This window comes from Panulirus ornatus, chromosome 46 (assembly GCF_036320965.1).
Source record: "Panulirus ornatus isolate Po-2019 chromosome 46, ASM3632096v1, whole genome shotgun sequence".
Taxonomy (NCBI): domain Eukaryota; kingdom Metazoa; phylum Arthropoda; class Malacostraca; order Decapoda; family Palinuridae; genus Panulirus; species Panulirus ornatus.
In genome coordinates, this window is record NC_092269.1 from 1,513,544 (window position 1) to 1,585,632 (window position 72,089).

At 45.0% G+C, this 72,089-nt stretch overlaps 1 protein-coding gene across 1 annotated transcript; it reads right to left on the bottom strand.

The window, feature by feature from the left end:
* Positions 1 to 7,606: 7,606 nt before the first annotated feature.
* Positions 7,607 to 31,804, bottom strand: LOC139763045 (uncharacterized). The gene is made up of 4 exons (XM_071688606.1): positions 30,504 to 31,804; positions 29,723 to 29,886; positions 17,287 to 17,508; positions 7,607 to 11,501 (listed from the first exon to the last, which is right to left on the bottom strand). The coding sequence occupies exons 1-4, from the start codon at positions 31,115 to 31,117 to the stop codon at positions 10,933 to 10,935; spliced, it is 1,569 nt and encodes a 522-aa protein (XP_071544707.1). The 5' UTR covers positions 31,118 to 31,804; the 3' UTR covers positions 7,607 to 10,932.
* Positions 31,805 to 72,089: the final 40,285 nt, after the last annotated feature.

Here is a 72,089-nt window from a genome sequence, read left to right on the forward strand (position 1 = left end):
TGTCACTGTCTCCCGCGTTTGCAAGGTAGCGCAAGGAAACAGACGAAAGAAATGGCCCAACCCACCCCCATACACATGTATATACATACATCCACACACGCAAATATACATACCTACACAGCTTTCCATGGTTTACCCCAGACGCTTCACATGCCCTGATTCAATCCACTGACAGCACGTCAACCCCGGTATACCACATCGATCCAATTCACTCTATTCCTTGCCCTCCTTTCACCCTCCTGCATGTTCAGGCCCCGATCACATAAAGTCTTTTTCACTCCATCTTTCCAGCTCCAATTTGGTCTCCCACTTCTCGTTCCCTCCACCTCCGACACATATATCCTCTTGGTCAATCTTTCCTCACTCATTCTCTCCATGTGCCCAAACCATTTCAAAACACCCTCTTCTGCTCTCTCAACCACGCTCTTTTTATTTCCACACATCTCTCTTACCCTTACGTCACTTACTCGATCAAACCACCTCACACCACACATTGTCCTCAAACATCTCATTTCCAGCACATCCACCCTCCTGTGCACAACTCTATCCATAGCCCACGCCTCGCAGCCATACAACATTGTCGGAACCACTATTCCTTCAAACATACCCATTTTTGCTCTCTGAGATAATGTTCTCGACTTCCAAACATTCTTCAAGGCTCCCAGAATTTTCTCCCCCTCCCCCAACCTATGATTCACTTCCGCTTCCATGGTTCCATCTGCTGCCAGATCCACTCCCAGATATCTAAAACACTTTACTTCCTCCAGTTTTTCTCCATTCAAACTTACCTCCCAATTGACTTGACCCTCAACCCTACTGTACCTAATAAACTTGCTCTTATTCACATTTACTCTTAACTTTCTTCTTTCACACACTTTACCAAACTCAAGTCACCAGCTTGTGCAGTTTCTCACATGAATCAGCCACCAGCGCTGTATCATCAGCGAACAACAACTGACTCACTTCCTAAGCTCTCTCATCTACAACAGACTGCATACTTGCCCCTTCCCACGTATTCCCTGCGTGTCGTAGAAGGCGACTAAAAGGGGAGGGAGCGGGGGGCTGGAAATCCTCCCCTCTCGTTTTTTTTTTTTAATTTTCCAAAAGAAGGAACAGAGAATTGGGCCAGGTGAGGGTTTCCCTCAAGGCCCAGTCCTCTGTTCTTAACGCTACCTCGCTAATGCAGGAAATGGCGAATAGTTTGAAAGAAAAGAAAGAATATATATATATGTATATATATATATATATATATATATATATATATATATATATATATATATATATATATATGTGTGTGTGTGTGTGTGTGTGTGTCGGAGGTGGAGGGAACGAGGAGAGGTGGGAGACCAAATTGGAGCTGGAAAGATGGAGTGAAAAAGATTTTGTGTGATCGGGGCCTGGACATGCAGGAGGGTGAAAGGAGGGCAAGGAATAGAGTGAATTGGATCGATGTGGTATACCGGGGTTGACGTGCTGTCAGTGGATTGAATCAGGGCATGTGAAGCATCTGGGGTAAACCATGGAAAGCTGTGTAGGTATGTATATTTGTGTGAGTGGACGTATGTATATACATGTGTATGGGGGTGGGTTGGGCCATTTCTTTCGTCTGTTTCCTTGCGCTACCTCGCAAATGCGGGAGACAGCGGCAAAAAAAAAAAATAAATATATATATATATATATATATATATATATATATATATATATATATATATATATATATATATATTTTTTTTTTTTTCATACTATTCGCTATTTCCCACGATAGCGAGGTAGCGTTAAGAACAGAGGACTGGGCTTTTGAGGGAATATCCTCACCTGGACCTCTTCTCTGTTCCTTCTTTTGGAAAAAAAAAAAAAAGAAAAAAAAACGAGAGGGGAGGATTTCCAGCCCCCCCGCTCCCTTCCCTTTTAGTCGCCTTCTACGACACGCAGGGAATACGTGGGAAGTATTCTTTCTCCCCTATCCCCAGGGAAATATATATATATATATATATATATATATATATATATATATATATATATATATATATGTATATATATATATATATATATATATATATATATATATATATATATATATATATATACATATATATATATCATATATATATATATATATATATATATATATATATATATATATATATATATATATATATATATGTGATACAGCGCTGGTGGCTGATTCATGTGAGAAACTGCAGAAGCTGGTGACTGAGTTTGGTAAAGTGTGTGAAAGAAGAAAGTTAAGAGTAAATGTGAATAAGAGCAAGGTTATTAGGTACAGTAGGGTTGAGGGTCAATTCAGTTGGGAGGTGAATTTGAATGGAGAAAAACTGGAGGAAGTGAAGTGTTTTAGATATCTGGGAGTGGATCTGGCAGCAGATGGAACCATGGAAGCGGAAGTGGATCATAGGGTGGGGGAGGGGGCGAAAATTCTGGGAGCCTTGAAGAATGTGTGGAAGTCGAGAACATTATCTCGGAAAGCAAAAATGGGTATGTTTGAAGGAATAGTGGTTCCAACAATGTTGTATGGTTGCGAGGCGTGGACTATGGATAGAGTTGTGCGCAGGAGGATGGATGTGCTGGAAATGAGATGTTTGAGGACAATGTGTGGTGTGAGGTGGTTTGATCGAGTAAGTAACGTAAGGGTAAGAGAGATGTGTGGAAATAAAAAGAGCGTGGTTGAGAGAGCAGAAGAGGGTGTTTTGAAATGGTTTGGGCACATGGAGAGAATGAGTGAGGAAAGATTGACCAAGAGGATATATGTGTCGGAGGTGGAGGGAACGAGGAGAAGAGGGAGACCAAATTCGAGGTGGAAAGATGGAGTGAAAAAGATTTTGTGTGATCGGGGCCTGAACATGCAGGAGGGTGAAAGGAGGGCAAAGAATAGAGTGAATTGGAGCGATGTGGTATACCGGGGTTGACGTGCTGTCAGTGGATTGAATCAAGGCATGTGTATGGGGGTGGGTTGGGCCATTTCTTTCATCTGTTTCCCTGCGCTACCTTGCAAACGCGGGAGACAGCGACAAAAAAAAAAAACAAAATAAACATGGAAAGCTGTGTAGGTATGTATATTTGCGTGTGTGGACGTATGTATATACATGTGTATGGGGGGGGTTGGGCTGTTTCCTTGCGCTACCTCGCAAACGCGGGAGACAGCGACAAAGTATAATAGAAAAAAAATATATATATTTATTATGAGAGTTGGGGTGAGAGCATCATTAAATTTTAGGGAGAATAAAAAGATGTTTTGGAAGGAGATAAATAAAGTGCATAAGACAAGGGAACAAATGGGAAGTTCAGTGAAGGGGGCTAATGGGGAAGTGATAACAAGTAGTTGTGATGTGAGAAGGAGATTTAGTGAGTATTTTGAAGGTTTCTTGAATGTGTTTGATGATAGAGTGGCAGATATAGGGTGTTTTGGTCGAGGTGGTGTGCAAAGTGAGAGGGTTAGAGAGAATGATTTGGTAAACAGAGTAGAGGTAGTAAAAGCTTTGCGGAAGATGAAAGCCGGCAAGGTGGTGGGTTTGGATGGTATTGCAGTGGAATTTATTAAAAAAGGGTGTGACTGTATTGTTGACTGGTTGGTAAGGTTATTTAATGTATGTATGACTCATGGATTTGTATGTAGCATTTATGGATCTGGAGAAGGCATATGTTAGAGTTGATAGAGATGCTCTGTGGAAGGTATTAAGAATATATGATGTGGGAGGCAAGTTATTAGAAGCAGTGAAAAGTTTTTATCGAGGATGTAAGGCATGTGTACATGTAGGAAGAGAGGAAAGTGATTGGTTCTCAGTGAATGTAGGTTTGCGGCAGGGGTGTGTGATATCTCCATGATTGTTTAATTTGTTTATGGATGGGGTTGCTAGGGAGGTGAATGCAAGAGCTTTGGAAAGAGGGGCAAGTATGCAGTCTGTTGTGGATGAGAGAGCTTGGGAAGTGAGTCAGTTGTTGTTCGCTGATGATACAGCGCTGGTGGCTGATTCATGTGAGAAATTGCAGAAGCTGGTGACTGAGTTTGGTAAAGTGTGTGAAAGAAGAAAATTAAGAGTAAATGTGAATAAGAGCAAGGTTATTAGGTACAGTAGGGTTGAGGGTCAAGTCAATTGGGAGGTAAGTTTGAATGGAGAAAAACTGGAGGAGGTAAAGTGTTTTAGATATCTGGGAGTGGATCTGGCAGCGGATGGAACCATGGAAGCGGAAGTGAATCATAGGGTGGGGGAGGGGGCGAAAATTCTGGGAGCCTTGAAGAATGTTTGGAAGTCGAGAACATTATCTCGGAAAGCAAAAATGGGTATGTTTGAAGGAATAGTGGTTCCAACAATGTTGTATGGTTGCGAGGCGTAGGCTATGGATAGAGTTGTGCGCAAGAGGGTGGATGTGCTGGAAATGAGATGTTTGCGGACAATATGTTGTGTGAGGTGGTTTGATCGAGTAAGTAATGTAAGGGTAAGAGAGATGTGTGGAAATAAAAAGAGTGTGGTTGAGAGAGCAGAAGAGGGTGTTTTGAAATGGTTTGGTCACATGGAGAGAATGAGTGAGGAAAGATTGACCAAGAGGATATATGTGTCAGAGGTGGAGGGAACGAGGAGAAGTGGGAGACCAAACTGGAGGTGGAAAGATGGAGTGAAAAAGATTTTGAGTGATCGGGGCCTAAACATAAAGGAGGGTGAAAGGCGTGCAAGGAATAGAGTGAATTGGAACGATGTGGTATACCGGGGTCGACGTGCTGTCAATGGATTGAACCAGGGCATGTGAAGCGTCTGGGGTAAACCATGGAAAGTTCTGTGGGGCCTGGATGTGGAAAGGGAGCTGTGGTTTTGGTGCATTATTACATGACAGCTAGAGACTGAGTGTGAACGAATGGGGCCTGTATTGTCTTTTCCTAGCGCTACCTCGCACACATGAGGGGGAGGGGGTTGTTCTTCCATGTGTGGCGGGGTGGCAGTGGGAATAAATAAAGGCAGACTATGAATTATGTACATGTGTATATATGTATATGTCTGTGTGTGTATATATATGTGCACATTGAGATGTATAGGTATGTATATTTGTGTGTGTGGACGTGTATGTTTATACATGTGTATGTGGGTGGGTTGGGCCATTCTTTTGTCTGTTTCCTTGCGCTACCTCGCTAACGCGGGAGACAGCGACAAAGCAAAATAAATAAATAAATAAAAATATGACTCATGGTGAGGTGCCTGAGGATTGGCGGAATGCTTGCATAGTGCCATTGTACAAAGGCAAATGGGATAAAAGTGAGTGCTCAAATTACAGAGGTATAAGTTTGTTAAGTATTCCTGGTAATACAGCCTCGATAAAAACTTTTCACTGCTTCTAACAACTTGCCTCCCACACTATATATTCTTAATACCTTCCACAGAGCATCTCTATCAACTCTATCATATGCCTTCTCCAGATCCATAAATGCTACATACAAATCCATTTGCTTTTCTAAGTATTTCTCATATACATTCTTCAAAGCAAACACCTGATCCACACATCCTCTACCACTTCTGAAACAACACTGCTCTTCCCCAATCTGATGCTCTGTACGTGCCTTCACCCTCTCAATCAATACCCTCCCTAATAATTTCCCAGGAAAACCCAACAAACTTATACCTCTGTAATTTGAGCACTCACTCTTATCCCCTTTGCCTTTGTACACTGGCGCTCTACATGCATTCCACCAATCCTCAGGGAGTTCACCACTTCAGTGAGAAACTGCAGAAGTTGTTGACTGAGTTTGATAAAGTATGTGAAAGACAAAGCTGAGAGAAAATGTGAATAAGAGCAAGGCTATTAGGTTCAGTAGGGTTGAGGGACAAGTAAATTGGGAGGTAAGTTTGAATGGAGAAAAACTGGAGGAAGTGAAGTGTTTTAGATATCTGGGAGTGGATTTGGCAGCGGATGGGACCATGGAAGCAGAATTGAGTCTTAGGGTGGGGGAGGAGACGAAGGTTCTGGGAGTGTTGAAGAATATATGGAAGATGAGAATGTTATCTCGGAAAGCAAAAATGGGTATGTTTGAAGGAATAGTGGTTCCAACAATGTTATATGGTTGTGAGGATGGGCAATAGATAGGGTTGTGCAGAGGAGGGTGGATGTGTTGGAAATGAAATGTTTGAGGACAATATGTGATGTGAGGTGGTTTGTTCGAGTGAGTAATGAAAGGGTAAGAGAGATGTGTGGTAATAAAAGGAGTGTGGTTGAGAAAGCGGAAAAGGGTGTATTAATAAAGAGGATATATGTGTCAGAGATGGATGGAATGAGGAGAAGTGGGAGACCAAATTGGAGGTGGAGGGATGGAGTGAAAAAGATTTTGAACGATTGGGGCCTGAACATACAGGAGGGTGAAAGGCGTGCAAGGAATAGAGTGAATTGGAATGATGTGGTATACTGGGGTCATCGTGCTGTCAATGGATGGAACCAGGGCATGTGAAGCGTCTAGGGTAAACTATGGAAAGTTTTGTGGGGCTTGGATGTGGAAAGGGAGCTGTGTATGTATATGTATGTATACATTGAAATGTATGGGTATATATATGTGTGTGTGTGTGTGTGTGTGTGTGTGTGTGGTTGTTTATCTATATACATGTGTATGTGGGTGGGTTGGGCCATTCTTTCATCTGTTTCCTTGTGCTACCTCACTAATGTGGGAGACAGCGACAAAGTTTAATAATAGTAAAAAAAATGTCTATGTATGTATTTGGTCTCCCACTTCTCGTTCCCTCCACCTCTGACATATATATCCTCTTTCCTCGCTCATTCTCTCCATGTGATCAAGCCGTTTCAATAAATCCTTTTCTGCTCTCTCAACCACACTTTTTATTGCCACACATCTCTCTTACCCTTTCATTACTCACTCGATCAAACCTTCTCACCACATATTGTCCTCAAACATTTCATTTCCAACATATCCACCCTCCTCTGCACAACCCTATCTATAGCCCATACCATCCAACCATATAACATTGTTGGAATCACTATTCCTTCAAACATATACACTTTTGCTCTTTGAGATATTTTCCCAATATCCCATAAAATATTCTTTCAGACTTTATGTTTCTTAACTAATGGAATATACATACCTTTTATTCCCTGCAATCCATTCAGCTATTAGAATTCCCCTTATGGTGTCATAAGTGGTTAAAGGCCTGCCTTATGTCTTGGGCCTTGTGCACCTGCACCGATTTATATACAGAATTGCTGTGCATTTCTGTCGACTGGCTAAAGAGCAAAGGTACCCAATTCATTGAGGTATACTTGTTAGCATGGCATTGTTTTGGGCATAAAATAATTTTGGAATTTGTTTTGAAGCAATAGATAGGAGGAACATTTAGGCTGGAGCATTAGTTAGCAGAAATTTCTGCAAACTCTAGCCTTGCCCTTTACCAGTGGCCAGTTAAGGGTGAGGCACTAAAGGATAAGAAGTGGCACTGGAGTTCACTGGTTATACTCAATGCCCATGCCACCCCCTTCAGAGAGTTCCAGTTGGGAACAGGCATCAGTGATAAAAATAGGTAAATAGAGAGATCACTGCCAGGTCAATATAGTGACCCTAGTCTTATTTCCTTGCAATTCAGGTTCGGATATGAAACGCTTTTATCAGTGCAAATTATTTTTATTATTTTTGCAATAATAATTATTCCTTAAAACATTTCCTGTCTCATTAAGCTGATCATAGAGGATCAAGAGTATCACAAGGAATAACTGACACACGCGCCGCTCTCTACAAGTGCTTCAGGCGTGACCCTTATCAGCCTCCCCCTCACCCCCACCCCATTCCCTCCCAATCCCACCCAGTAATCATTTATTTCACCTTTACCCTTAAAGCTCAAGGATCAAGTGATATTTCCCAGTCATCCCCACCCAACCTAGGACTACATATTCCTGTAGCCCTGAGAGCAACAGGAAGCAGTTATGCGTAAATATGGAATGCCAGCTGTTGAGTTACACCACTTTTAATCAATAATGCCCTATGTGTAGACTCTAAAGACCTTATGCCCAGTGGGCTTCACACCTCTGAGATGCTATCATTCTGTGGTTGAAATTTCACTGGTGCTCTAAGCTTGATGATGAAGTGAGGACTGCAACAGTCACACACAAATGCACATGAACACCTGCAGCTCATTGTGTTGGCGGGGGGAGGCCATAATGTGGGACAAATAACACATGGCAGAAAAGAGACTGGCTCATTCACTAGGGTGGCAGGACTAGTTTTGGTCTGCTATTGGTGTGGGTGACAGCTCTGACCCCCCTAACTCTCAGTACTACACAACCATAACTACCACAGCTACAGAATATTCACATTACTGCTGTGCCCATGCCATCACCCTACACCATCACCCACTTCTTGTCTCTCCACACACTCCGTACATATCACGAGGAAGTCAGAACAAGTAAAATGCTTGTCAACTGCCGTATACAGCAAGAGTGACAATGCCATTGATTCACAAACTGAAAAGCCACAATGCTTTACCAGTAAAATCAGTAGCTATGACAGAAAGTCTAGGAAGGCATGTGGCCCTGACAATGGTTCATTACCACCCATCACGACCAAATCATATGAATCTGTTAACAGTTCCAACAAAGAGCTGTATCATGTAGATGAAAGACAATAAAGGTTTATCATCATAAGAATACAGGATTTTATAAAATTTATCAATATCTCAGATATAGGGATTTTACCATTAGGTGGAAGGAGGGAAAAGTACTGTTTACTTTTTCCTCCAACATACTGTCTGCTAAATTTAGTGCCACAACTCTGGTGGTAAACTAAAACTCTGGGAAGTCCAATCCTGAGTCATAAAGCTTAGCAAGGTGAAGCCTAAGATGGTGAGTGTCCCTTAGTGGCTTCTGCAGTAATGTTGCTGCCTTTTCAGGCTTGCAACAATTCTCTAATGCAAACTTGCCTCACCTATCACAATCTATAACAGATTTTTATTTTGCAAACATTGCTTTGGGAAGCTGAAGAAGACAGATTCACAGTGTATGATATGCTAACTGTCTTTCCATAGCAATATGCATGAGAGATGTGAGCTGCCCTGGACTTATGAAGCACACTAATGTTGGGGCTTGCTCCTAACACTCCAAAATATTCACACCAGGTTGCGACTCTTCTTACCACTAGGATCACCATAACAACTCTGCATTATATACATCTCAGTCAAACTGATAAAGGAATATACCTATCATCAATGATAATATTTCACTAGGCAAACAACATCAGCATATACAGTCTACTATATTCAGCGTATCACTCCATCAATCCTTGCCTGCAAGATCTATCTTGATTAGAATTAATCTCAAGCTATCAAACAAGATAAAAATAAATTATTACACAGTACATAATTCACTAGGACAAATAAATTCCCTGCAACAGCCTGGTCTAGGAGTAGTTTAGTTATGGAAGTAAAGGAAGGTAGGGAGAGTAAAAGTTTATCAGGTTGTGCTTGTTGCCACTGTATCTCCAGGGGAAATTCTTTTCACAGAAGAACTCTCATTATCAGTAAAATAATGTGACAGAGTACACAGCTAGATGAACTAAACTTTTCTTACAGAATTTCTGAGTCACGAACCATATGATGAATTTAAAAAAAAATTGCTTTTGATCAAATACACGAATAAAAAAGGCTTCAATCACAGAGGAGTCATTATTCCCTTCAATGTCCCAGTGGTCATGTTTATGGCATTTCCACTACAGACATATTTATTGTATAAGCATAAATACTATCACTCCCTTTCCCTATAACATTCTAATCACATATCTTGGACACTATACAAGCCCCACACACAAACATGACCACTTCTGGAGTTGCAGTGTAACAGATCCCACTAACGCTGATATCGACCTATTGTCTTTAATTATCTATCTATTTGGGAAGATACTATTGTTATTCAGAATATGCATGACTCTTCTAGAACTGCTAAAGCTAACCAGTACAATGTCTTATGCTTCACAATTGCTGAGGTAATTCTTAGCAGGTTTTGTTCAATGAACGTAATTTCCTTATGATCAATCCCTTTCTTGTTTTATAATTAAGTACATATTCAATAAAAGAAAGGTACAACAGACCTCTCTTGATACCTAAGAAACAGTTTAATACAAAAGAATTAAATGTGCTTATCAATGAAATAAAGTAATGTAAACGTGTACTGGTAACTAATAAAACATAAATGCTTCTGTGCTCTCAGTGTAAACCAAATTCAAATAACAATACAAATGAAAGAAAGAGAACTAAAACATTTCTTGGGTAAGTTTGTACTGCATATGGAAAACTAACAGGAAACACATCACATGTCGACTAGTAAGGACTTAAGAAGCCTACTTACACAACAAGAAAAAGGAGAAACTTGGCTGGAAATTTTCTTTTAATATCACAAAACTTATCAGTGTAGTTTTGAGAAATAATTCCCTGCCAAGCACCTGAACATGAACCAAACACCAATGTGTTTTATCAGACAAACCAAACTTCAACTTGATAATAAAAATATTTTTTTGTCAAATACCACTAAAATCACAAGAATAAAGTTTGCATCCAAACTCTTCTTGACAATCATTTTGCATCTACTTAAAAGCTTGCTGATGGCCATGTGTTCACCTTTGCTGACTTGCTCTCCACGAGTCTAGGTGAAAACAATGCACTTTATGGTGAATGTGTGCTCATGTGATAACGCAGGATAAATATAAATAGTATTTTTATAGCAATAGTTATGATCTAGGGACTTTACAACACATATGTACACAACATTATCCCTAGGAACCCCAGCCTGGCCTCTTTGCCACCCACAGATGAAACCATCACACACGGATAAGGCTAAGGTGCTGCACCAGTGTGTGCCCACCACCCACACATGGAGAGTGGGCGTGGGGTGGGGGCCAGGCCAGGGTACCTGCATACATTGGTTCACTAGCTCGAGGGATTACTATGGCCGTGTGTCTGGCACTGCTTCTGTACCCAGGAGTGGCGGACTGGACCCTCCTATTGCCGTGTCTCCTGCTGGTGTTAATCCACTACTACTATTGTTGCTGACTGTGGTTACATCTGCTGGGTATGATAATTGTTGCTCCTGAGGGGTGGAACAACTACCACAGTCTCCATCAGATGATAATGTGGTAGATGTTGCAGCTGTAGTAGTAGTGTAGCTGCTTGTGTTTGGACTAGCACTACAGTCAGGACCTCCTACTTGACTACAGGTTGATGTGGTTGTGGTGGTGGTTGTGGTTGTAGAACTGGAGGTGGTGGATGATTCACTTTCTGGGTGAAGCTTTAGGGCCACAACAAGATCATGTAGGATCTCTGTCTCCTTCTCATCAATGAGTCTAAAGCGATCATTGAAGAGAATGAAGTGCGCAAAGATACAGTTAAGATGGGCATGTAGGTTAAGCAACACCATCTCACGGAAGTGGCTGTGATACAGGTGGGCCAGCACATGGAACAGCAACCGGTGGATTTTCTTTACAATAGACTCAAAAGAAACAGGAAAGTCGTTTTCTGAAAAAGAAAGCCTTACATGAGTACGTACAATAGACATGATACAAGAATTTTTAATATATTCAAGGTTCATCTTATCTTCATATCTTTAACTCAGCATAGCCTATTAAATCTATCTAAATACACTGGGTTAATGATTGTGAAGGATTTCACAGAGATTCATAAAAGGGTAAAACGGTACAGATAAATAAAAGCGTAAAACAGTTAGATAACAGCATCAGAGTGATGGGAATGTAAGTGTGCCTGAAAGGAAGACTAAAAAAAAAAAGAGAACGGAAGCTTGCATGCATTAGTAATCTTGTAGATTAAGATGATTTTGCAGGCTCTTTGATCCTCATACACTGTTATGCAATTACCTACTTGCACTGCATGGGAAGGGAGTTTTACACTTGTGGCATCCCATCTCTTAAACATTCATATATCTTCAATTTACATTAACCATATCCTGTCATCATATTCCATTCATCCATGACTGGTAAACTATGAAAGTAGCAGTGTTATTCCTTTGCTTAGTCAGGCTTTTTGAGGCTGCAACTCACAGACTTGTGTATCTCCAGAACCAGAATAGTTTGGCTCACCCTGTAGGTATCATCCAGGTCTCTTTTCAAGTTTTACATTGAGCAATCCATATTTCTAAATGTTGAAGACACTGTATTAAACAGTTCTAGGGCCATGATATTTACAATGTTTTCTTTTAATATACTTGTACCAACTTCTGATTCCAGTGATAATGTCCTCCAAGCTTGTACCAAAATCTAACTATTTTCAAGTACAGACTGGGAACCATGTCTTCCAAGATTTTCCATGATATACCTTACTTCCCTGCACTCCACAGAGTACATCCTTAGTGCTTTCAATTGTAGCCATTAAGAAGTATCAGAGTAGTCTGTGAAAGATCTAAGACTCATCTTTTTTTTGTGGGAGCAATGGTTGCTCAACTGTGTTCACTGAAGGTGTTTGTGTTCAGCACTTAACACATCTAAAATTTTTCACTTCCCCCTTAACTGAGTAGCTGAAACTCGGTGCAAGTGTTCAATTTATGACTGTAGCGAATCTCTCTTTTCGACATGTGGTTTTTACAATTACTTTGGTATAATCTGCAAACGTCTATGGCTTGCATATGCAGCTATGTCTGTTAAGGGAATATAAAAAAAAAAATATGAGGTGCAAGTATCTTTCCTTTGAGAACAGTAGGGCTTAACTTGTATCTTATAATCCATTTGTTTAGGAGTTGTATAAGGTATCAATTTCCTCATTTTCTAGTTATTCCTATTTTCAGCATTTTGTGCAATGACATCAGTGTTACATTTGTTAAAGTCTTCAGCATTCTGACTGTTCTCCAGAGTCTCTACAACTTTATCAAATTGATTTAGCAACTGAGATAGGAATCAAGTTGCCTGGGTTAATTAAGTTTTTCATTCCATTTATTTGAGCAATTAAAAATCATGTTACACTTGAAATTTTAATGATCTGTGATGCCAATGCAACAGATGTTTTTTTGGTAACTACTTTGATTCCTCCTTAATGAAGTGGGGCTATGTGTGTCAGTTTCAAATTTTCCAGGCTCTCTCCCAGTAAGATATTAAGTGCTTGTGCTGATGTACTGGATTTCTTTAGAGAAAAAGTCCCGCGAGTTTCGAGGAGCAGGAGAATACATAGATAGGAAGTGTAGTCTGGGCTTGAGTGGAAGCATACACAAGTAGTTAAGTACTTATTAAGCTGCATGTTATTTTTCTATAAACAATGGAATTACTGGGAAATAACAGCATAAAGTATGAAATAATTATCGAGAAGTCTGTCTGTATTAAGGAAAAGTCAAGTGCATTCATATTAAATGCATTATTTAGATATAATGTCATGTAACTTCTGCCTATATCCTACCATAAGAAAACCCTTAGCTGAAAAAAAATATTTGTATGGACTTTAAATTTTCACCTGCAAAATTTTTTAAGGCATATATTACTTGAAAAACTGAAAATGCAAAGGAGCTTATTCAGTATTAAAATACCTGAGGAGCAAATATTTGGCTATAACCTGAAAAGAAGGTATGATTGTTTATGACCTGATTAAAACATTTCTACATCAATGCAACTGGAAAATTAGAGATAATGATAAGTATTTACAAAAATCTTAAGTTCTTAGAAACTTTACAGCAACAGCTGACCTAAACATATTGTGAGGGGTTGGCATAATTACTTCACAACAAACAGAAATCATGGACATTAGTATTCTATATAGTACCTGCACTGGACTAAGTTAATGGAAAGAATATGGAGAAAGCTTTTCATCAATGCAAGTCAAAGCATCACATATTTTTTATCCTAAGCAGAAAGAATTGCTCTTGGTGGAGGATCATACAATAAAGAGGGATGTTTCTTTAATTTTCCTGCATGTCTTGGCTACAGGAATTGCTCTTGGTAGAGGATCATACTATAAAGAGGAATGTTTCTTTAACTTTCCTGCATGTCAACTTAATGTTAAATGACTGCAAGCAGAAAGCTTTGTTTATCATTATTATTACTTTTCTTTTCTTTCATACTATTCGCCATTTCCCGCCTCAGCGAGGTAGCGTTAAGAACAGAGGACTGGGCCTCTGAGGAAACATCCTCACCCAGCCCCCTTCTCTGTTCCTTCCTTTGGAAAATTAAAAAAAAAAATGAGAGGGGAAGATTTCCAGCCCCCCGCTCCCTTCCCTTATAGTCGCCTTCTATGACACGCAGGGAATACGTGGGAAGTATTCTTTCTCCCCTATCCCCAGTATTATTATTATTATTATTATTATTATTATTTTTTTTTTTATTGCTTTGTCGCTGTCTCCCGCGTTTGCGAGGTAGCGCAAGGAAACAGACGAAAGAAATGGCCCAACCCACCCCCATACATATGTATATACATACGTCCACACACGCAAATATACATACCTACACAGCTTTCCATGGTTTACCCCAGACGCCTCACATGCCCTGATTCAATCCGCTGACAGCACGTCAACCCCGGTATACCACATCGCTCCAATTCACTCTATTCCTTGCCCTCCTTTCACCCTCCTGCATGTTCAGGCCCCGATCACACAAAATCCTTTTCACTCCATCTTTCCACCTCCAATTTGGTCTCCCTCTTCTCCTTGTTCCCTCCACCTCCGACACATATATCCTCTTGGTCAATCTTTCCTCACTCATTCTCTCCATTTGCCCAAACCATTTCAAAACACCCTCTTCTGCTCTCTCAACCACGCTCTTTTTATTTCCACACATCTCTCTTACCCTTACGTTACTTACTCGATCAAACCACCTCACACCACACATTGTCCTCATACATCTCATTTCCAGCACATCCAACCTCCTGCGCACAACTCTATCCATAGCCCACGCCTCGCAACCATACAACATTGTTGGAACCACTATTCCTTCAAACATACCCATTTTTGCTTTCCGAGATAATGTTCTCGACTTCCACACATTCTTCAAGGCTCCCAGAATTTTCGCCCCCTCCCCCAACCTATGATCCACTTCCGCTTCCATGGTTCCATCCGCTGCCAGATCCACTCCCAGATATCTAAAACACTTCACTTCCTCCAGTTTTTCTCCATTCAAACTCACCTCCCAATTGACTTGACCCTCAACCATACTGTACCTAATAACCTTGCTCTTATTCACATTTACTCTTAACTTTCTTCTTTCACATACTTTACCAAACTCAGTCACCAGCTTCTGCAGTTTCTCACATGAATCAGCCACCAGCGCTGTATCATCAGCGAACAACAACTGACTCACTTCCCAAGCTCTCTCATCCCCAACAGACTTCATACTTGCCCCTCTTTCCAAAACTCTTGCATTCACCTCTCTAACAACCCCATCCATAAACAAATTAAACAACCATGGAGACATCACACACCCCTGCTGCAAACCTACATTCACTGAGAACCAATCACTTTCCTCTCTTCCTACACGTACACATGCCTTACATCCTCGATAAAAACTTTTCACTGCTTCTAACAACTTGCCTCCCACACCATATATTCTTAATACCTTCCACAGAGCATCCCTATCAACTCTATCATATGCCTTCTCCAGATCCATAAATGCTACATACAAATCCATTATTATTATTATCATTATTATTATTATTATTATTATTATTATTATTATTATTATTATTATACTTTGTCGGTCTCCCGCGTTAACGAGGTAGCGCAAGGAAACAGATGAAAGAATGGCCCAACCCACCCACAAACACATATACACATACACGTATACATACCTATACATTTCAATGTATACATATAAATACATACACAGACATAAACATATATACACATGTACATAATTCATACTTGCTGCCTTTATTCATACCCGTCGCCACCCCGCCATACATGAAATGACAACCCCCTACCCCTGCACGTGCGTGAGGTAGTGCTAGGAAAAGACAACAAAGGCCACATTCGTTCACACTCAGTCTTTAGCTGTTATGTATAATGCAGTGTAACCACAGCTCCCTTTTCACATCCAGGCCCCACAAAACTTTCCATGGTTTACCCCAGACGCTTCACATGCCCTGGTTCAATCACTGACAGCATGTCGACCCCAGTATACCACATCATTCCATTCCAATTCACCCTATTCCTTGCACGCCTTTCACCCTCCTGCATGTTCAGGCCCCAATCGCTCAAAATCTTTTTCACTCCATCCTTCCACCTCCAATTTGGTCTCCCACTTCTCCTCGTTCCCTCCACCCGACACTTATATCCTCTTTGTCAATCTTTCCTCACTCATTCTCTCCATCATGTGACCAAACCATTTCAAAACACCCTCTTCTGCTCTCTCAACCACACTCTTTTTATTACCACACATCTCTCTTACCCTTTCATTACTTACTCGATCAAACCACCTCAAACCACATATTGTCCTCAAACATCTCACTTCCAACACATCCACCCTCCTTCGCCCAACCCTATCTATAGCCCACACCTCACAACCATATAACATTGTTGGAACCACTATTCCTTCAAACATACCCATTTTGCTTTCCAAGATAATGTTCTTGCCTTACACACATTTTTCAACGCTCCTAGAACTTTCGCCCCCTCCCCCACCATGTGACTCACTTCTGCTTCCATGGTTCCATCAGCTGCCAAATCCACTCCCAGATATCTAAAACACTTCACTTCTTCCAGTTTTGCTCCATTCAAACTTACCTCCCAACTGACTTGTCCCTCAACCCTACTGTACCTAATAACCTTGCTCTTATTCACATTTGCTCTTACCTTTCTTCTTTCATACACTTTGTTTTAAAAAGTGTTATTACCTTAACATCCTTTACCATAAACTCATTTCTTTTCTAATGAATATTTAACAAATTTAGGAATCAATTTTCATTGTGGTATACTTGTATACATTACATTGTACTTTAAATTCTAAACAAAAAGTAATTTAAGCAATAACTTATGGGAAAATACGAGGGTTTATGTATAAACCACACTTACAATCACTGATTACTATGACAATATGAGATGAGATGAATGGGGAACTGTCATTAACAAGAGGTAAACAAATTTAATAGCAAATATCCCAGCCAAGCTTTCAAATTACTCCTACTCAAGTCACTATCTCTTGTATTTAGTGCCATTACTGTATCAAAGCTTATTTTTCTACTGTCAACAGATAAATCAAGACAGTTTTATTACAATGAAACTCTTGTATTCAAATTCACAGGGTTAGTAAAGTTCAAGCATATGTTCTTAATATTTCAGAATGTAATCTTACACACAACTTTGAAAGTATATACATACCAAACTTAGTAGGGAAGATTGACTCATCGTTTATGGTCTTCTGAGTGAAGGTCATAACGTAGTCAACATACTGGGGTGCTGCCACTCGCGTTTTCTTTCCCTTTTCATCGAACCAAAGGTACTGGCGTGTGGTAGGTCCTGTCATGTCAGGACACCCACTCATCGTACAATACTCGCACACCGTCCCGTAGAGCAGGTTGATGTGTTGGAAGAAATCAATTGCTGCAAGAAAAAAAGGCAGCGATAGTACCCAAATATATGCAGGTGAAAGGGCACTAACGTATGGGAGTTTTATGCTCATAAAAACCATGGAATCATACATTGAGGCACAGTTGCTGTAGCATAAATGGCATAAAAGATTTTACTCAATGTGTGGAAGGAAATATCTGATATGAAGCTCCATTCTTAAATACAAATAGTACCATTCAATGCTGTAATTCTGTCATGATATATGAGACTGGTCTGGCTGGCAGTCATGGCTGCTATTCTGATTCATCCTAGTGCACCAGGAAAACACGAGTTTGTTCCGCACACACAGGCGGGGTTCAACCATTTGGCTAGTGGGTCTGCAGTTACACAATCTAGGTTTTCCTTTACTGGTTCATCAGGCATATATCCTCCTATCCTTAAAAATATATTTTCAAAGGGTCACTTAGTTCGTAATTATCTTTTTATTGTATGATTTTCATTTATATTTCAATAATACAATCCTGGGCTGTCAATATTTATACCCTCAACGGTGAATGTCCTATAGAGAGTTTAGCGAGACAAATACTAACTTGTTAGTTCATGGTGTTTAATGTCCTACCTAGTATATAGCAACTGGCTGATCGGTCCAGAGATCCGGGATCTTTGTCCATCACACCATGCCTTCAAGTATCCTTCTCTGAATCATTCTGTTAAACTCCATGAGTAACAAGTTTACGGTCTTTGTGTACAAACGACCCTTGAGCACAACGGTACGACCGTAGTACCGGTATTACGGCCTGGCCAAGCCTTTGACCAAGACCCTTGCTGATCATGTCAAAGGCCAGGATGTCATACCTAAGGGTCGCACCACTGTGCTCAAGGGATTGAAGCCTTCGTATAGCGAGCCAAGACGGAGTCCAGAGGTTTGTTTAAAGAAGTGCGTGAGGCAAATTTTCAGACTGCAGAGTATCACTTTTTCTTCGATCAATATTATTATCAACCAAATTATTATCATTGGCATTCCACGTCCGCATTGAAATGGACGTATATCAGATACCCATAGTTTTCAAATACTATTTTTTTCAACTGCTGTACATTACTACGATTCTACCTTGATATCATCCAAGCCCCCAAAAGAAAAGAAAATTTTACCACCAGTGAACTTGACTTTACAACCCTTGGAGACAATGGTGTAGTGCTGGGGTATAAGAGTCCTACCATTGTCCACATGGGGATTAACAGATAATTAATTGTCAATCAACATATCAGGCAGTTGGTGGTCAAATGTCCTCTTGTTGCGGGGCGTGCCTCTACCTTCTAGTTCTGTATGCCGTAACGCGGCGTCAAACACAATGTTATAACTCACTGTTACACATCTGAGGCTTTAGCTTTCAGGTGCGTTATAAGTCATATGTCATAAGCTTTAGCTTGTGTGCATCAATTCCATATCACAAGTTTTAGCTTCCAGCTGTATTATTACTGCATTTCTACGATTTGACAGGGCTTGCTTTGGGACATATTCTCGCACCGGACATATTCTCTTCATGGGAACAGGCGGGTCTTGACCCTTTCCTTACCAATAAACAGCTATAGTCACTTTGCTTCAACAACCGACTAGTTTCCCGTCTATCATCACTCACCAGACATTTTTTTTTGAATCTTGATCTAACTTCAATTTAAATCCAAGCATTCAGCTGCTGTAACGATTAACATTTTTTTTACTACTCTTTGCTGATGTATACACAACACTGGGAAATGTATCCGGCTAATATCCATCCAGCCACTCTGGTTCAACCTCTCATTTCAGCAGATCAGCAAATTATTCTACTAACCTTTATCACAATGTCAACTATTAGGTTTACTATTGCGTATAAGTCAGGTCATTTTATAAAATGCTGAGTGTATCTTTCTGTAGTTTAAAATAAGGCTCTGACCAAAGGCATCTGTTTTAATTAAAGACAAATTACTGCAATAGCATCTCCCACTGTTCACCTCAAAGCAGCTCTTTGCTGACTCTACCCTATGTATGTTGTGACAACCTCTATGTTAGCACACTGACACTCTAGACACTGCCAGTGTAGATTTGACCCAAGACAGCTTTTACTTCCAGACACAATTTCATCATCACGTAAAAGATCAAGCTCCTGCCTGAGCTTTCGGTGTGACTCAACCCTATCTGTCTTTACTTTTAAGTTTTCGCTTCGGTGTGGTTCATACCTTCCTATATCTGAACATTTGAACTTTCGGAATCAATCATACCTTTTACAACATTAAGCTGACATTCTTTGTTTAGATCTTGACACAGAAAGTTTCTTACTTTTTATAGCCTGATCATTATTGAAAATCAATACGCTCTATATACCCAGAATTTTCATACTATGAAAAAAGGCTTTAAAATAAAGGCCGTACCTTTAGACGGCGAGGCTAAATGTATGGTACAACAGGTTTAAAAGGGCCAAAGTGTAAGATAGGTTTGAAAAGGCTAAACGTATGAATTAATACCACATTGATTAATGTAATACAAAAATCTTGAGAACAACAATCCATAAAGTACACGTGTTGCATATCGACAACTCTTCGTCGAATTTGTTAAAACAGGACCCAAATATTCGGTTTTAAATATATACCCTCACCAAATCTTAGGGCTTCACTCACAAGTTTCTCGAAAGTTGACGATCTCACAAAGGCTTTTTTTTTTTTTTTTTTTAATTCCCGGCCAACACCTCTGCCCGGCATCACATAACTGTTAGGAAGAAGAGAAGCTCGTCTTCTCATGTCTATCCATAGCCTAAAAATAGATCGACCTTGAATGCTACACCACACACTCAACCCTCGAGTTGCCGAGGTGAACAAGACTACTGAAACATCAGTAAATTCAGCCTATTACCTTGAGTTACGCCTCGCACATCATATACCCCAACGCTCTGATGAAATACAAAACTTTATTCGAAGTCCATTTAAGTAATTATGAAATTAGGAAATAAATCCGTGTCTTTATGAGAAATTATGAATAATTTTCTTAAATTTTCATGGAAGCGACGTACATAATACTTAAACTAGAATCCAGCCAGTGTGAGGGTAACATGCTGCAATTAGGAATGACCCACACGGTGCTACAGTCCCAACCGCCAATTTATTCTAACCACCGTGACTTCTAAAACTATGTAGGCAATGACGCCCTTCCCTTGCAAACAACAATCGGGCATGGAAAAATGCCCCACCGTACTGATAGTCAGTAATTTGGAAAGGAGCAAATAACCCCCTAGAGCAAGCCGGTGCAATCATTGGGCTACGAAGGGCTGGCCTTTGACCTGACCATTAAGGGTCAAGTCAGAGGCCAGGCCATCATACCCAAGGGTCGTACCGTTCTGTTCAGGGAGTTCAATACCGAGGAAGGTACTGACGCATCATGCAGGATGCATGAGGTGCACGATCACCAGAAGGTCAAGGATACTCAGAGATTATACCAACGTTGCCAGAAAGTAAGTATGGGACATTTCTAACGACATATGGGCAGTGTAGGGTGTGTGTAGTCACAGGTATGTACTGACACTGGTGTATAGGGGTCACATGAGGGAAGAGACGCGGCTGTGGTGGTGGTAAGTTATACGCCTCAATGTCAGGTGTGTAGTAAGAGATGGTGTGACGCATGTGGTGTTACATCGGTAGTGAAAGGTGGTCTCATGCCTAGCGTACTGAGAGGTGGAGTATCACGTATGGTGACAGGTGTGCAGAGATGGTGTCATGAGTAGTGTGGTGTCACGTGTTTTGCAGTGTCAGGTGTGTAGTACGGTGTGTAACGTCAGGTGTGGCGTGGGAGGACGGAAGGCGGCGGTCAGCGGGGGCCTGGCACTCGTCAAGGCCGACCAGTGGTGTAAAGCCGTTAGTTCCCTCCACCCCTCAGGGAACCACCACTACCCTACCCTCCTCCCAACCACCAGCCCTGCCTACATCATACTATGATGTACCCGCGGTAACAAAACGCAATGCAGAGGAAAGAAAAAGAGCCAGAGTCACGTTTTCCCGCAACACGCAGCAGCCAGCCATTATTTACGAAGCACTGCTACTCTATCCTTCCATAATAATTGGCAAGAAAGGTGCTGACATACAGTTCTCATTATACAATAGCATTCACTGACATTTACACGCACATTAAACAGTTAATTAAATCCACAGAGAACAAGCAAATTCGGCACGATCTAACAATATATTTTCAATTACAACGCAACAAGCTCCGTTAAGTACGCACACAGTGCCTTATGGGAAGCTGTTTTCTTGAACCATTACTAGGCGAACCGAAAACAAGCATTCTAAGAAAATTCATATATATATATATATATATATATATATATATATATATATATATATATATATATATATATATATATATAGCTAGCCAGTACTCGTCTAGGGAAATTGCTGCAGCTAGGCTCTGGTCCGGCAACAAGTGTTGCTACGATCCTCTCCCTAAATTGCAATATCGCCAAGTTTTCTTCCCACTCTGCCGGTCATTATCTCTTCCGTCTCTAAATATGCTGTTTCCCATATCCTTAGCAAGATATTTCCAGGGCCATGTATGGTGTGGTAGGACAGCTGCTTGCGTAACATTGCATACCACAAGTGGAACGGTTGCTAGCTTTTAAAATGAATGGATTCACCAAGTGTGTATTGTGAAACTGAGTTAACCTCCAACCGCATGACGATACGTTCCTTGACTACAATGGCCTGCCTGTTACCAGACCCTTAAGGGTTTGATCTCAAACCTATGCGTTACAATGTCGTGCTCTACAGTAGGGTCGCATCGTTTTGCTCAAGATTTTAAATGTCCAATTCTAAAACTACGATTCGAGGAGCCTTTAGTATCTTGCCACCCAAAATTACACCTATGGAGTATACAGATCGTTGCTGAAAGCTGAACAAAGGACATGGGAGGAGATGGTGGTGTAGGGTGCTGCAGCTTCACCACACCCTACAAGGTTGTCCGTCCAGTAGGATGAATGAGTTTAACCCAACCCAAGGTCCCAAACGCCCGACCGACGGCGCCTGCTGGCCTAGTGATGGGGCTGTTGTATAAGATTAACGTCCAACGCATTTGTTCATACATATTCTAAATGTAAAGTTACATGCACGTGCTCGCTACTGAAAGACAAATTGTTCGAAACTAATCATTAAAGAGAACCATAACTCTTTCAAGATTTAAGTGGGAATTAAAATTACGAGTTCAAAAGGTTAGTCCGTTTGGAGTCAAAATATACATTTGCAAAATAAGCAGACAAATCTTAAGAATCACATATACTTTGGTTAGAAGCTTTAAAGTTACAGGTGGGGATGCTAAGTAATACTTAAGATGGATCTCTGACGAGATGCTGCAGGAGAGTGTGGGGAGGTGAGGCCAGGCTGAGGCTGGGCTGTGGCCTAGCCCAGTCTCCGGTGACACTGACGGTCCAACCGCACCCCCCCCCCCGTCACCACCACCACATGCAACCACCATTACCTCTCGCATCCCTTCTAACATCATCACTACTACCAGCGTCCATCACAGCCTTTTTATCAACAACATTTCATCCTCAAAATCCTTCCCCATCACAGCTATCAATGGTCCCGGGCAAACCAGACCCCCTCCCCTCAATTTTCTCCCCAACATTCTTATGCAAATACCGCCAACAAACTCTAAATCAGTTTTACTACTTCTAAAAAGTCCCAAATACATGTGTTAAGAACGCTCCAGACTAAAGTTCACCAATAACTCGCAAAGAATAAAGGCATAACCAAAAAACAGTTTAGGGAAGGTTAAATATAATTTTTGTAAGCAACCTTAAACTGGGCACAGAATCACTGGCCCCTTACATCCGGTGTCTCTACTCGAGCTTAATTAGTCCACTCCCATGTATTTCTTTCTTTAATGAAAATATGCAGACCATTTATTGCGGCATCATCGCGAAGCTTAAACACTATAATTTTACTATAGTCTCGGTATAATTTTACTATAGTCTAGGTAGTGAAAATGTTGCTTAAGTATGCCGTGTCGAATAGGCTAAGCTTTGGTTCATGCGTTTCCTACATACATGACTAATATGCTCAAAAGCATGCTCTTAACCTTAATTCAGCTTCCTGGTAATTCCTACAACGAAATATGATATACTAATTATATGCTTTATCCCACAAATGTCAACAGTATCTGCGACAGTGAATTCTTCAATTGAAACAATGTTTGGGGTGAAGAGTTAAAATGAGAACGGTAATGCTTCCATATATATATATATATATATATATATATATATATATATATATATATATATATATATATATATATATATATATATCCAGACTAAGCAAACAGTGAGGGATCCTGCAACAAAAAGCTTGTAAATATGATCGACTGGTGACTCGACTGGTGACCGTGCGATGAAAACTGGCATCTGGTCAGTGTGGGAGGAGCGAGCGCAATGTTTTTGGAATTCCCAGCCTCTCTGTTGTCACTACTATCAAGGCCTTTTCAAAAGTTACGATGATGCCTAAACGATAAAACTTTCTTATCGGATAATCCACACTCTTAAGCACGTTGTGGCTTGAAAAAGACATTAGAATCACTTGTCAAGTACAACCCTGGTGAAAAGTGACACGCAAGACCAGCCTTGTTGCTGACTGACCACCGCCCACTCTGTGGCATTGCAATCAAGTGTGATCTGATTCCATTACCTAGAGCGTCAGCCCCGCAAGAAGTCAGCTGTGCTACCCAATCTGTATCATATGACACCGTTTTCAGGTTTCCATTATTCAGTCTAACAAAGGAACAATGCAACAATGACGACATATAAAAAGACTGTAAACAGCTCGTGATCACTGGTTCCTTTCGAGACTGTTTGTGAAAGAGGTTATCAAAAGCACAAAGCTTAGCAGAGTAGAAAAGCAGAGTGAAAACAGAAAAATGCTTGTATATCTTATTTTTTTACGCTGGCCCAAATAACATTAGTCGTGGACCTGACAGCGAGGTTTATTCTTTGTAATGTAGTGTTGCTCTAAACTGCTCATTGGTGAATCATTCCATCCTCAAGGTAACAGTTCAATTAAAAGCACTTGCCTCAATCGAAATAAACCACTTACCCAAGAGTTTGTATCCCAAAATTTCGGTTGAAATTAGGCTGATCTAATGCAAAATCGTTGCTGCAAAGATCAAGACCGTCGAAGCGTTTCATAATACTGAATGTGGGTATCAAATGACATTTACGTGTTCTCCCTCATGTGCTAAGTACGTTAAGACCGTCTGGACACTTTTCACACCATATGTTTCTCAACCAGCGAATCATCTTTTCCAAAGACAACGACTAAAACTACACACACACACACACACACACACACACACACACACACATTTCCAAGTTGGGGACAAACCGGTAAATTATGATGTGAAAGTTTGTATCTTATACTTAAATTCGAATTCTTGGTTCCGTTTTTAAGCGTAGTCTGCTCAACTTTTTATGTTATGTAGCAGAATGTCGTTCATTCACACTTTAGCTTGTCTTTTGTTTTCACTGCCGGTGTGTTTAACTGCACTTATCGATATCAAATTTCATTTGTCACTTTTGAACCATGTCTAACAATTCTTCTAAGCCTACAGCCGCAGACGTTCAACTTTTTAGTATCTTGGCTGGAATGCCAGCTTCTTGTCTGCAAATCTGACATCTTAATGCGTAGCCTATTATCGATGTCATTAATATCTAGTAGAGAGAACTGGTCTCACAACTGATCCCTGCAGCACATCACTTGTTATCTCAAACCATTCTGAGGCCTGAGATGACAACTATTTTATGGACTGCCAATCAGTTCTTCAGCTAACACTATCTACTTAGTGAAAACGTACCTGGCCGTGATTCCAAACAAATTTAATACAAAATGGAAACAAAGGACGCGTGCTTCACCTTACCATCATACCGTCAGGGCTTAGGTAGCCAGAATCTTTGTAAGTCCTGACAGAGATACCAACAATTCAGCTTGACTGCATGGCAACCAAGAGTGTCTGTTACACTAACATGCTCTCCTCGCAGCACGTGACACATTAGGTGTGACTCACAGTACTTACAGATAATAACCACTGATACGGAAAGATATTCCAAATAATTCCTGCACTAGTTACTGTATAGAGTGTACTCATACATCAATAACGGTACAATGAAATCACGCTTTAAATGCTAAATATTCATAAATAACAAAATCCTCATCTTTACAGTTGAATGCAACGTGCCACCAGTGCACTCACGTGTCTGGGGGTTTTTCTCACGTGGGCATCAGTTACAACCACACGTGTGACACCTGGCGTGAGGCACGCACGTCTTGCAGTATCCGGTGTCAATAACAGACACCGTACACCTACATACGTACACCCCGGGAACGTTCCTGCAATCGCACGAGGCAGCCACGTTACCGACTTGAAGATCAGAGCTTTTTTTTTCCTTCTGTGTGGATGTTAATGGTTAATAACCTTAGCTTCTGAGACGTTTACGAAGCTTTAAATACATTGTTCCTTGACACAACTTTATGCCATCCTAATAAATTAACCCGCTACATCGGGAGAAATGCATCTCTCCTCAAAACGCGCAATATACAAGCCTAGCCCCACTCTTACTGGGAGTGTATAGGGATGTAACCTCGGTACTTCTATTTTCCCCCATTACAGTTCGCCAACGACGCTTCACTCTTGCTTTTTAATGAGCCTGCGATCGAGTGTACACGCTGACTGTGCCTAGCCGTCACATCACGCAATACATGCCAGGACGCAACATGATAAAAATACCAAAAGAACCGTTATTATGGTTACCTTTCACTCTTCTGTGAGGTAAGGCCGCTTACTGGACACTATAATTGTAGGGTCGAGTATCACAGACCACAACGGACCATATAGTCCAGCTCCCATCATCATGGTCCACCCTCTAACCACGGACAATGGCTCAGCCTCCCCGACTTCAACACTGGGTACAAATGCGAATATTTTAGACTTCCATGTCCATAACTTACTTCGACACAAATAATGACACTTGTTTAGTATAAACTTCTATGAGTCAAATGTATATGAAGAGTGGAAATTTGCGACGATAAAATACCTTGACCTTGCAGCACGTCTATACGCAGCTAATCTACGATAACACGACACAACAAATGTTGACAAGAGCCACGAGTGCATGTACTGACCTAATTCTATTTCAGTGTTCCATAAATATAAACATGAAGCTGGTCTACTTTATACATTCAGATCGTCCTGTCTTCGGCGGCTCAGTAAATGTTGACATTTAAGCAACATTTAGATAAACAACTTTGGAATCATAGTATCCCAAAATTTCCAACCTTAGCGACCAATTCTAAGTATCTTTCTATTCTATTGCCACTACTGACGTTAATTACACCCATATCATTCCTCACCAATAAGTGATGATAATAATAATGATCATAATAATAATCAATAATCACAGTATTAAAGTGAAACACAACCCATACTCATACCCCCCTTACTCCACCTCTCCCCCACCCACAGTCTAACCTTGCCACTAAAATAATTACGAAGGCGGGTGATTACGGGGAATGGGGGTTATTATCTAAATTTATTATCCAAATCTGAGCAGGATCTGAGGGTGTGTGACTTTAACAAGAGGTTACTTGTAACTCTTCTCTGATCCGACTCTCCTGCTGTATGAACGGATTCCTGTTATCTAACCTAACTCCAGTTGCCTGGCCTGATTCTTCTGTCGTCTGAACTGAACTTTCGTAGCGGTGATTGATAAAAAGATGCTTGTAATTTGTTAGTACGGAGGTGCTACGCTACGGTAATCAAGAAAATAATCTATATTCCAAGCAGCAGAAACCAGATTTTATCTGCGTAGACATACATCAAAGTACAACCAATGTTCGTTTATCTAGATTGCATACCGTATTTTGTCGATCATCATAAAAATAGTGAATGATTATGAAAAATGATCAGCCGACAAAAACTCACAAAAGAGTCCCGGTGTCTGTCTGTTGCTTACCCTAGCTGCTCATAACTCAAGATGACAACTTCTCGGGAATAATTAAGAGTAAGGATCAGTAGTTTTACCGTCTATCACCTCCCTTGATGTAAACTTTCTCACTACATCTGCATATCAACAATGGTTCAGCACTACTTCATGAGAACTTGAGACGAGGAACCTTTGTTCAAACCCACGTTCGTTTCTCACGGTCAAGGAGCTGGACTACGACGTAGCGTCACTTGTGTAACAAATATTAGTAAAGCCTGTACAGTGTTACGTGCCTCAAAATCATGTGATACTCTTAAATAAAAACGCTTAAAACAAATGTTTCCTAAATTGGTGTCGTAACACTTGGCGGCCGCGCCCCGTCGGCTGTCGCTACTTTTGAGGGTTTTATTTTAAACAATGTTCTCGGGTCTAACAAACTACTAAGGTACAATTTGGTTCTTGTCTGGTGTGTTTCAGGTACACCCTGGGTACGTTTTATGCCCTGCGAAATGCGGGTTCGCGCTCTGACTCATCTTTAACGCCTTAGAGTCGAAGACGACGGACGAAACGATCCTTCAAACACAGCTGAGGCGACCATCCCTCAGTAGACAGCGACGCGTACTTTATAACAGCTGCGGCTGACGGTCGTCACCCTCTGACGATCCTTCAGCACTGCGCGTATGACGCTTGGGTATGAATAGACCGGCTATCGTATCGTGGTATACTTATGGATCTAGCAATCGTAATCACTGGGTGACGGCTATAGTAAGCCACCACACAGCTGATATGCTGGCTGCTGGCATCATCGGGTATCGAACGGAGGAGTAGCCGGTCCGTTACCGCTGACTGACTGGCTCATGGGGTCAACCCTCCACTACTACAACGACTCCCTCATACCAGACCAAACTAGGAGGCCTTTGGTGGGTTACGTGGGTCTGCTGGCCGCGGCCACCAACAGCTTGGTCGTCTATCGAGCAATGGGAGGGACGCACGATGGTTATCCGCTGTAATATTCCAGAATCTACACGCTATTATGCCGTATGATATTCCACCGACTATTCTGCGCATTTGGCTATTAAGCAGGACAATAGTTTTAAGCCGTTCAAAGTTCTGGCTACTTATGCTCAAGGTTTGTACGTCGTGTCCAAGAAACGTACCGTCGTCCTCAAGGGTGGTAACGACATGAGCCCCTGCATCGCACCGTCGTGCTCACGGATCGTACCGCTGTGCCCGACGGTCGTAACGTCGTACTCAAGGGGCTTTAGTATGCGTTATATAACCGAAAATCGTTACGTGTTATCATGTTATCAAGGCTTACGTAACGCACACGTGACGTCACACCACTTACTGCGAACTGAATGACACGGACGAACTTTTTTCCTAACAAACCTGAGGACACGTACTGTCGCTACCTGAACCTGATTTGGACACACACACAAACACATACACATGGCAACGAGCCATTCCGCAGCCTCCCTACCACCACCACTACAACCAACAGCTTAGTGGATCAACGTCATCCCCTGTACCTCGATAACAGATATAACAACAGGTCAATAGCCAAGTCATGACACATGAGCGATACTCGTACACGCATCATCGACTACTGTGGTAATACAGATCCCGAATCTATACGATCAAATAGCGTTCTGGAGTGATGTGTGTAACCTTTATATTAGCTAACAGCCCTGGCTAACACCGGTGCTGGCTAGCCCATAGGTGTGAAACGAGCTCTCTAACCTTTGCCTCGATAATAAACAAATGTCACTTGGCTAGAGGTTGGGTTCTCGCCTCAAGGGTTTGGTCTGGAACGCTGGAACAGTCGCCTGGCTTCTGTGCCACCCTGGTGTTGCCTGACACCCACCAATCAAGGTATGAAAAGCAGATTTAGGAACGCGCGTGTCTAGTTCTTCGTTACGCCTTTTATGGACGTCTTGCAGTTCCAAACTGCGTTCTACTCCAGCCACAGAGAAGAACCTTTAGAAAAATAAGCCTGAATCTCCCCCCCCCCCTTTTTTCCGAGCTAAGAGCGGGTTCCCCCCTTTTCTAAAGGACTAAGTTTCGGTTCCCTGTCAACTACAGAACTAAACGCAGGTTCCCATTTCCTATGTAACTGCTAAATCTGGGTTCTCCATTTTCAACAGAACCCAGCGCGGGTTTCCCTGCCTTACCTCAACACCAACAGTGGGTGTACTGGGTGCAGACGGCGCAGGACTTAAGCTGGGAGAGGCAAGGAGTTAATGAAAGCGGTATGTACTTACTGTGTGAGGCGAGCCACTCCTCATAGCCGAGCCCTGGCGGTAGCTCCACCAGCTGACGGAGGTCGGTCTCTGGGATCTTGCGCTCCAGCACCGCCTCCTCTAGGTATAGCTTGTGTTCCTGCTCCTGGGTCGCGGAACACTCCCGGTCCTTTCGTCGTGCCTTCCTGCAACACAAGAATTCTTGTTATTGTCTCGATCTTACTCCTCAGTAAACGATCCTTTACGTCTGCTAGGTAGGTATTGTACGAATATGTCAAATCAAGGATTATAATGTAAGCCCTCCTGCATTGTTGAATACGTTAGGGAGTATTATACATGGGTTATATATAAGGTGTACCAGAAGGAATGTATAAGGTATACGAGGGCATAATGGAGGGTTTTGTATAAGGTGCAGCAGAGTATAATGGAGGTATGGTGCAAGATACACGAAAATAAAATTGAGCTAAGTAAAAAGTATACGAGAGTATAAAGGAGGGGTTGCATAAGGCATAAGAGCATAATGGAGACATTACATAAGGTATATGGTCAATGAAAGAGTATAATGGAGGGGCTGTATATGGTACACGAGACAGTGTAATGGAATGGATGTACTGGGTATACGAGTGTAATTGAAGAGTTGTATATGGTATACGAGTGAGTGTTATGAAACGGATGTATAGGATACATAAGAGAAGGGCTGTATAACGAATACGAGAGAGTACCAGAGGGGTATTATAAGGAATACGAGAAACTGTAACGGAAGGACTGTATAAGGTATACGAAAGGAGAAGGTTGGCGAGACCTTGTGCACATGGCGGCTAGGACGAGGTGCAGCGACTGAGCGAAGAGTTTGAGGAGTCCCTCCAGCTTGGTGGGCACAGCCACGGCAAAGGATGATAGCGGGCCACCCACCAGCCCTCCGCACATGTTACCACTGCTGTCGTTCACGCCGGGGGCTGGCTGGGTGCAGTGGGCGGCGCCGGGGCCCAACACGCTCCCCTCGTAGTACCTGAAGAAGGCGCCGGCGTCTATGGAGTGGGCTCGCTCTGGCGGGGCAGACACGGTCCGGGGGTGGTTTTGGTGGCACTGGGGAATGTCGTGGAGGGTGAGGAGGGCGGCGATGACTGAGGGGCGGCGGGCCCTGGCCGCCCTCACCAAGGTGGCGGTGTCAGAGGGCGTGGGAGTGTGCGGTAAGCGACCCCGCCCTACTCCCGTCATCTCCACGGGTAGAGACCAAGGGGCGTCGTCTGCCGCGGGCCAAGGCGTGGTGCCGGGGTTGGCCCACGCCTGGTGGGCGTGCTCCTCGCCTGGCGTGCATGTGGAGTGCCAGCTACAGGAGGAGGTACAGGTGGAGGCTGAGGCCCAGGAGCCCCAGGAGGCGGGATGACCCCCCGGTGGCCCCGCCGTGCTAAGCATGACCTCGGGTCACCAGGCGGGGGCAGCGGGCAGGTGCTGCTGGCGGGAGTCGTGGTGGCGAGAGTGGTTACCGTCCCACCCGCTCATCACCAGGACCAAGGCAGCCACCACACGTTGGCCTCACACAACCATGGCCTTCTGGGTGGTCACCGAGGGGCGTCGCCTGACGCTGTAGGAGCACCTGGGGCGTTCCTTAAGCCCGGGTAAAGGGGAAGGTGGTTCCAGGCACCGGATGAGCCAGATGTAAGTAGCACACTCCCACACTCAAAGTTTCCGCTCTGGTACTCGGCCTGTGTCGCCAGGCGCCCTCACTTGTTGCGCTGCTATACGCTAGGCTAGGCTGCTGCTGTCACGCGCTCAACTGCCGAAAAGCCTTCAACGTTCACTGGCCAAGGCTGAAAGTAACACAGTCCTTCACTCTAGTTATCACTAGTTTATATGGCTGTGGCACTTCGGTATCACCGGAAACACTCCCGTTTTGCCCCTTCGCATATAACACGTCTCAAGTAAAAATATAAATGTTAGATATCAACGAATACTGGGTTTCTAAATATACTTTTGCGTCCAAAGAGTCACATGGAACGAAAGCCAGGGCATTCTCTGTACAAAGTATACTTGAAGCGACCCGAGGACGCGAGGCAGGGAAACTTATAATGTCGTGCGTTCCGTGCGACGGCTGGAGGCACACTGAGCAACTGCTGCTGCTGCGGCTGCTATACTGCCTTTCCCCGCGCGGCCTCGCCTCCCAGGGTCACCCCCCCCCCCTTCCTCAACCCCAACACACACACACATACACCTGACGCCCACCACCCTACTCTCGTATTACCTATAGCAGGTATTTAACGAAGGAGGAAAATTCGCAAAGGTGTGAATGGCTTCGAAGTAGGGCTGTGTAATGGTGGTGTACATTAAGCGGGGTAGTACTGGGGTAGGTGTGAAGAGAAGATGGGGTTACTACTGGTGTGCAGTGAAGATGAGGGGGGGGGGCCCTGCAGGTGTATAGTGGAGACGGGGTTACTAAACGTGTGGAGTGAAGACTGGGGTACCACATATATGGGGGTACCACTCATCACTCCAATCACCCACACCTGCAGTGCCTCACCTCACTCCACACCTGACGTTTTAAAGATACTGATGGGGCCGATATATTATGGCAAGTCATGTCACCTTCCTTGTGCTAAATTGGCACGAACTGCCTTTTACTGAGTGCAACAGGCCGTTTTAAAGTGCCATTGTCATGTGACTGCCTTCTACCCCCACCCAAACAAAAATCCTTCCACACCTATAATGTTTTCCCCAAACTCCACACCTGCAGTACTTTTCCCCAAATCTGCAGCAACTCCACTCTTTCCACACCTGTAACACCTTCAGCCCTCCACACCCGCAATACCTCTTCGTATTCCACACCTGCAGTGCCTTCTCCTTCATCCAGGTTTATCTGGCATGGACTTTGGAGGTCTTCTGGCTCTCCTTTCCAGATCGAGCTGACTCCAGGCTACACATGGAGGGTGGGGCTCTGTGGGAACTACATGAGGTACTGGGGTTCCCTGAGCCCACATCTGAGGCGACCCCTCTCACTTCTCCACACCTGCAGCAGCTGCCCCACAATCTTATACATAGGCATTACCCTGCTGCCAGACACTTCTCGGCAGCACCTTAACTTAGCTCCCACACATTAAGAGTAAGTCACATCAACTCCCCCACACGTAAAAAAGTAGCTCATCTAAACTCCACCACACTTAAAAAGCTCACCTTAATTCAACCACACTTGAGGAGTACCTCACCGTAACTCGCCCACACTTGGAAAATACCTGCGCCACACTTGAAGGGTACCTCACCTTAATTCCTCATACTTAATCCGTACCTCAATTTGAGTCCACCACCCCTACGAATACTTAATGTCTAACCTCTAAACTTAAAAGTACCTTCGCCACTTACAAAACTTAACTATCAATCCCTCACACTTTACTGTACTTTCTCAACCACTTTCCTCCCACACAAGAGCAGTTCCCCCACAACTACATTGTTTCCCCCTAAGTCTTCCCCCTACATGCAATGTTCCCCAAAGTACCTCGTCCCACCTACCCCTACAGTGTTTCTCCAACTCTACTGAAACCTGTAAAGTTTCCCTAAGTTGTCCCAGTAAACCTACAGTATTTCCCCGACTCTTCCCCAACCCCAGTGTTTCCCCATACTTGCCGTAATTTCCCCCCGTGCTGTTTCCTCACAATCCCGAAATCAGTATAAAAAGGTAAATGATGAGGCTGGTCTTTCACAGTTTCCCCCCTAGGAGCTGCGACACTCGCGCCTCCCTCGTCTTAACACACCTCATGTAATACCTCTTCCTTGGAAGCTGCCCTGCTGACGCACGTGGATGGGCCAGCGTCAGCCGGTTTGGGTCGGCGGAGAACGGGTTTTGCCTATCCCTGACGCAATCAGATTCAAAGCATGAACGGCAACAAGGCCACGCACGTAGCCAAGGCAGGCGGCGGAATCTTAATATACACCGACGGAGCTGTGATAAGCATGATAAGGTGTAATCTAAAGACGACGAAAAGAAACTTGGCCAAGGTGCAGAAAAATGGCAGGACGGGCGGCGGGAGAAAAACAAGGTCCTTAGAACCCCCACTGAAAATGACCTTAACCCCTTAACTAAAGTAGGACCCTTAGGTATGATGGCCTGGCCGCCCCCTGACCCGACGATCCCTGAGGGTCAGATCTTAAAAGACAAGGCCATCATCATCCCCAAGGGTCGCACTGCCTTGTGCTTCTGGGGGCCGTGCTGTCGTGCTCAAGGGTCGTGTTGTCACTCGCAAGGTTCGAATCGTCATGCTCAAGGATCCTGCTGCAGTCATAATCAAGGGTTCAAAAGAACTATGCGTCCAAGAACTTGTCAAAAGAGACGACAGTGTTGAGAAAAACTGGGAACGTTCAGTGCGGCGTCAGTGCTCATGACCCATCACTCCTGGCGGGGCATCCCAGACGGTTCTCCGACGTACGCAGAAGTGGTCACCACTAACATAAGCCCCCAGGTATGGACACCATCGAACCCATTAACTTCCCCTCTCTGTCCATCCGTTCATTCGTCAACAAAGAGGTTACTGAGGTCACTGAGGCAAACCTCTGACGCTCGGTGACGTCCTGAGTACCACAAAGATTCTATTCAGGTTTTACAAATGAAAATGTCAGGGAGCACAAACACAAACACATACGCACTCACACAGAACCAGACATAAGTGGAGAGTCTGACACGTGACTGGACTCCGCAAACATTCACCCATCCCCCCAACTACTCAGGCAGGTGTTCAGAATCAAGGATCCGCGTCATTCACTCCTCCTCCAACACAGTTGCGTACGAGCGGGAGGGGTGGGGGGTGCTATTCAGAGGCGCTCGACCGGGAACCTGTTCACCGTAAGGAGCGTCACAGAGCTGGAAACACTTCAACGAAAATGTTACACATGAGAGGTAAGCAGCCCACCAGAGGATGGAATGTAGTTTAATACTGCTACGTATCTATGCTCAACCCCCGGCTCCTGGGGGATAATTCCAACCGCCTAGGTATAGATAGACTGAAACACCCTGAAGTTAGTGAATAATGAGGTACGAAGCTACGCTGTTCTCGCGGTATGATTCAAGGAAACCAAAAGAGCAAATCATTCCGGTTTTGTACGACCTTTCGCCGTCATCGCCGACCAAGGCTCCAGAAGGTCTCGGCTGTATAAGCTATTCTTGCACCCCACTGACTTAACCCTGCTGGCTTCCTGAGCTATTTCTGAACCCCAGTGGCTTAACCCACCTGGCTTTCTGGGCAGATTTCCTGCATCACACCGGCGGCTTACCAGGGATACTGCTGCAGCACACTGGTGTAACCCTGCCGTGTTCCAAAGCTATTCCTGCACCGCACTGGCAGAACGCTTCACAAATGTAAGTATACATCGTTCACATATTAGGTAGTCGATACACCCAGAGATATCTTTCAACTAAATGTCTATCGAACAAAGGCGTAAAGCACAACAGGTCGCCGACTGGAATAAACTGACAGGCGAGATGAGAGGAAGAGGACAGGCTTGACGGAGGAGATGTGAAGATCGAAGTCATCCCCGTCGGACTCCCGTCGAACCCTTGTCGGACCCCGAACAACAGACCCGCCTTTGTTGCCCCGTATCTTATCTGAGTTCAGAGATAGGTGTACTTTTATAGCTTGGATTCAATGTTTACGCTCTAAACCATATATATATATATATATATATATATATATATATATATATATATATATATATATATATATATATATATTATCCCTGTGGATAGGGCATTAAGAGTACTTCCCACGTATTCCCTGCGTGTCGTAGAAGGCGACTAAAAGGGGAGGGAGCGGGGGGCTGGAAATCCTCCCCTCTCGGTTTTTTTTAATTTTCCAAAAGAAGGAACAGAGAATTGGGCCAGGTGAGGGTATTCCCTCAAAGGCCCAGTCCTCTGTTCTTAACGCTACCTCGCAAATGCGGGAAATGGCGAATAGTTTGAAAGAAAAAAAAAAAAAAAAAATATATATATATATATATATATATATATATATATATATATATATATATATATATATATATATATATATATATATATATAAGAATACATAGGTAGGCACTTGGGTAATGGAGAAGCTGACGTAGTCTGTAAACTAAGATAACTTAGCACGAACGATATGACCCTTGAGGAGGATGATCTGGCCCTCAATACGACCCTTACGGGCCGGGTCAATGGTTCACGTCATCACACGGTCGTGCTCGATTCTATTTTTTCTTTTTTTTTTTTAAGATCAATTCCGATATAGTAAATCGTGAATCAGGTCAGGCGTGTGTCGGTCTCTGATGTGTCCACCGTCGGACGGTCACAGGGCTTAAAGGGGGGTGTTTGGCCTGTCCCTTGAATCAACAATCATTACCGTTGTATAAGCCGACCGTGTTGCGCCCCTACCCGATATATCCCATCCACCCGCCCCACTCCGCCTACACCAAGTAGGGATATCGATCCTACCCCCTCCTCACACAATCCTCCTCCAACCTCCGCCGCACAAGATCTTTATCTCTGCCAGCTGCGCCCTTTGGCATATCCTAGCTGCAACCTGGGCTCTATCTCTCCCAGCTGCACCCTGTGTTTTCCTTGACCTGATGGCCTAGAGAGCTGGTGGTTTTGCCTCATCCAACACAACGAGACACAAGCTTCTCTGGTGGATCTGCCTAGCCCACCACCTGGTGATACAGGTAGCTGGTAGATATACTTCGTCCAACACCGCCTGGGAACTCGGACAGCAAGTGCTCTGCCTCGGCCATCACCTGTCATCGAGTCGCCGCCCACCCCAAAGGCTTCACCTGTCTCAAATTCATACCGAGAGATACTGCAAGCAATCACACTTCTTTGATGGTGTTCAGGTGACCCTCACTACGACGTATCTATAACCATTACAGTACCGAACGATCTTTGCGTCCCTTCCATGTGGTCAGCCTTCCAAGCTTCACACCTCAGCAACAAACCCATCAATACGTCTTCATCAAACACCATATTCTAGACAATGCTCACTCCCCTCAAATACATATGTCTTTCATCATATACCAAAGCATCTCCATCTTTCCCCTTCCATTCCATCTCCTGTGATGCACCACCACTCTCCCCGCTTGGTATCAAACAGATTCCCGCACCTGTACACCCTTTGGTTTACAGTGAGCGACCTTGGCATAGCAAAGACTGAGCCAACATCAACACATGTTCAGCACTTGCCAACTCCCACCTGTTAACACTATCGCATCACACCTCATGCCAACAGCTGTCATCACACACTGTCATGCCATTAGTCATCAACATTCTTCACAAATTAGCTTCATATACACACACACACACACACACATATATATATATATATATATATATATATATATATATATATATATATATATATATATATATACCCTAGACTAAGCCTGGTACCCTAATTTATCATACAGCCCCAGAGATGAGGATGAACAACTGAGATGACTGCTACTGCCTGATTAGTAATAGCGATGTTTTTCTGGATCGATGCAGCCGCTGTAGGTTTGCTGTGCCGCTCCGCCATTCACACACGCACGGCTTAGCTGGATCCCACCTTAGACACGAAGATAATGGGACGATCACTTATGGTCATTCACATTAAGGGATGGTAATCGTCCTCCTCATCATCACCAGGCATGTGGGGGGGAGGGACCGCAACAGTTTCAGTCCAGCTTTAGCGAAATCCCTTCCTCCTGCCTGGCTCCTATTTACACCGCAGACCAAAAATAACCATATAATGTAACGCTGAGGTGGGGAGAAGGGGTGGGGTCCAGTGAGAACCACGCAGTGTTGTCATGCGTTGAGGCCCTCCCTCACCAACCTGGCTAAGGGGACCACTGCCTTCTCTCACGACCTTAGTATCTGACACTGTACACTCGGGCATCACGAACTTCACAACGCATCATCTGTGATCAAAAACACGTTGTTCTAGGATACAGCGTCGACTATAGACGCAGACACATCTTCGTGTGGAGTAAGGCTCGCTGTCTGATCAATGTGCAGGTCCACCTGGGAGAGATGGTTCTGGCTCACACGAGCCAGTTCAGACTGGTTACATGACACTGTGGGCACCTGACCACTTTATGGATGGAGTCCCTGTCGCTTGAGACTAACACTTTGGATATCTTTCATCTGAATCCCTGTGGTGGACGACACGCGTAAAGCCAACTGGTTATATACTTCTGTTGCCACAACCTACAGTGTGACACACTGCACGTGGATAAGGCAGGGGTTCGAATCCCTTGCACATACGACCTGACAAGGTCAAGGAGCCAAAACTAAGGTCTTACACCAGGAACTCCTAACCCGGCATGTCAGGCTGAGACCCGGCAGGTCAGGCTGAGACCCGGCAGGTCAAGGAGGGGCCCGGGTGGCCCGCCCCGTGTGTGGTAGGCTTGCTTCAGACTGCCGCCACCACGCGAGGCCCTCCACACGCGACCTCTCCCCGCCTGGTGAGGCCTGACGTGCTCTGCCACATGCTCCTCTCTCACCACCATCATCATCGCTACCAACACCACCACCAGCACCATCACACAACCAACCACCACATTAACCACCTCCAGTGTTCATAAACACCACCACCATCATATGTTACCATTGGCCATAAACTTTCCTTTTCACGTAAAGCCCACTCTTAGCGAAGCATCCTGGCTTAATGTAATACACTTAAGCGTAAAACTTTTGTAAGTTCAGGTGAAAAAATCACATTACTAAACGAACCTGAAGTTATCCTAATGGAACACAAACGCACTCTGTTTTCTTTCTTTATCATTTATGCTTGTGAGTTTGTTGTGTAGTGGTAATAAATCTATAGACCTTCACGTGTGTGAGTATTTGGAGTAGTGTAGTAGGTGAGCCGCTTGGCCGTGGGGACCAAACGGGAGACAAGGATGGTCCAAACACGAAAGCAACACAAAAGAGAAGCTGAGCCAACACGAAGGACCGGGGCCTCAGTCTGCAATGCCAAACAGCAAATCATCGGTAAACACATTCTATGACTGACACTGACGGTATATCCCAGATTTCCATCACGTGTAGAATGAATACATTAGGAAACTTAAGTCCTTTTCCAGGAACAACTTTAAGTCCTTCTCCAGAACCAATGTCGGCAAAAGTAACCTTCCAGATTTTACTTGGTATTAATCTGTCAGCGTAAGTCTTTGCCGGAACCAGTGGCGAAAAAAGTTCCTTCAGGATCTTATTTCTTATTATTCCAGGATCGCCTGGAAATCCCCCCAACCGACGCATCTTCGTTCCAGTGCTTTCAATTTCAGTCTGACTCTCAGCTGATGTGTTTCAAGAAGACCGACGAGGATTATGGTAATACGAAAACAAATCTGGATGATACTTCTGATATCTGAACCCATCATCTACCTAGGGACAACCCTTGTCCATTGAGGTACGACCCGTGGGTATGATGGTCTGGCTTCTCCAGGGTCATGTCAAAGGTCAGGTCATCATGGCTGTGGTCAAGGGTTGTTAAAGAGCCTGCCGTCGTGCCGTCATGCAAAAAAAAAAAAAAAAAAAAAAAAAAAAAAAAAAAAAAAAAAAAAAAAAAAAAAAAACGAGTCTACAGAGAAGGTAACCCACATCTTACTGCCGATCATTGAAACACTCCAGTACATCCCACACTTCACTGCCGGTCACTGAAACACTCCAGTAAGTACACCCCACACTTCACTGCCGGTCACTGCTCACTCTACTGCCGGTCGCTGCAACACACACGAGTCGGGAGTTGGACGCTGAACCTCCCAGAAGAAAATGGGAAGAAAAGCCATATGTTGGGATTAGCGAAGGTGGTCCAGCGGGACACAATGTGGAATCAGCTCTACAAGGATCAGATGGGATTACTCCTGGGATTAACTCTCTTCTTGGAGGTCCTCCTCAACCCAGGGTCTCGACAGATGACTAGAGGAGAAGGAATCTTTTCGAAAGCAGACTTGAAAATACAGAAGCAACTAATAGTAATGCACCATTTGGAACAAAAATGTCCACAATGCAACTCATCAAAATATAATCTACGTTTCAATTACGTCTAATTACATTTCAATTACATTAAATCATACCTCAGGGACATTCAGAAATAAACATAAAAGTAAAAACAAAATACTTCTAGCAAGAAAATGAGGAGTGGTTCCCACCAAGGAAAACGTGTTTACATGTTAGATGCAGATAGCTCTTCTATGGGTTTTCCATTTATCTTCCGGAGGATATTTCACTGGATATACGATTATGTTATCCAGTACAGTCCAGTTTATGACCATGTTTGTTCTGGAGAGGACAAGAGGAATATATGACCCCACTTTGCATCACACAGCCCCGGAAACTGTTCTGGAAATGTTTGTTTGACTGCTATTCAAATCACCACCTTGATGACTTCCTTGCAACTCCCGCGTAACCCTTCCCAAAACAACCTGGTTTTCCAGATGTTCATATTACAGCCAGGGGTGAGATTTGCCCAGCAGCTCGCGCTATCTTGAGAAAATGGGTTTCTGCGCGCATATAACGGGGTATCTTTCCTTCATTCGTACGTAATGAAGAGGAAGGTTTATGTTCTGAGCAGGAAGATTCAATGTTCAGCTGGGTACAATATGTGTACTCTCTACTTTCAGATAACAGTTACAGGTCATGCAAGATGGGAGAGGTCAAGTCAAAGGTCACCCTACCCCGAGCAACACGGGTCTTGCATGGGGAAGACGTGTCATTGAGAGTGACACAGGTCATGGAAGGTGAGATAGGTCATAGTACAGGTCAGCCAGGTCGCGACACGAACACGGGATCCCCCCCCCTCCCCCTAATTCAATAATTCATTCTGCTCTGTTTATACTGACTTGTTGTGAGGGGGCGGCGGCGGAGCGTTGGGAGGGAGCAGTGTCTGGGTGTGGGCGAGCCGGGTGTAGGGCAGGACGTGGGCGGGATAGGTGAAGGCTGAGGGCGGGCCTCTCGCCGGATCCTCCTGGACGGAGTCGCGTGCAAGCCTCCCTACCCTGCAAGTCCGGCCAGCCACGCGAACCTGGCGATGGTGATCCGAGACCTCTGCCTCAGCTACCATCGCTTCCGGCCCGCCCTCAGGCCAGACCCACCTCGGCCCACTCCTCAGTCAGCCAGTAAATCTCACAACACGCTAACGCACCCCCAACGCACTCGCTGAAGGTAAAGACTGAGGTGTTACTTCATCCGAGACCCCCCGAGCCTGATCTACACCAGGATACAACAATAATACAGCGTCTCTCTCTCTCTCTCTCTCTCTCTCTCTCTCTCTCTCTCTCTCTCTCTCTCTCTCTCTCTCTCTCTCTCCCTGTCTATCTCAACACAGGCCTGGCACCAAGGTGGGGTGGTGGTGGGGTGGGCCACAGAGCCAGGTCAGAGATGCTTCAGGCACGGGTGCCACTCCTTGTGGTGGTGTGGTGAGGTGTGGTGGAGGAGTGCCTGAGGTACATGCTACACTTGGTCAATACCTGCCACCCACCACAGAAATCCCCACCACACACAATGAAAATCTACCTCAACACTCCTGCCAAACACAAATCCCCTTCATCTAACACAGCCACCATGCCAAACACACCTCAAGCCCCACCACAAACAACCCTACCTACTCCAACATCACCTACAACCTCACCAGGAGTCGACTGGATGTTCCACCACGGTTCGCTTCCCCTCATTAAACGCCAATGTCCATCAGTCGTTGACAGTGACGCCTTGTGACAAGTGTTATGAGACAGGCAGTGCGTGCGACGGGTTTCCGTTACAAGGAAAGACATTCTTGATACAGACTCGACATTTCTTTGTCACAGGGACAAAAAAAAAAAAAATGTCATTCTGCTCCATTACTGATCAAACATAAGCACTGTAACATGTGACTGTACCTATACGCCGTACCTATGAGCCACGTTCCACTGCATTGCGTACCTCTACGTAACTTAAAAGATTTCAATACACCGCATGGATCAGGTGGTCATTGTTTACACATCCATGAACTAGACATTCAGACGTAAGCCTTCACGGTAACTTAATCAGTGACTTCAACACACTAATATTTTGCGCTGCGAATACCACTAACCCTGTGGGCAGCGTTACGAAGGCCTAGTCATTCACCAGAACACTGTAACGTGTTCAAGGTAACACGTTACTAATGCCCAAACAGGTTGAACGGGAACCAGTTCGTGTTACAACCGCTGCGGTATACAGGGGGCTCCCAGCGAGCTTGTTGCCATGTGGAGGGAAGACATGGGAGGTGTGTGGTACTCTTGTAACCATCTACCATTGAGGTCAGGTCAAAGGTCAGGCCCATCATTCCCGATATGGTCGTCCCGTCGCGCTCGTGATCGAACCGTTGTTGTCAGTCGTGCCCAAGGATCGTGACGTGGTCACCAGGTGTCGTACCGTTGTGCCCAAGGGTCGTCTTTGTGTTCAAGGGTCGTAGCATCGTGCTTAAGGGACATCTTGTGTTCAAGGGTGCCCAAGGGTCGTAACGCCGTGTTCAAGCGTCGTCTCTGTGTTCAGTGATCGTAGCGTCGTGCTCAAGTGTTCAGTACGGTGTGGTGCCTTGGCACTTCTGGTCTGGGATACTGAAGCGGTACAAGAGCAACTGTGTGTGGGGCGGCCATGCATCATGTACCACCCGGACACGAACCCACCACCACCACCACCACCACCAACACACTAGGCATAATCCCCACTGCACCACAGATCATGCACGACCCCCCCCCCCCCTCCCTCCCCCCCCACACACACACACACCAGGCACGACTAACATACATCAGACACGACTCGTGCTCACGTTATGTAGTAAAGATCTTCACTCTCCTGGGTTACCTGAACATGAGTGGCTCCTACTGCCGACCTGCACTGTATCTGGGGGTAATGCACTGTAGCCAGGCATGCTGCATTGTGTCTGAGGATGTTGTACTATCTCTGGGGATGTACTGTTGCAGTCTCTGGGATTGTAACACTATCTTCGGGTACTATCATGTCTCCAGGGGTTGTAATACCTCTAGGGGTGTATCACTGTATCCGGGGGTGTTGCCTAGAATCAACACGAGCTCCACCATCTTGAGGAACCAGGCGCGCCAGGTGTGAGTCACAGCTTCCGCATTACCTCAACAGATGGCGTCACCTATCCTTCAACACTCGGGTTGTATAGTCTCTTATTCCCCCGAACGCGAGGGTACGACCCTTGAGCACGACGAAGCTTTAGATTTTCATTTCCTGGCAAGGTAAAGTAAAGCAAGACAAGGTAAGTCAGAGCAAGGCAAGGTAAAGTAAGGCAAGACAAGTCATAGCAAGGAAAGGTGAAGTAAAGCAAGGTAAGGTAAGGTACAGCTAGGCATGGTGAGGTAAAGCAAGACAAGGCGAGGTGATGCGTATGCAAGATGCACCCCTACACAAAGGCACGGTTTAGCCAACAACAGATGATGTACAGTACAGGATCGATCGCCTCTGTAAACCCTCCACCCAGCCTCGCACACCTGACACGAGCAACTGACACACCAGGTGTGTGTGAAGCCTCCCGCCTCACCTACCACCAATACGTCATCTTCATAAACCACAAGATAACAAGACCCGAAACCTCTGCTAATATGAGAACATGTATAGAACAAGTGTAACTGAACTATTAGTGTGTACGTAGCCACATTCTGCAGTGATCACAACTACACAGTCGAGGCTGCGATACACTCAGTACCAGCAACTGGGCTCCTTTGCAATATGAAGTTCTTTGACGAGGCTGCGCCCCTCATTCGTCAAACGACATAATATACAGCCTCGCCAAAGCAGACTTTTCACTCGCACCGTAACTTCAAACTGACGTAGTCCGGCAACCCCTACACAAACATATACATAATATATTCAGAAACACCACGAAGTAAAGACGAGAATCTTAAAATCTTTACAACAGAGAGCAGACATTATTATAATCGTTAAGAGCGAGGCACCGATCACTAGTGCCCGGACATCAAGGTCATTAGAAAGCATTGAAGACGTCGACCCGTTTCACTTAAGCGTCTGCACATGATGCCGCCAACTCAGCCCTGTCTCTTCTTGATGCCTCGAGGAAAACACTCGTTATTCACTCCCATCTTTCGTTATTTACATCTGCCTTCGAGAGCAGTCGAAGAGTTCAGTTCGGATATTGGAAACTCTAATGTCACTCCATGGTTTCACGGTGAAATCTTAAGGACTGAAACCAAACAATACAATGTAATAATATCCACTCAGCATTCTCAGCATTCTTTATTCTAACATGACCATGGAATAACACCACGGATAACAAGTGAGAACAGTGGATGTGCAGTTTCAAACAAACTAATATTAATATGGGATCGTGAGTCTGGCAAATACCCAGCGCCTTCACTGCGAGAGCTGCTGTTCCTAAGGCACTCTACCTGTACACTTCTGTTTCTCTCCTGGCATTCAATATGGTCTACGTAGAACGCGAAAACACGAGCCAAAGCTTCATGTCACTCAGCGCTCATTATACAAACAAAAATATTAAAATCTCGACTGAAAAAGACGCTGACACTACAAGTAACCATGAGCCAATTCTTTTGTGTTCGTCAATACCAAACGTTTATGAAAGAAAACTTTCAGCTTCGTTGTAAATGGAAGCAAAAAAAAAAAAAATGAAGATCAAAAACAGTGCAGAACACACACACACACACACACACACACACACACACACACACACACACACAAATATGAGACGGAAAATGAAAGTGAAAGACACAGGAACAATTATGTCAGATGACCTTTAAGCGAGCAAAACCAAGGAACCACTCACCCAATAAACACGATAGGCTGGATATTACGAACTCTAGGGGGGAAAGTCAACGAAAGTCAGTGGAAACGAAGACACTTTTCAAAATAACTGAAGATTCCTCTCAAAAATGTTGGTGGGAACTGTCACCACCACCTCGGGTTAGGGTAGGGTAGGTTAGGGTAGGCGATACTGCCAGAGCAGAAAAAAAAGACAAAGAATACGAAGTTCACAGTGGGTTAAAAATATACCTAAATTGCAGCTTAATCTCCTCTAGTGAAGAGAAAGACGCGGAAGACACTGCAAAATATAATATCTCTAAAAAAAAAAGGGAAGGTTGCCAGGAATAACATACTACGTAGTTATAAAACCACCAGAGGTTCGTGGCCTCTGAACTCGTACACTCTAAGCATACGTTACGGTTTATACCGGGGTAACTCTTTAACTAAACCTTAGGGACGCCATACACTCCCTACAGTAAGGTTACGTTCATTTGATGTTTGTAATAATCGCAGTTTCTGAACGCATTTTCGGTAGTCTGTCAATGCATGGTACCCAGTTGGGTGTAACTGAACATATTCTCACTGAGGGGGTTGGGTTGGGGTACGTGAAGCGGTCTTAAGACCTGACCTAACGTGGACGAACTGAACGGAGCCAACATCATGGATGATTCATTGCGTGTGTGTGTGTGTGTGTGTGTGAGAGAGAGAGAGAGAGAGAGAGAGAGAGAGAGAGAGAGAGAGAGAGAGAGAGAGAGAGAGAGAGAGAGAGAGAGAGAGAGAAGGGGCGGGTGAGATGTTCCGAGGGCGGGGATAGAGTGAACGCACGACATCTAAGGCGTTTGTTTATGGATGGGCTCGCTCCGTCTTGAGCTGATCTTAAACTTGTGACCTCTGACCCCATGCATGGAGGGGAGGTCTAGACGGCCCGGCCGTTTCCCACGCTGCCGTCAACACAGACCCAACGCACCTTTCCCGCTCGTAAGGTCGGGCACTACGCGTCTTCCACGCCATCAGGTGTTGCCCAAACCTGTTCTCGATGATATGTTTCACTTTCAGTGACCCTCCTCGTGGGGGTCGGAGCGTCCCTCTTGGTGATAAACACGATACACGTCACTCCGTCAGCAACAACAACAAATGATCAAATGAACAAGTTTTAAAAGTATCAAAAATGAAGATCATCCGTACTTTCTAGTCGTTCAATTCAGCCCTTCGTAAAGACGTTACGACAATTAAGAACATGACGATCCTTGGGTATGACGGGGTGGCTTTCAACCCTTCCACGATCGTACCGTCGTGTTCAATGATCGTACCGTCGTGCTCAAAGATCGTACAGTCAAGGTCAAGAATCATAAAGTCGTGCTTGAAGGGTTAATGTCCTGGTACCTTCCCTTGACATAATGATCAACTCTGGAGTCTTTCCCCCCTGTCTCTATCCACCACAACATAACATTAACATTCCCCCGTGCTGCCCACCACAACATATGCTTAACACTAACACTCATCATGTTGCCCACCACAATACGTACTTAACATTAACGTTCTCCCATGTTGCGCAACCTGTTTCCATTACCTCTCTCTCTGTTAACAACTCTCCCACAGCACAAACAAAAACAAAGACGACACTATATCAGTCATAACATCATAATTCAAATCCAACTCCACACTGCAGTTTCTATTTACAAGGCAAGAGAAAAAGAAATGTTTCTACTAGATGACAGTGGCCACCAGCGCTACCTGTATATCATGAACCTCCACACGAGTAAATATGTTTCGCCATGTACGGCAGCTTGCACCATGGCACGCGTTGCAGCTGTGGTGGCATACACTACCGGGCGTCCTATGCCTTGCCTTCCATCGCTCGAGAGAAGTAGGAGAACACCTTCCAGTACTGGGTCAGCCATGACACGCCCGTTTCTTCTTTGTCATGCGAAAAAATAATTACCTTGGGAGGTGAAAGGTTCGCGTGGTAACAATGGCTGGTTGATACAGGCGAAGCCTTGACGCCATACACAAAGGAGCCGGCTACAAGGCCCCGCTACAGCGAGGGGAAAACTGTATCTTCCCACGATCCTCTTCAATCCTTCTTCCCCGATGACTGTAGTACTGGATGCTGGCTCACACCTCCAGAACGTGTTCAAAGTGTATCGTCATATGATCACCTATTACATAACTTGTTCACCTGTATCATCACTTTAGGGGTATCGTCATCTGTTCATCTGTAGCATCACTTGTTCTTCTGTACCATACCATCACTTGTTCTTCCGTACCATACCATCACCTGTTCACCAAACCACTAAATGTTCCCATCTGTACCATACGATCAAGTTTGTTCATGTGTATCATCAATTGTTCATAGGCATCAGAACCAGAGCCCATCATCCACCACACAACACGCGCTCACAACACGACCGTCACCACCACACAACATGTAACCACAACACAACCATCACCACCACACAACACGCGCTCACAACATGACCCGTCACCACCACACATGTAACCACAACACAACCATCACCACCACACAACACGCGCTCACAACATGACCCGTCACCACCACACATGTAACCACAACACAACCATCACCACCACACAACACGCGCTCACAACATGACCCGTCACCACCACACATGTAACCACAACACAACCATCACCACCACACAACACGCGCTCACAACATGACCCGTCACCACCACACATGTAACCACAACACAACCATCACCACCACACAACACGCGCTCACAACACAACCATCATCACTACGCAGAACCCGGCAAATCATTATTAGAAAATATTCGGCCACTACCACCACAAACATCATCGAAAATGGTGTAAAATATATACATAACGCTGAGGTTGAGGGTTCCCTAACGACCTCTACCCGTTATCATCTGGGGCAATTAGCGGTCATCAGTCACAGCTATTACGAGCAATTAGCCCGGGTTTTTCCCTCTTCCCAGGGGATCCTCGGGTTTCCTAAATCACGAGGCTTCATGAAGCCTAAGCCAGGTTCCACTTGATGAAGGATTCCGCATATAGCCAAGGCAACGTCACCAGCAGACGAGTGAACCGTAAAAGGAAAGAAGTCCTCTCTTGGCTCTTTTTTTTTCTTTTACAGTGAGGAAGTGATGATACAGGAGGGGAGGATTTTCTTTCAGCATCCCACACCCATCCCAAGCCTCTCTCAAGTCAACTCCTACAACACACAGGAGATACATGAGCAGCACTCTTACCTATCCCCAGATAATATAATATAATATAATATAATATAATACAATACAATACAACACAATACAATATATATATGTGTGTATATATATATATATATATGTGTGTATATATATATATATATATATATATATATATATATATATATATATATATATATATAACAGGTTGCGGAAGAAACACAGACGCGAGTGTTAATATGGTGTTCATTATACCAACTTTTCCCAGAGACAAACCGGTCCGGCTGACGTACTTGCGCTGGTGCAATGACAGCGAGGCGACCAGTTCAGGTGAGCTGAGGGAGGGAGCAGGGCTAACACGATATGTGGCCCAGAGAGAAAAGCAGACGATTCTTGGGAGACGGCCTCTGACGCTACCATGTCCTGGGCTGTATGTACCCCTACCCTTACGTACTCGTATGCTTGGGCTAAACTCCCCACCCGAAACTCCCATGGCCTTATTTTTCCATCCTACCTCCCGTCCCTAAACTCCCTTCTACTAGGCTGGATCCAAGAGTTTAGTGGAACGTAATAAATGTCAACAACTGAGAAAAGGATGACACTCATACCAAGAAACAAAAGGTAAACAAGCAACAAAACTAAAGCTTTCAGACGAGCACAAACGTAAAAGATAAAACGCAGACGAAAGATAAATCTAAGACTATGGAAAGCTAAATGATCATAATGTACAGCTACAACGCTACAGTAACGGATGACGGTGATAACCATGAAAGAAAGAGGGAAGGAATGAAGCAACTTTCAGATAAGGATATGGAAGGGAAGACGGAAATCACGGGGAATGAATCACAGCTCGGGAGTCCCGTCGAAGCAGGAAAAGATGATGTGATCGCTGTCCTGACTTACTGTGTGTGCGGCCTGGGACAAGGCTGGCCTGGGCCATGGGGCCACACACACACACACACAATGACGTCTGCTGAGAGTTCTGACCACACTGAGAATACCCGTGGACTCTGTCTTTTCTTCTCGTTGCAAGGTCTGGAGTGCTCAGGGAAGAGCTGACTTGGTGCGGGGGAGTGTCCTCGACTCACCAAGGCGAGTGAGAGAGGAACAGTGACCCAGGGAGGTAAGGTAATGTGGTGCAATGTGTATACTGCGGAACGCTCTCTACACCACACCTTCCTCCACTGCCTCCTCCCCGCAGGGTGACCCCCATCTCTCCAGGGTCCTGTGTAATGCTTCCTGCCTCGGGGGTCGGCCTGGCATCACCTGCACCAAGAGGGTGTGTCCTGCACCCGTGGAAGGAAGGTGTTCGGAGGACGTCCGAAGCCCCCTCCGTCAGTAGCTAACGCGGGAGGGCATGCAAGAGGCCCTTCTCTGGCCCCCTTCCGTCAGCAGCAGCTGCTGGGATAGGGCGTGCAAGAAGCCCTCGGCTGCCCCCACCGTCAGTATGTGTTAGTGTGGGCACGTGCCTCTCGCCTGAGTCACGAGGCAGGTGTACTACAGTGCAGGTCGGGCAATATGAACCAACACTGGATCTGCCTGAGGAGACTGTCCTCATTCTGGTGGCGGTGAGGTGGTGGGGGCGGTGTGGCGGCGGTGCTGGTGGTGGTGGTGGCGGCGGTGAGGACAGCGTGGCAAATTTAACGACGCCTGGCGATAACACTAGTCTTTCGCGCACTTCTCATCCAATGATGACGTCTTCAACAAAATGATACAGGTGTAATGTGAAACCGACACAGCGACGCTGTGAAACTGATACAGCGGCAATGTGACACTGAACCACTCTTGGCAACCCACTGTAAGCAGAGAAGCATTAGTGAACCGCAATACAGCAGACCTTAACAGTATAGCACAACGAGACAAGTCCAAGCGTTACCACCGCATGGCAGGTCACAAAGCATCAATACAGGTCACAGGTCACTAACCGTCACACGAACAAGTTAATTAAACCTAAAACCCGTGTGGAGGGGGAGGGGGGGTGGGGGGGATACAGCTCACCAAGGCAAGCAGACAGACCGCCTTCATTTATGTTAGTTGGGCGGGGGGGAGGGAGAGGTGGGAGGGGGGAGGGAAATTTGGGAGAGGGGAGGGAGGTAGACCAGGCTGGGGCTGGTGACTTCAACACCCCCCCCTTACCCTACCCCCCGCAACATGACATGTACTGAACTGGTTCTGTACACCTCGGATGACATCCCCTCCGTCCATCCACCAGCAGCACAACAGATACCACAGTGGTGGCTCTGTCCGTTTCAGACCACGTGCGCTCCGTGTCCGTCTCAGACCACGTGTGCTCCGTGTCCGTCTCAGACCACGTATGGATAAAACACCACCACCTTTATACCACTGCCTCAAGTGACCCTGGCTACGTGGGCAAGCCATTATGATGACCCTCACGGACAGACTTCCTCCATACATGCTGACGTGCGAATGTAAAAGAAATGAAAAGAAAAAGGAGTCTGAGAAGGATACAAGGAAGGAAGGAAAGCGGAGCCTACGAGCAAGACCGGTCACGGTCCTGATCACCGTGACACGTGGGGGGGGGGGGAGGCGGTAGACAGGAAGAGGAGGAGGAGGAGCCACTGGATAAACGGGGCTTTAAAAAACGAATTAGGAAGAAGGAAGAGAAGGCACGGAGACGACAGTGGGGGGAAAAACAAAGGTGGAATGGGAAGGAAACAGGATGGAAAGAAGAAAAGGGGGTTAAATGAGAATATGAAGAGGTAAAACGAGAGGAGGAGGAGGAGGAGGGAGAGACGGTGGGGTAGGGAGGCAGGAGGGAAGGACGAGGGGAGAGGTACGTAGCGTAGGACGGGAGAGCCTCGGGCGGCGGCGTAGAGAGCCACAACATACTCGGAAAACTCGGGACGCACATGTGGGTCACACAGGATTCCGGGAAAACCTGGTCGCCAACAGCAGCAGCATCCAACCCCTCCTCCCTCTTTACCAGGAAGCTTCCACCATTACTGGCAACCCAACCCAACACCCTGTATCACTGCTGGTGCTACGTTAACTCCGCTTCCTTCCACACGATGCTACGGCCCTTGATAGCATGACGGTACGGCCCTTGAGCAACACGACGGTACGGCCCCTGTACAACACGGTACGGCCCCTGTACAACACGGTACGGCCCCTGTACAGCACGGTACGGCACTTGAGCACCAAGACGGTACGGTCCTTAGGGTTCGATCCTGAAGCACGACAGTATGGCCCTTGCTCTCCTCGGCACGACTGTTTAAGATCGTACCGTCGTCGGTCTGACGTTATAGAAAGACAATCATCCAAAAAAGATTCAGAAAAAAGCCAGGAAACTTAAATACTGACATAATGTCTTAATACAGCCAAAAACATATAAATGCTCAAAATACTGACTTAAAAAAAGCCAAGGTATCTACATTCAGCCACTGCACCGAATCAGAAAAACATAAAATCTATACCTGAACAACCTACTGACTTAAAACTACAATGCAATTCAAATCTGGGAGAAAGAAATAGCCTTAAAAAAAAAAACAAGAAATTCATATGTGGACAGAAGTTACAAAAAAGATTTTAAATTCGGTGACACACAACAAACAGTAAGAGGCCAGTGAAGAGCGGGTGTGTGGTGCCGTCAGGCTCTCTCATCGTCTACAGTCACATCATCATGCAAATCTAAATGAAAACATCATTTGTCATTTGCATGCTGAGTGTGCCATTAGGAAAACAACGCTCTACTTCCCTCCTTAACGCCGGAGTTACAGTGAGGAGGTAGTGCACCTCATGTGTACCATCTCGTTCGTATACCCTCGTAATACACAGGGAGGCTCGGAGGACACAACACCATAGTATACCCGAGTACTGACGCTATGCAACATATCAGTGTTGAGAAAGAAGGAACACTGTGAGACCAGGTTAAGTGTTTTCAAACATGACTAAACTCCATGCAACACAAAACCAGGGCACTCGGAGCGACCACAGACTGCTTGGCAACCGCAAACAATCAACACTCACACGACAGAACACAAGAGCGACTTCCAACACAACCCAATCTCAACACGCCCAACACCCTATGCAGAAACACCAGGTAATAAGAACAAGTATAAGAGATGAGGCCCAACGAGTGTGGCAATACTCTCGCCACACACTGTGGATAATTCTCCGTGTTCTCGGCCGTGTTTCGCACATCTAACTATCCCTTACACCCTGAACCAACCATCTACCCGGGTCATTTCCCTCTAACTACGCCTTCACAACGAATAGAACTGACCCATCCGCCGACCTCCTCCCCCCCAACCCAACCCAATTTATATATAATTTTCGTAAACCCTGCTCTTTAATCGCGGGGCCTGGCTTCTGCAATACACCATCGTTAAAAATACACCTAATGATATATACTGTATACACCAACGTTGAAAATACAACTAATGATACATCGTTACAGAAACTAAATGAATTCTGTAAACAAGCGCGATGTAAGTAACCCTCACACTACGACTGTATTTTGTTGACAGACGACCTCTAGCTGACCCCTGTGACCCCGAGTCTTAGGGAATGACCCTTGTGACCCCGAGTCATAGGAGCTGACCCCCCTTGTGACCCCGAGTCAAGAGGAGCTAACCCTTGTGACCCCCGAGCCACAGGTGCTGACCCCTGTGACCCCCGAGTCACGAGTGCTGACCCCTGTGACTCCAAGTCACAGACTCTGACCCTTGTAGGTAATTCATCAGCCACACCAATCATATAACAGATGTACAATTGATAATAACTGGGAAGATGGATTTAATCATTCCAACTAGGTAACTACGCAAGGTGGAACTGCTACCGCTGAGCAGGGTACGACCTCCTCTGATGCACGACAGCACGACCCTTGACCACGACGGTACGACCCTTGACTATGATGGCCAGCCCTTTCAAAATAAAAATGAGTCTGGTTTTATATAAACCCTAACGCTAAAAATAAAACTAAACACATCTTAGAAAAAAAACAAACATCGGTTGTATCTTAATTCTATAATCCTTCTCCCTACTAAACCAGGCTATCGTACGCTAGGGTCGTACAGTCGTCCTCCAGGTCATCGTGCCCAATAGTCGTAGCTTCACATATGTAGCGGGTCACCCACAATACCACCATGATCCACTTAGGGCACCAGTTCCAGCGAGGTCGTCTCGACTCCCATCCGAGGTCGTGCTCACAGGCGTAACATCGGGTGAGATCATGTGGTACGACTGTCTTCGGTGTGGTCGTGACCATACAGGGACGACTTCTGGTTCAAGCGTCCCCTACCACAGTCCCCTCCACACTACAACACTTGGCAACCGCACGATATCAGACCCCTGAACACGACGGTACGGCCCATCGCTGCGATGGTCATAATGGCCTATGAGCTGACCCTCCAGAGTCAGGTAAAGGGTCAGGGCCATCGTACCCTAGGGTCGTGCTCCACAGGAGTACAGAGCGCTACCGTGACACGAACAGGACCATCGTACCGGTCCAACATCTAGTGGGGGTGTTGTCTTCACTGTATCACTGGTCCAACAACTAGTGGGGGTGTTGTCTTCACTGTATCACTGGTCCAACATCTAGTGGGGGTGTTGTCTTCACTGTATCACTGGTCCAACAGCTAGTGGGGGTGGTGTCTTCACTGTATCACTGGTCCAACATCTAGTGGGGGTGTTGTCTTCACTGTATCACTGGTCCAACAACTAGTGGGGGGTGTTGTCTTCACTGTATCACTGGTCCAACAGCTAGTGGCGGTGGTGTCTTCACTGTATCACTGCCGCCCATGCGGATAGTCACAGGCAGACGGACACGAGGTCATGCGTGTCGTACTGGGGGAGGGGAAAGTACCACTACCCCACCTGGACGACCAGAGGGGGGACAACGTGACCACCACGATGGTCGCCGGTACACTGGTCGTCAACTCCCTAACCTCCTCGCCCCACTACCACCACCACCTTACTTCCTCTCCCAACGCCCCCCCCCACCCCCCCCAGCTTGCTCCCCGGACCTCCACTCCCCATCTTGACCTTTCCCCTCCCCAGACTACTTCCTCAAACACATCCTCAACTTCCTTCTTCCCATATGCCATCACGACTCCATCACTCACGCGCCACACAACCCATACTCAAATTACGATACAAAACTGCTGGCGTCCTGATGAGGGTCCAGTCGACCCTACTGACCCATACCATGCCTTCCAATCGACCGAAATGCCCTTCGTAAGGTCAATGGCAAGACTGAAAACACGACTGATATACCAAGCTGTTATTGATTGCCGGACGCATATAGGCAGCCATCAGCTGACTTACCTGTAAACCCCCCCCCCCCCACCGACTCCTCCCCCCCCCCCCAACACGCACACACACCTGACCCCCTCCCCACACCCCCCAGTCAGCTGACCCGAGGCGCCACTCTCGCTCTGGTTATCATACTCGCGTCTCTCGTTCTTCTCGTAGGGGTAATCAGTCTCAACACAAGCATCAATGATCTAAAGTCTTCCATAACTCTATTAGAATTCGTCCTTACGTCCATACATCCATTTTCAACGCGGGAGATTATTAGTTTGACGTGTGTGTGTGTGTGTGTGTGTGTGTGTGTGTGAGTAGAGCGCGGGTCTGGTCGTCAGGGCAACGGCGTCAACAGAGGCGGCCATTGGTGAGTCAGGCGGGCGATCCCTGTGACGTCAGCAAATGGAGGTATTCCCCAATTCACTTCCCCTGCGCACGCGCGCGCGCCCACACACACACATACACACACACACACACACACACACACGCAAGCAGACGGAAGCATACATTTTTTACGCGTTACTTCTATTTTTTTATCCAGAACTGTAAAAGCGCTGCGAATCACATCCACGAGATCCATATGTCCACACGCGAGGATACCCAGTTCTTTGAACTGAAATTTATGGTCCCACCTGTGTCTACTGGCCTGGATATTCAACGACAAAAATACAGGTGGAATTACAAAAATATTCTCGTCTGCGGAGATGCGTATGTTCCTCCTTAGTCTGTTCCGTGCCAGGTGTATGACAGAATCGTGGCTGATGTCTTTGGTGTGTTGATGTCATAAGCATGACATGCCCCTAGCTATACGGGTCTGTTAATACCACAAGCATGACATGCCCCTGGCTGTAAGGGTCTGTTAATGCCACAAGCATGACATGCCCCTGGCTGTACGGGTCTGTTAATACCACAAGCTTGACATGGTCCCTAGATGTGTGTCTTGTCAATATCCAATGATATGACATGCTTGTGGCTGTATCTGTGTGTCTGTTAACGTCGGAGGCAGATGACACAGCTGTCTGTCTTTGTCTGTTAATATCAGTGGCATGACGTGTGTAGCCGTGCCAGCCCACAACGGATGTTACTCTGGACATGAGTTACATCAGAGCCAAGGTCAAGGTCAAGGGGGGGAGGGGGTTTAACTTGTCCCCAACTCCTCCCCCCCAAGTCCGCAACGTTCATGTCACCAGAGCTTCTAAACATGCTCACACGCACTCTACCCCTTCCTCACGCACTCTACCCCCGCATTAACACAACCCCTCACTCCCGCACTCTACACCCGCATCCATACTGCCCCCCCCCCCCCCACACACACACTCTTACCTAATACTCGTCTTACCCACATACTCGTTTATTCATGAAAATCCCCATCAATACACTCAACGATCGACACACACACACACACACACACACACACACACACACACATGCAACGCAGACAACATAAATAAATGTAGGAAGTTGTGTCGTAGTAGAGAATGTTCGATAAATTATGTCCACGAGCGTAGAACTCCTAACTCGTACAATACACAAGGCAATTACTGAATGGGAAAATGCCGCATGAGGGTTACACTCAACCCGTCGATTTCATTATGCTGATGATGGCTTTGCAGGGGATCCCTCACGGAAGAGCATATGGAGGGGCGTAAGAGTATAGTACGTGGGCCCCACTAGTGAAGGAAGAATGGCAGTGAAACTTCAAATCAATGTAACGGAAGGGACGAAAAGGAACAGTTATTAGGGGTACATGACAGACACTGTCAAACAGTAGGTGTAGGAGGGAGGGAATGGAAAGGAAAATGGCTCTCCCGCAACCGACCCGCCTTATGGAACCCCTGCCAGCAATCTCCAGAAGGTCTTCAACCGACGGGAGGAGATGAAAGCAGATGAAGACAGTGAACTTGCCAGAGAGCCACAGCATGTGGCGGTATATGCAGACTCTTGTGCACTGAGTGCCTCCGTTGTGTAAGGGGGGTTAGAATGACGACCCACCTGTCCAACGGGCCGGTTGGAATTCCGGAATGGGACAGTCGGCTCACAGCCAACCAATCTGTTCATCCTCCTCCTCTGGTGCTGGTCGATGAATGAGTACCTGATGTTTGCTGCAGTGTTATACTTTTATGTGTGCGTGTGTGTGTGTGTGTGTGTGTGTGTGTGTGTGTGTGTGTGCGTGTGTGTGTGTGTGTGTGTGTGTGTGTGTGTGTGTGTGTGTGTGTGTGTGTGTGTGTGTGTTCACACATGGTTAAAGGACAAGGTATGTAAATACAAAGATATGAAACGGGGCTACATCAATAAAAAGTAAAAGACCCTTCTGGTAATACACAAACAGCTCTCTCTCTCTCTCTCTCTCTCTCTCTCTCTCTCTCTCTCTCTCTCTCTCTCTCTCTCAATAATTCTCACAGCTCAAAGATGTCCTTTTTTCAAACATTCATTCCCATCTCTACATCATGACACATGCACCTACGCCCAGGCCTTAATATCACACATATATATGACTTTGTAACCCATGCATAATACAGGAGAGAGAGAGAGGAGAGAGAGAGAGAGAGCGCAGGCATAACACTCTAACCTGTGGTTGTCACAGGAGTAGGGGGCGCTAACCACACGACTACCACACACACTGGTACTTGGTTGCACTGGTGAAGGCTTAGTACAAGCTTCGGTGTGCTATACAACATGTGGTGTATGATGTATAACACCGAGGGTGGGAGGAGGGGGTTAGAGTGAAGGAGGGTGTGCGGGAGATGAACGATGAGGGAGGAGAGGAAGGTTAGGCCTTGCACGGCCGGTCGATGGCTCCTCTAACGATACCTCCACCTCCCCTTCCTCCTCCTCCTCCTCCAAATCATACCTGAACGAGCCAGGAGAACTCAGTCTCCACCATTGACAGTACCCTACGCTTCTAGATAATGCACACCTGAAAACCCAGCTTGAGCCCCGACACCTCCACACCCGAAAACCTAGAGAATACCAACCACGAGTTTGTGACAAAAAAGAAGAAAAAGAAAGTTCCCTCTAATGCCTCGTCTTAGTCTATGGTACGATCATCTGCTTCTCAGCGAGTAGGACTCAAGGTACGACCATCTGTCCCTTAGCAAGTGGGTCTCAAGGTACGACCATCTGTCTCTTAGCAAGTGGGTCTCATGGTACGACCATCAGTTAGAGCAAGTGGGTATCTAGGTATGACCACTGCCATGGAGCAAGATGGTCTTAAGGTACGACCACCTACCACTAAGCACGTACGTTTCAAGGTACGACCATCTTGCACCAAGCACGTGCCTCTCAAGGCACGATCGTCGTCCACTGAACCAGTGGGTTTCACTGTACGACCACCGTCCAACTGGGGGCGCGGGTTTCGTCAGATCTGACGAGGTGCGACCGCGGTTCACAAGGTGAGTGCAGTCGGCCAAGGTTGGACCCCCAGTACCAAACACCTGTGGGGACGAACAGGCTGCAAGGAGGCGGAACATTATTTCTCGGAACCAAATTAACGATTTACGACCCCGCCATTATTATACTAATTCTGACTAAATTTTTGCCGATACCATCGCCATCATTACCAATAATCCATAAACATTATTTGATATCCTATATTCGCAAGGGTGTTGGACTCTCGGATCATCACTATCTATAACTCAATACCGCATGACGTCAGACCGTGCAGAATAAGCCAAAGGACTGCTTTCTCACTAGTCACCCCCTCCTGGTTTCCAGGTCAAGCGGTCAAAGGTCACCAGGTCAATTTGTGGGCGTGGGTAAGCAAGTCTGTGACCCGGGAGATACATTACATGATGGCTGAAGATTTCCACTGAAGGCAACACAATAATCACATGAGCATTTTTCTTGCCTCAGACTGTGCCAAAATTCACTACACGTGTACCTTTACCTCACACAGCACCAACATACACCAAACGAACAACTCTCTTACCTCACGCAGTACCAACATTCACAACACGAACATTCCCTTACCTCACGCAGTTCCAACATCCACCACACACACACACACACACACACACACACACACGAACATCTACACCCCCCCCCTACATGACGCAGCTACAGATGAACACGAGACAATGCGTCAAAACCTGGAGTTAAAAAGCCACGTACCATCACATTCCGGCCACCTCACCAGACCTGATCGTACACACACTTACCTGGAAGAGGAAAAAAATACATTAAGATAACGATAAAAGTAATCAACAACACTAACAATTTTCAGAAAAACAATAACAACAATAATAATACAACAAATGTCATCAGTAACATAAAAACTATAAAACAAAACTATCATAAAGTTGATCAAAAAATACCGTAACTCACCATGGTCAAAACTTTATAATTATTTCGTAAGTATATGAGATAAACAAGTGCACCTTAGTTCTACAGGAACGCTTAGTACACAAGTTAATTTGGACGTGCACTGTCCCAATGTTGCCCTCAACCACACTAGAAAACTAGGTGCGCAGTATCTGCAAGACCTCAATTTCCTCTTAAGTCTGGGTGTAAAAAAGAAAAAAAAAGATGCATTTTTTTCTCTTTCGACGGCTTACAACAACTGGCAAAAATTCAGGATAATCATGCTCATATTAAAGAGCTCGCAACTCTTTACCTTCTCAAGTCATTTTGAACAACTGCGACCTGACTCAGTTTTAAAGACAAGCTTTCTACTTCCTCAATTAAGACGACTTTCATTATTCTCAATTTCTTTTGTTATGCACTACATCTATATTTACACAATGCTGTTTCCAAGCTCTATCGTTCTCTGTTTGACAACAAGGTTGGAAGAAACGCCTTATTTACTTTTTTTTCTTAGCAAAACACGCGAGTTTAATATAACATACCCTCACAAAAAGAGACTGAAAACGGAAGAACTTTACCCTAAGACTATACTAAACTGGATGAAGTATATAGGATATGTTTAAAAGACAAACTAAGAGACGATTCTGTTTGCCTAGTAAATGAACAGAATATACTAACTGTACTCTAATGTTTCTATGTCTCAACACTATCTGGTGACAACCAGGAAGGGGGAAAGTTTTCCAGACCTTAGGGTCTGTTCCAAGTGTTAAAATTTCGGTTGATATAGCTTGTCTAACCTTGGAAGTACTCATCAAAAACTACAATGCCTTCACTCATTACTCTACCCCTATTCACAATGGATTGGAAAATAGTTTCTTTCCCGGCATACAAAAGAGTTCCTCTTCTGTCTGGATGACTTTAACGTTGCACAAGAAGACGTCATCGTATATCTGAGGTATTCTGAGAAAGAGTTCGCTGTTCTGCAGCTTGCTAGAGTTTCCCAAACGGTGCTACGTTTCACGAACGCGTTACTAGTCACTAACACATTTAAATGATAATAATATATATTACTGCACTTATGATCGAGTCAGGCGCAGCCTGCAGCCTACCCTCATCAGTGAGAAAAGTCTCCTTGCCTTTAGGGTACGGGACGCCAGTGTTGGTTAACCTTGTTATAAAACCCACATATTTTGCCCAAGATCTGTTCGCTCAACATGTAACGAAATACCATTTCATAAAACCACAAACGTATAATGAGACTGTATAGCTTAAACATTCCCTATTATAGATACATGGTGTAGTGTAATTACGCGATTATATTGAATTCATACCGAAGAAATTTTGCGAAAACTCAAAATATGAACCTACGTAATTCAAATAAGCATTTTGTTTCCTGTTGAACTATAGACAACATACCATGCACAATACTAAAGCCGCTAACCTACTCCCTGGTCATTTCTACTCCTAAAAGTATATGAGCCATTTCCAAGTGTGAACACATATCAATACTATCAAACGCGCTACATCGTGTTAAAAGTCTTTAAAACCCACACAATTTTCCCCCGAGATACAAATATCTGATAATGGCGTCGGTGAGCCTACCCGCCTTGTCAGCGATTAAGTGTTCTCGGACAGCGTAGCATAATATTAACATTAATGTTTATCTGTATAACAGGGAAAGAACAACGATTTGAGTTCTGGTATTCTCAAGATTTCCTAGAGATATGCTTCAGGATTCGCAACGCACAATGCCTTCTCTTGAAAATGAGCGAAAATTGGTTAATACTCTGATATAAAACAGGAGGACATGCCATTCATAAATGCTCTCACATTTCTTGCCAATCCGTCAATACTGTTGTTTCTATTGAAACTATATGATGTCTATCGAAACAGCATATACTTACATAGAAGCAAAGCAATCAAGGATTAATCGCAGAGCCATGACGTTGAGGAAGGAGTCGAGCACGTCCCAAGCGTTGGCCATCTCCCAGGCCCAGCCTGCACCTGACGTCCGGGGGCATGTTTCTTACACCCTCAAACACGGTAACGTCACGCTCACACTCACCAATGTTATGAACTAATTACACACCAGCTTAAACATTTTCTTCTACTGAATCTACCAAACGAAATTAGTTTTTCATTATTAATTGAAAATTACACACATTTCAGTGCGCAAACTAAGAAAGAAAATTTGAAATTCTGTGAAACAATTAGGTACTGAATGTGTCTACACGTTGTCAAAGTTCCGATTTACATATATATATATATATATATATATATATATATATATATATATATATATATATATATATATATATATATATATATATATGCAAAACTGCGTACAAATTTCTTAAAAGTCTTGCAGGTACAAAGCCCCGAAGAACATACAATATAAATACGGGGGCAAACCCTATACATTGTCTTTGATCTCTATTTGTAGCTCCACCCATCATCTATTTTTAACCAGTCATACGTTTCCTCTGCCAAGCCCCACCCACTCGGCATAGTTTTAAGACTAATTCTGTACAGTTTGCCATCTATTTATTTTCTGAGCAGGCCCACGTGAAATTCACCTATGCTATGGCAATCACCTCGACCAACAGAGCTTATCAGCGTCCTCTCTCCCGCCTACGCTAGCTAGAGTACATTGTCCACGAGTGCTCTCAAGGATAGTATTTTTACTCTCGTAATTGACATACTGAGACATTTAAGACCACTTATGCGCACTATCTTGACAAGGCCGCCAGTGCAGGTTAAGGCAGCAATTTTGCCTTGTTTTTAGCATTTCGACAGAGAGTACAATCTTCATTTTTTTTTCTAACCTTCTGTGGTGTTCTTGACATATTATACGAGATAATAACAGACTACGAGGTAATGCAATTGTCACACTTTATATTTACATGTGCACATCTTATAAAAGTGTAAAAGCGTGTGTTTGAGACGCATCTCAAACAATGGGTCCCTTGTCTAAATATCCATTCCAACATTTCTTCCACTCACATTTGCTTATCCTTTATTCATTGTGTCAGATTATCATGGCCACTTCAAACAATGTTTTACACTGTACACAGCAAAGGGATAAATATCTTTTATGACAAGTATCACAGAATTTACTCTTTGCTCCCAGTATTTCTACTATTAAACTTTACTGAATCAATTTGCGCGTTGAAACTTTAGTAATTAACGGTGTGATAAAATTACACATAACATTTAATCAACGTGTAAAGTACTGACAATTTATGCCTTGATACAGCGCAATGTAGGCATTCAAGGACACTAATTTGGGGAAATTTTCCGGAGCTGGATGACGTTACATCTCACGTTGCCCTTCACGCTTTGAAATCTCCTTGCACTCTGCCGTGGACAGCACCTTACTTTTGTTCCCCAATACTGAGGTGTATGTATATGTTAAACCTACGCAGAAAATGACACAAATATGTAGAAAAGTCGGAAATACTCCCCCTAAAAAAAGTACCCAACACTTACCAGTTCAGTAAGCCTTCATTATGTATAAGGACCTCCATGAGAGAATCCGGTTGTACTGTACAGCTATGTTTATGAATATATGCTTACAGATGAATGTAGATATCTGCTAAAGACTATCCCTGGATCACATCCACCCGTGTAATAAATGTCCTGAAAAAAGGCACAGCAAAAACCACCATCAGAATTCGACTTCCAGGATCAGTGTGCGTAAAGACACGGGAATAATCTCCTCTTGCTATGCTGTACAGCAACACTTGGATTGTTTTTAATTTTCCGAAGAATCTGAAAAGATCCAAACGCAGCTTAGCTTACAAGATATGGTTGGCACCCGAAGCTAAGCTACCCTAACTAAATTATATGGTCTCCGTCAGTGACCCCAAGTTCCCTATTCCCCTTGACGACAGCAGGCATCTCTCTCTCTCTCTCTCTCTCTCTCTCTCTCTCTCTCTCTCTCTCTCTCTCTCTCTCTCTCTCTCTCTCAACCGCCCACCCCATCTCATTAAACCATTTGCTTTATTATGCACTTTGTGGCGCAGTGTGCATGATGGTGCGCGCGTGCTGTTCGGGGCTGACGCCCGCCTCTCTCCCGTGACCAACAATCCCCGTAAACAAAGGCGGACGCGGTCTGTCCTTGTGCTGACCAACGTGCCAATCACGTACACCAAACACGTACCATCTCCACAAAGGAGTTTAAAGACAAAATATTGATTTGTATACATTTTCTGCCGCTGGCAGAGAAAGAATCGAAGACTTACTAACATTCGAGTGAATGGCCTGGATGAAAGGTGACACTGAGGGCGGTGAGCCCAGCTTGGCTCCTGTTGACGGTTGGGAGTGAATAACTGTCGCTATGGAGCAAGTGCTGCGAGTATGGTCTGGATACACACACTGCACAACACTCTTACTACCACGGAGGTGTAGTGTGATAACGGTATACCTAACATGATACCAGCGCATCTTGTTGGGGTGGTCCCGGTACATTTGGTGTGGTACCAATACACCTGCTGTGGTCCATGTGAGTTTGGTTTGGAACTCCTGCTGTAGTTACGTGAATACAATCGCTAACCCCAATCCCTTCTGGAAACTGGCGGTGGTTTCCTAAATGCTACCCTGGGGAGACACTGCTCTATATTTAAGCACCGATATTTCAACTTTGACCTTTCTCTTAAAATTTGGCGAACCCAAGAACCAGGAAAGCCGGATGAAGTCAAATCTTAACCACCTCAAAAATTTTTAATACGCCAATTTCTTCTCCGTGAAAGAACAGGTTCCAATTAAGTATTAGGCAACTGATCATTATATAATATACAGGGTGCTCCAAAATTAATTTTCTTAAAACTTAACGCTTCAAATTCTATTTGCTAACCTAAATCAATGATAGAAATACAAGAATGATGGTATTAACAATTCGTATTCAAAAGGAAACGTACAAAACAATTAAGAGATCAAATCTGGTTAATCTCAGAGAACACGAAGCTGTTTGAGTCGGTATTCTAATTCATACAAACGTATCGTATCATTTCAATCTTGGGAGATTCTTGGAAGACTAGATCGAGTTTCATCACAAGAATATAATCTGTTATTTATTGACCACCTAGCGAAATAATTTGTCTGCAGCACGAGTTTGTGAAATCATCAGATGAATTTGTTCTCTAACTGTTTTGTATCACCAATCACGTTACAACGCCAGTGAAAAAATTACCTTTGGCGAGGCTGTATCCCAGGAATTAGTCTCCAAAAACTTACCACTCCAAAGTTCACATTTCCCTGCTATATGAGGGGATGCTATCTTGGGCTGCAAGAGTCTTATATATATATTTATCTATCTTATTTTTACTTATTTTGCTTTGTCGCTGTCTCCCGCGTTAACGAGGTAGCTATATGATCTGTAGAGAAAAGAAACAAAATCTTCCAGACTCCCCACACGTAAACCAAAAGAAGTTTTAAAAGGACTAGCTATTTAAATACTACAGCCTGTTCCGTCTTGTTTACTGTATAGAGTTCCCTTCCCGAAGACGTGAGCTTACAAAAGTCAACAGAGGGAAGATGCTCTCCTCTATCACAAACCACTTTACACGGATTCTTGCTAAAATACGAATGTGAAGCGAATACGAACAAACTCATATAGCCACACTATGAGTAAAGCTGCAACAAGCTGGGCTTGCAGACGTCGCCTACCAACTCACAAACCTTCGTCGAACCACACGACCCTGGAAAACATCAGATTTTATTTTCCCGTTACTGCAAGGTATGTTGATCATACATCAAAACTGCAAACTCAAGAAATAACTTATCGAGAAAATGTAACAACATACAAATTCCTACACATTTCATAAGTACGGCAAGACTTGAAAATTCTTAAACAGCAAGGGAATAATTCATTAGGAAATGCTATTATACTATGGTAGTCGGTAAATAACCTTAGTGATGATACGAATTAGGCCAACTATTGATTCGACCTACTGCTTTCCAATTAGATAACAGCAGATAGTACATCGCAGAATACGACCCGTACCTCGCCATCCTATAACATTCCCAGGAGTAGAAACATGCCACACTCTACGGGGTGTGATCGCCATATCTAATAGGAGTGGTCATACTGACTTATACACACCTTCAATATAGCAAGATATCATAGGGTTAAAGAGTTTTTGAAAAATGTTACCTAATCACAGTATCAGAGGTAATACTCCAAGGAAGAAATCTAGGTAAAACAGCAGCCCAGAGAGATAAGGGAGCTTATTAAAAAGTCCATCGTGCCATTACAAATGTCTTAATATCTACATACTTCATTCACTACAAACCGATGGAATAACTGAACGAAGTCCAACTATGAATATTTCTTTCCTTTCTTTTCTGCAGTAAAGCACTTCGTCAGTGAAACCCGACAAGTAATTCTCAATGAGTAATGCGTTTCTGCCTTCGTGGCCAGACAACAAAGAACCCGCTTGGTGTGATGACTCGAACCGTAACCACGATGTTATTCCTGTGAATTAGAACTTAACGTAACATGATCTATACCCTTCAATGCCATGACTTTAATCCTTGGGTAAAAAGAATTTGCCGAGTTTATATAACGCTTGGCTACGACGACTCAGACAACGAACAGGACGACTTAAAACAGCGATTGAAATAACATTGCCAATCTCAACCAGTTGTAAATATGTAAATAAAACGAAGTCCATACCCTGGGGAAGACAGATGACTGTACTACATATAAGAACTTCACTTCTCGCTTGAGCCGAATGAACACACAGTATATTAATCTAACACCCCACTCAGTTTAACACCTCAAACATAAACAAGTATATACATAGGAGTTTAATACTTAAATACAAGGACTAAACCTCTTGAATACGCTACAACCTTGCTCAAAAGTTAGCCCCTTGACTACATGTACATAATATCTTGCACACAGAGACTGGAAACCCTCCATCCTTCTCCAAAAGTACCGTAATTTACTCTATTGTGTTCGTTATGTGCTCCTCTCACGCCGTTTCTTCAAAGAAAACTCGAGCCTTGTGTGTGGGTCCGTTTTCTGTGTCAGGAGGGAGATCGTTACCCGCAGTAGCCAACCTTCCACAGCTCACACACACACCCGTCTTTAGATATCCTATGGTCAGGACATGACCCGATTATCAGGGATATCATATGTGAAAGATGGTGCATCTATATATGAGAAGAGGAGTTAACAGGTGATATCATCAACAAAACGTAGTAAGTCTCGGAAGGGACACTTATCTAATGTCGAAGAAAGTTAAATCTTTTCATTTTTCGTCGGTTGCTTCAAGTATCTTGGCGAACTAATTATATTTCATCATTAACCACAAGGCAGACGGATAGACTCATAGCTTTACACATTACTAATGACCTTACATAAAGAAGAGGAAGAGTAAATATCAACTGTCTTCACATAACTAGCTGAATACATCGCTCCGCATGTCCGTCACATCGCTCTACATATGTCCATGTCACAGGTTTATAAGTACATCACTGACGAGCTTGGGGACGTTGTACTCCAGTACCCAGCCTTTGTAAAAATTTAATACACTCAAACGTGTCGTGTGTTCTCGCCACAACGTGAATCTGTGGTGATGAAAGTGACAGAATCGAACGATGACTTCGAGGTATGGTCTCGAAGAGTTCAGATGTGTTGAGAAAAACAACTTTCAGAAGCATTTGATTATTCAACTGTGTGTGTGTGTGTGTGTGTGTGTGTGTGTGTGTGTGTGTGTGTGTGTGTGTGTGTGTGTGTGTGTAAACCCGCTGTTAAGATAACATAGAAGCTCCAAGCTTTAGACTGTATTTCAAGCCATTTTTATGGATGATCCTTGAAAAAGGGTTGATATACAGTCGAAGAATTGGGGCTTCTGTGTTTATTTTTGCAGCGAGTTTATTCATATCAGTGTTTCACGTATATATATATATATATATATATATATATATATATATATATATATATATATATATATATATATATATATATTACTAAACATATCATTAAATATGTAGATATGACACACAACTAACATCAGTACACAAGCCAGTGCGTCCAAAGGGACAGAAAAATAGGGTTTTCAGTCGTCTTATCAAGTTTACACTGAGTCATCTCTGAGAAGAGAATAAAGTATAAAGATTCATGGTTTTTCGACGTCGAGAACGCCCGAGTCATGGAGGAACCAGTCCAGTTCAGCTTCACTGGGCTTCCAAAGGACGGGATTCTGCCAGCGATATTCTCTACCTGTCTTTATTGGGTTGTTATAACTATGGACAGTAAATGATGTCTTTGCCTTCAGGTCATTTATCTGTTCTGAATTGTAATATCCTCTCCAAGGTCAACAGTATACTGTCTCGATGGAAATGAATACGTAAGGTCCGATCTACACCCAGGTCGGCACCACAGGTAAGGTCTGGTCTCCCTCCCCACTCCACTTCCTCCAGGTCGGCACCACAGGTAAGGTCTGGTCTCCCTCCCCACTCCACTTCCTCCAGGTCGGCACCACAGGTAGGGTCTGGTCTTTTCTCCCTCCCATCTTACTCCCGTCAGCACACCTGGTAAGGCCTCCCCCCACCCCTCCCAGGTCAGCACCACAGGTAAAGGCCACAAGAACCGTTCAGTAAACGCATTTATCCGACGCCGTTGTTTCGCAAGTCATTTGTTTCGACATCAGTCATCTGTCCATACAGGTATTTCACACACACACACACACACACACACACACACACACACACACACACCATTTATTAAGGCAGCAACAGCAGCATGAAGCTACGAGTTTACCTTCTATTACTGTGTGAGTTTTCAGCCCACTTCATGCACTTCGGAGAACACTTTTCCTACATTACGTTTGCTGTTCAAATGTCATTTGAAGTAAAGACGTTTAGTTTTTACCACATGCATTCTATCTTGTTACAATCTCCTCTTTGCATTCCCCCATTTTTTTTTTCATTTGCTCTTACTGTGCCAACTTTAAAGGCCTTCGCTAAGGTCATCAGAATCATCTATCAGTCTTGAGGTCTGCTTGCCCAATGGGAACTAATGGTGGTCAATGATAATTAAAATCACATGATTCCATCACCAAAGGAAAGTGACAATTGATTGTATCGTTTTCTCTCTGACTTGCCTAAACCCTTCAGCACGACCCTTGACCCCTTGAGCACGACCCTTGACCACTTGAGCACGACCCCTGAGCACGACGGTACGTCCCTTGGGTATGATGAAGTGACCTCCGACCCGACCCTTAAGGATTAGCTTTAAAGGCCAAGCCATCATATCCGAAGGCCGTGCTTTCGTGCTCATGGGCCGTAACGACGTACTCGAGGGCCGTACCTACGTGCTCAAGGGCCGTGCCGACGTGCTCGAGGGTCGTACTGTCGTGGTGAAGGAGTCACAATGGTCTAAATCTGTACAAGTTAATGGGGTGAAGAGTTAATCCAGGGAATGAGTGTGTGGCCCGAGTTAACTCCAATCATGTCTTTTTAAAGTTAATTTACTTGTTGACATAAAGTTTACTGATGCAGCTGAGGGGTTTCCCGGATGCGTGGGTGATGAAGTACGTGGGGTGTGGGGAGGGGGGAGAGTGCGTGGAGTATGGGACCAACAGCATGGGTATGTGGGGCGTACAAGTGCGTGTGATGTGGGGGGATAGGAACAGAGGTGTGTGGGTGCTCAGGCACGTAGAGTGTGGGGGTAGGAAGAAGGGTGCGAGAGGGTGTTAAGAGTGCGTGGGTTGTGAGGGAGGGGGGGAACTGGAGGACGCACCCACCCGCGCCGAGCTGACACACCTCCACCACCTTCATCATTGACGAGGTTAGCAGGAGGCTGGTGGTGGTGGTGGTGGTGAGGAACCTCTGCCCCACTCCAACAACCAATGCTGTAGCAGCCAACCCTCACCACTTCCCCCCCCCCCCCCACTAAAAATGGAAAATCAAATCAAATAATCCTGGTCACTACGCCCCTTCTCCCCCCCCCCCCCCCCGCAAAACAACACCCACCTCACTTTGTAAACCTAACCCTTCCCCCAGGTCAACCAAAATCTCTCATTCAACCAGTCTCCACCACAGCAATACCCCAGCAGGTATGGTTTTGTGTGTGTGTGTGTGTGTGTGTGTGTGTGTGTGTGTGTGTGTGTGTGTGTGTGTGTGTGTGTGTGTGTGTGATAGAGATATAGATAGATAGATAGATAGATAGATAGAGAGAGAGAGAGAGAGAGAGAGAGAGAGAGAGAGAGAGAGAGAGAGAGAGAGAGAGAGAGAGAGAGAGAGAGAGAGAGAGAGACTGTACACCCAGAGCATTTTTGTAGAGCTAATCACACCACACACACACCTTCAACTCATATATTAATTTTTACAGTCAACATTACTTCCTCTCCCACCAGAGGGAGGCAAGGTCTCTCTTTCTCTCTCTCTCCACTTTAATCATATCTACTGAGGATTGTCTATTCAAATCTGTTGTGGACCATATTACTGTCTTTGAGAAACTCTACATCACATATAATGGAGTCAAAAATTCGAGACAGCGAGATCACAAAGGTCATGTGACTCGTCGTACATCGGCCTGCGGCAGATGCTTGCTGCCAGACGCGTGGCTGAAACTCTCGTACAGCGCCAAGAACGAGTGGAATTTGCAAGAATCACATGCAGTTTGTTCTCATTCCGAGTTCTAAGTTTAACAACGCCACTAAAACTTGTAAAACAATGTCTTCCTGTTATATCATACGAGGAGGACGGTGCAACCCTTACGTATGATTGGCCTGACCTTTGACCTGACCCTTGAAGGTCAGGCCGTGGGCCAGGACATCGAACTCACAGCAGGCGACGTCTGGTCGTCCTCAAGGATCGTACCGTCGCGCTCAAGGGTCGACCCGCGGTGCTCAAGGAACACACCGTCGTGCTGAAAGGGCGTACCTTCCCGCTCAAGACTGTAAGTGTCTAATAATAAAAAATACATATATGAATGTGGTTGAGGAGGGTGGGGAGAGCAACCGAGCGAACCAGGGACGCTGGGGTTATCATGTTGTGATCCTAGCCGAGCCTGCAAGACCTCCTCCTCCTCCTCCTGCTGCAGGCAACAACCTCATGCCAGAGTTCACAGACGAGTCTGCCTCCATCAGGGTACAGAGACAAGTCCCCTTTACCTCCATCAAGGTACAGGGACAAATCCCCTGTGCCTCTATAAGGATACAGAGGCAAGTCCCCTGTGCCACCATCTGGGTACAGAGACAAGTCCCCTTTAACTCCACCTGGGTACAGGGACAAGTCCCCTGTAACTATATTAGACTGCAGTGGCAAGTTCCCTGTACCTCCAACAAGGTACAAAGACCAGTCCGCTGTACCTACAGTAAGATACAAAGACAAGTCCGCTGTAATTCCATCACCGAATCATCAAATCCACAGACCAAAGATGAGGCAGGCGACTCTGAAGAGAAACTCAAATGCCCTCCAACAGTCCGGCTGCTTCACGGGAGAAACATCACACACAAGTGATGAAACATGTCCAGAGCAACGAAAATGGCCGGTGGAAGACCACGTCACACATGCCACAGGTTTACATACAGCGACATAAACGTCTTACTCACGAGACTATCTACAAGGTTATTAGGGAGACGTACCATCAAGGGTTGTGCAACACTGCAAGCGCCTGCATCAAGGGGTCGAGCACGCATGGCACGCTGTATTCTTTTATTGGGTTGTCAAGAGGGGGAGGAGGAGAGAATGGTCAAGGTAGTCAAGGCACAGAAGATGGCCCTAGCCTCGGGCAGTGTTGTATGGCGTGGGTCTACCTGGGGTGCGAATTTCACGTCACCACCACCAATACTATCACCAACATTGCTGTCCGGTGCTATTTACAGAACTAAGCTAAGTGAGACCTTCTCTAGGTGAGACCTTCGCTAGGTGAAACCTTCGCTAGGTGAGACTCTCGCTAAGTAGAGGCCTACGCTAGGTAGTGACCTAAGCTACGTAAACAACACAGAATGTCACTTGTGCCACAGCATCAGGTAGTCAGAGCGGTCACTGGTATATCGGGGTCAGGTAGGTACGCGGGTCAGTTTATGTAGCATGAGTGAGCTATGCAAATAGACCATCTTCGCTGCCCGAGGGTCAGCTAAGCAGCCCTGGGATAAACTATGTAGCCTTGGAGTCAACTATGCAGCCCTAGGGTCAGTTATGTACCCCTGGCGTCAGTCAGAGGCACTACCGGACCCCAGTCTTGCGTCTGGCATCCGCCAGGTAACCCGGTGCCCGACCCTCCCACCTTCCAGTCCCCCCGCCATCACCTCCACCAGTGCCAACATCCAACCCAGGTTCAACACCACGTCCCTGGCCTCCTAGCCAGACCATGGCCTTGCACAGCAGCTATCCTGGGGTGTCCGAGGTGGCCAGCCTGGTCTATCCGGGCAGGTGTTGGGGTCCTAGAGTGATCAGAATTCTCTGAACTTGGCCAGATTGCTCTGAGTTCGTCCGGACCGGCCTGAGCATGACTGGTCTGAGTTTGGCCAACCTGGTCTGGCCTACGTCTGACCAACCTGGTCTGAACTTAGCCAGACACGTCCCCTTCCTTCTGAGGCTTTTCGTCTTGGCCAGACCTGACCAGGGTCACCAGTGGCCCGCCACACATACCGCACGGCCGGTAACACAGCTCTCCTCTGGTATGTTGTGGCCGGAGGCCATGTTGGCTGTCACGTCGGTGGTGGTGGAGAGGAAGGGGGGGGGGGGGGACTTCAGGACCAGGGAGAGAGGAGGAGAGGAGACTTCAGGGCCAGGAGAGGGGGACGACAGCTGGTGACACCTGATGGCGAAATGCCGATTCACTAATTATGCCCCAGTGGTGAGTAATGACGCGCACACACACACACACACACACACACTAATGGGCCGGGTTAAAGGCCTGGACATCATACCCAAGGATCGTACCGTCGTGCTCAAGGATCGTACCGTCGTGCTCAAGGATCGTACCGTCGTGCTCAAGGATCGTACCGTCGCTCTCAAGGATCGTACCGTCGCTCTCAAGGATCGTACCATTGTGCTCAAGGATCATCCTGTCGTACTCAAGGATCGTATTGTCATGCTGCAGGGTCGTACTGTCGTGCTTACGTATCGTAACGTCGTGCTCAAGGATCGTGCATGTCGTAACGCTCATGTGTCATAACATCGTAGTCAAGGATCGTAACGCACTGCTAATGGGTCGTGCCCGACGCGCTCAAGGATCGTACGTCGCGTCGTGCTCGCATCAATTACCATTCCACACTTGCCTAATCACACGAGTAAATACACCCATATAATTAGCGTCGTGCCACGGGAACATAAGCAACCTTAAAAATGACAACACGCGCGAGGATAAGTTTGGCCACGGGCTGTGACAGCCATGTGGGTGTGTGCCAACAAGCTGTCACCAGCACATGACTGGATCATGACAAATGCAAACAGGCTGTCGAGGGACGCGACTAGAGCATGATGAGTGCCAACAGGCTGTCACGGCCTCATGACTAGAGCATGACGAGCAACGACGGGCCGTCCCAGTGACAACGCCTGCTTCCTGACGAGGACAGAGCGACGAGGGGTCACGTCACGAAATGACCAGCAGAAGGTAACCTGCTCGAAGACGACGGCCCCAGGGTGTTTGGTCTGGTCACCAAGTGAGGAGGTAAACACACGAGTAAAAATCCATACGACACCAGAATACTGTTTCATACGACGCCAGAACACAGTGTCGTATTGAACACGGGTGCCGGATAAGCGGGAGGCTGGGACCGCTGGGGGAGGAGGAGGAGGTTGCTGGCGTCAGATAAGCGGGAAGCTGGGACCGCTCTTGCCGTAGACCGGGAGGAGGAGAATCTTCTGGCCCAGATCTCTCAGTTAATGAGCAATTTCCTTTCGTCAGTGTGGTGTC

What these genes read in the sequence shown, in the direction of transcription:
- LOC139763045 (XM_071688606.1), bottom strand. Translation starts at nt 31,117, where the DNA reads ATGCTTAGCACGGCGGGGCCACCGGGGGGTCATCCCGCCTCCTGGGGC. An exon ending in CTAGCCGCCATGTGCACAAG is followed by an intron (nt 29,887 to 30,503) that starts GTCTCGCCAACC and finishes CTTGTGTTGCAG; the next exon opens with GAAGGCACGACGAAAGGACC. An exon ending in AATCTTCCCTACTAAGTTTG is followed by an intron (nt 11,502 to 17,286) that starts GTATGTATATAC and finishes TTTCTTTTTCAG; the next exon opens with AAAACGACTTTCCTGTTTCT.